The following is a 55,080-nucleotide window of genomic DNA, read 5'->3' as shown; positions in this document are numbered from 1 at the left end:
TATCTATATATATCTATATGTATCTATCTATCTATCTATCTATGTACAGTACAGGCCAAAAGTTTGGACACACCTTCTCATTCAATGCGTTTTCTTTATTTTCTTGACTATTTACATTGTAGATTCTCACTGAAGGCATCAAAACTATGAATGAACACATGTGGAGTTATGTACTTAACAAAAAAAGGTGAAATAACTGAAAACATGTTTTATATTCTAGTTTCTTCAAAATAGCCACCCTTTGCTCTGATTACTGCTTTGCACACTCTTGGCATTCTCTCCATGAGCTTCAAGAGGTAGTCACCTGAAATGGTTTTCCAACAGTCTTGAAGGAGTTCCCAGAGGTGTTTAGCACTTGTTGGCCCCTTTGCCTTCACTCTGCGGTCCAGCTCACCCCAAACCATCTCGATTGGGTTCAGGTCCGGTGACTGTGGAGGCCAGGTCATCTGCCGCAGCACTCCATCACTCTCCTTCTTGGTCAAATAGCCCTTACACAGCCTGGAGGTGTGTTTGGGGTCATTGTCCTGTTGAAAAATAAATGATCGTCCAACTAAACGCAAACCGGATGGGATGGCATGTCGCTGCAGGATGCTGTGGTAGCCATGCTGGTTCAGTGTGCCTTCAATTTTGAATAAATCCCCAACAGTGTCACCAGCAAAACACTCCCACACCATCACACCTCCTCCTCCATGCTTCACAGTGGGAACCAGGCATGTGGAATCCATCCGTTCACCTTTTCTGCGTCTCACAAAGACACAGCGGTTGGAACCAAAGATCTCAAATTTGGACTCATCAGACCAGAGCACAGATTTCCACTGGTCTAATGTCCATTCCTTGTGTTCCTTGGCCCAAACAAATCTCTTCTGCTTGTTGCCTCTCCTTAGCAGTGGTTTCCTAGCAGCTATATGACCATGAAGGCCTGATTCGCGCAGTCTCCTCTTAACAGTTGTTCTAGAGATGGGTCTGCTGCTAGAACTCTGTGTGGCATTCATCTGGTCTCTGATCTGAGCTGCTGTTAACTTGCCATTTCTGAGGCTGGTGACTCGGATGAACTTATCCTCAGAAGCAGAGGTGACTCTTGGTCTTCCTTTCCTGGGTCGGTCCTCATGTGTGCCAGTTTCGTTGTAGCGCTTGATGGTTTTTGTGACTCCACTTGGGGACACATTTAAAGTTTTTGCAATTTTCCCGACTGACTGACCTTCATTTCTTAAAGTAATGATGGCCACTTGTTTTTCTTTAGTTAGCTGATTGGTTCTTGCCATAATATGAATTTTAACAGTTGTCCAATAGGGCTGTCGGCTGTGTATTAACCTGACTTCTGCACAACACAACTGATGGTCCCAACCCCATTGATAAAGCAAGAAATTCCACTAATTAACCCTGATAAGGCACACCTGTGAAGTGGAAACCATTTCAGGTGACTACCTCTTGAAGCTCATGGAGAGAATGCCAAGAGTGTGCAAAGCAGTAATCAGAGCAAAGGGTGGCTATTTTGAAGAAAGTAGAATATAAAACATGTTTTCAGTTATTTCACCTTTTTTTGTTAAGTACATAACTCCACATGTGTTCATTCATAGTTTTGATGCCTTCAGTGAGAATCTACAATGTAAATAGTCATGAAAATAAAGAAAACGCATTGAATGAGAAGGTGTGTCCAAACTTTTGGCCTGTACTGTATATATATATATATATACATCCTTTGGGTTCACACAATCAGAGTCCCGTGCATTGTTTATGGAGCGGCTCCACACTATGACTATTGCTTAACCACTAAACCTATGACATCACAAGTTTGAGACGAACTTGTCTGGTTTCTGGTTTTGAGAGAGAGTAGCTCATGTTCACAAACATAGACTGAACTTTCCTAAACCATGGGAATAACATATTTGAACTTCTAATCTAGGTGATGTTCCCCTGTAATAATACCCTGAATGGTCTGTCATGTACACTCCACACCAGCTGGTGGCAGTAATGCGCCAATTCGTAAAACGCTAGGTGAAAATTGTATCCACTATTTAGTATTAAAACAGTAATGAGCTGGGTCAAATGGATCAGTTTTCTTTGTTTTTATCAGTCAAACATGATATATTAATAGGATATAATTTCTAAATCGCATTCCGAAACAGAAGTGACGGCAACGAACCGCCGTTGAAACCTAAAAAGAAGACGACGACGAAGAAGAAGTCAGTATCCGGGCTGTTAGTGGTAGCCATGCCACCTAACTAGGAAGCTATAAAAACAAACATTTATTTTCGAAGGAAACGTGAGAAAGACGAGACCCAGACTACGGCGGTGGATGTCACTGTGAGGTGAGGCTGTCAGTCTGCTGTAGTTTTCTTTAAGCGACGTGAAGTGACAGTGTCAACTGAAGCTAACCGGAACAAGCTAACATGTCAGTGTTGTCGCTGTCAGTTGATCACTGCTGATCCCTGTGCTGGCATGTTACTAAGTTTTAAAGCACACAGCGTTAATGATCACGGAGATTAAATCGTGTCATGGCACTGTGTTTGGCGACGTAACACATGTGTGATTGTTTTCAATGCAGCAGCTGGACTGATGGTATTTATTATGGTATCAGAGGTGGAATGTAAACTAGCTACAGTAGCCTATATTTATACTGAACTCAAGGACAGTATTTAGGTGCTTGTTTTTTACTTGAATATTACCATTTATGCCACTGTATTCTTCTATGCTACTCCATTTGAGAAGGAAGTATTGGACTTCTTACTCCACTACATTTATTTGACAGGTGTAGTTACTTTATACACAGTTCTTACATATTATAGCAGCATTGTAATACTAACATTTATTAACCTAATAGCATGTAAAGTATCTAAATGTGGCGTTGGAAAGCTACAAAATGCAAACTTCAAATGCTTTCGGGTGTGTTTGTTCATGATAAAAACAGAATTATATAATATTTTACATTAACATGAGCCATTCTGCATCATTAGCACTTTTGCTTTTGATACTTCTGTACTGTTATTTATTTGTTACCTACTTATAATGTTGTAATTTTAGATTATAGTACTAGTACTTGTACTAAAAGTAAAGGATCTGAGTACTAATAACACTGAAGTTATCTTATATAGTTGTAACTATACTATAGTTGTAACCTAAGAGACTTAGGCGCCCCACGTTGTCTCTACCTGTATACCATACTGTCTCCTCTACCATGTCCACGGTCGCACAAACAAAGGTCGACTGTGTTTAAATCCTCCTATATTATTTAATGTTTGTTGCCATGTTAGCTGTAGTTTTTTTACACTAATGCACTACTTGTTTGTACCTGTTTTTGCAAGGTATGAGTTGTCTGAATGCTTCACTCCCACAGACAGTTGCATCATAGCTTCATTCTGTTTCTGTAGTTGCATCATTCATTCTTTTTTGTTTTTGCGCTGTGAGTAAGGGAAACTCAATTTCCTCTGTGTACTGTACTGTACAGTATTGTACTGTATACCAATGGATAATAGGGGTGGAAATCAACAGAGGATCCACGATATATTACCACGATACTTGAGTCACAATAAAATGTTATTGCAATTTTCAATATGTTCCGATATGCCGAGTATTGTGGTATTGTGATTTATTGCCTTTTTTCGACTGTAAATTATGTCTCCAAATGAAAACTTTGTCAGCATCTGTTTTATCTCATAAGATAAAGTTTTCTGTCTGGACATCTGACTTCAGCCATTTTGTTTTGCAGCAGCACTAAAATGTATATCGTGGATTGAAAAAGCAATTTATTATATTATCTTAGAAGGCTACCTAAAGTTTAATTTGTATTTATAATATTGATAATTTATGTAAAAAAAAATTGATACTTGGCACTGTGTGACGGTACGATATAGCCACACAAAAATATCGCAATACTATGCTAAATCGATTTTTCCCCACCCCAAATGAACATTAACGAAGTCTCTCTTATACAGGGACGCATGATAATATCGGCACATCATAGATGTTGGCAGATTTTGGCTTTAAAATGAACTATTAGAATCAGCCAACATGCTTTTTCTTATCTTGCACAATTAATAAATAAAAGATACATTGAAAAGTTTTGTATTTCATGTCTCTATCTGCTGGTTGGCCATCAGGATAAGAGTATATATGCATAACATGATGTTAATTCCACTACAGAAGAGACCTGATGATCACTAAAATAAGGTGGGGAAAAAAGTGTATATATCGATATCAGTATCAGTTGTTATGTATTGGCATGTCAGATATAGGCAAAAAATCCAATATCGTGCATGCCTACTTTTATCTCAAACACTAAACTGATGATTGCAGGGTGTTTTAACAAACATTTAATGCTAATGATCTGGTAAAAACAATATCCACCAAATCCCTACACTGTATATTTGTTTTAGTTATATATTTTGCTTTTTTCCCCAAGTACAGTTAAACTGTAGAGAGAGGTAGGTAGGTAGGTTTATTTTGACAACAATGAAAAAACATACATGAGTAACTGCAAATCAGTTTCATATAGATTAATTAAAAATCGTCGAGGATTAAAATACACAATAAAGCCCAAAGGCTTATTTCCATTGTGGTCCTCGATGACAATAAAAGCTGGCAGTTGTGTCAATGACAGGCAAGAGTGGCATAGTTAAAAACAAACAACCCCCTTAAAACTTTTTTTATTTTATTTTTTATTTTTTATTTTATTGGAACCAGAAAGCACAGAATCTTCAATTAGTCAGCCATTTCCTACGATTGAATTTAAAATTTCTTTCATTTGAGATTAATTTGAGAGAAACGGGAAGATCACACCACAGGCAAGCTGCAGTGTATGAAAAGGTATTTTTCCCGAACTTAGTTTTAAATTTCAAGGGAACAAAATTTGTTTGGCTGCCTCTGGTATTGTGAGAGTGTGTAGCTCTCACTGGATTAAAAAGGTCAGCAAGGTAGGGAGGTACATTTTTAAAAGCTATTTTGTGGGCAATGTTCATTTTAATCTGCGCCACCCTTTTTTCCACATTTAAGAAATTAATCGTTTTGAAATGGACTGAATCCAAATGAGTGCGGGGATGCAGCTTCAAAACAACTCTAATTAACTTGTTTTGAGCAGTCTGCAGTTTGTTTTTAAGAGACTGCGCAGTGCCACTATACCAGAAGGTGGCAGCATAGTCAAAATGGCATAGTACTAATGCTCCAGCCAAGGTTTTTAAAGTTGCTGAATCCAGTATATTTGCATTTCTTGCCAGAAATTTTGTTCTGTTGGTAATCTTATTGTGTGCTTTCATGGCCATATCATCTCCTGACAAAATATTATCTATAACACATCCAAGTTAGTAAACTTTTGTTTTTGCCATAATTACTGACTGCCCAAATTTTACCTCAAAATTGGGTGAAATTCTCAATTTGGGTCTAGTTCCGAAGAGAATGGACTCTGGAGTCTTTTCAAGGTGAAGAGAAAGCCTATTATCGGAGAGCCACCCCGCTACTTTTTGAATCTCCACGCTTAGTCTATCTTCTTCAGTTGCTTTATTCTTATGAGATACCAGCAATGCTGCATCGTCTGCATATAAAAATAAATCACATGCACATGCCGAGTTCAGATCATTAATGTATGCTAAAAACAACAGTGGACCCAAAACACTCCCTTGTGGGACACCACATGTCATAGCCTTTGGGATGGAGGTATCAGTGCATGACTCATACAGGTCTGGACCACATGTGAATTCCTTTTGTACAAACATTCTGGCTATCAGTGAATGCCATACATTCTCTTTGATAAATCAAACGTGCTGCTTGAGAACAAACCTGTTTGTATGAGTGGCGTTTAGCACACATTGAGACTCACAGCACTGCAACCATGTTTAGATTGGTTAGAATAATTTAAATAACATCAACACCCCTAAGTCATCTAAGTTACGAAGCTAGCTGGTTTATCAAGTGGCAGCTCATGTTTTGGATGTCTTCTCAGGTGACATCATGCTCCTGGAGCTCACAGCAGCTGAAGATCGACAAGTTTGACCGAGAAGCCGCAGTCAGTGCTGCCGTCATGGGAACGACGATGAGCGAGCCGTGTATCTACGACAAACTGTCCGAGAGCATTGACATCCTCCGCCAATCAGGCTACCGCTATGGCATGTCGGAGAGGGAGATCGAGAGGTTCATCAAGCAGGTTCTGGAGACCAACGAGCCCAGGAGAGAACCTCCCCAGTTCCCCATCCTGAGAGCCACCATAAAGGTCAGACCTGCCAACACAAATATTACACAGCTAAGACCTCAGAAGGTTTCTTCATGTTCTCTGTGTGTCCTGAGGAGGGACACAACTCTCAGTGTTGTTAATATCCCTGTTGTCTCTGCAGTTTGTGGTGGCAGTGGGCTTCCTGCTGGTGGTGGTGCTGGCTTTCACGTACCCTCAGAGTGCCACCCAGCTGGGTCTGGTCAACCTGGGCTGCTACAACTGGTCGTCCCCGCTCAGCCACGTCCGCCTGCTGTCCTTGCCCATCGCTAAGAAGTACAACCTGCAAGGTCTGAAGCATGAGGACACACGTTTACACTCGGACACGTTTTTTATTGAGAAAGTACTGGGTATCTGTTCTAAAGGATTAAAAAAAGATAATTTACTGTGTGTGCTGCAGGTTTCCACGAATGGTGGAGTGCCGGCTCTCTCAGGCAGAATCTGGTCAACTGCTCGAGCTGTGCAGAGATCTCCTCGGTGCTTGAAGTCCCAGAGAGCCTCAGAGGGACGGTGACTCTGCGACGGGGGCCGCAGCTGGTCTTGCTGAAGGTCAGAGTTCAAACCAAGCCAGTCTATGTCTCAAACCCAGCATTCTAAGTGTGGCACATGAGATTGTTATAAGTGTGTTGTTTGTTTCACTGCATTTCTTTAGAAAATAAACTTGGTAAGTCTTGCAAGTTACAAAAAAAAAATCATCACAGTTGATTATTGTGATCACAGTTTAATTATTACTAGAATTTTCAAATATGTTTGCACTGTAATCAGACGACAGTGACATGATGTTTAGCAGTAGGGCTGCAACTAACTGTTATTCATTGTTGAATAATTTGTTGATTATTTTCTCAGTTAATCGGTTCAGTTGATTGGTCTACAAAATGTCACAAAATGGAAAAAAATGTCCATCAGTGTCAAGCCCAAGATGACGTCCTTAAATGTCTCTTTTTCCCCACAGTTCAAATATATTTAGTTAACTGCCATAAAGGAGTGAAGAAACCATTAAATATTAAAATTTTAGAGGCTGGAATCTGATAATTTTCACCTTTTTTTTCTTTAAGAAATACTCAAACTGATTAATCAAACATCAAATCAGTTGCAGATTAATTTAATAGTTGAGGACCAATCTATTTCTATTAATCGTTGCAGTTCCATTGAGCAGTAATGTGTGAGAAATGTTTTGTTCGTTCATGATGTCTGCAGGGTGGGGAGTCTCTCAGCGTCCAGCGGCAGCAGCTTGAGGAGCTCTACTTGGCCCATTCAGGCTCCATGTCCATTCTGCTGGAGGAGGACGACGGTCTGCAGAACCACAACCTCGGACTCCCCCAAGGACCCGCCAACTTCACACTGCTCTGGTACACATTTCTGTTCAAAGTAGACGTCTCTACTTGTCTGCTCGGCTCTGAGGGACTCAGACCTGACCTGCTTTTTAATCACAGTGAGAGAGAGTAGTCGGCGTAAAAGATGTGTGGAAATTTGTCCCTGTCTGTATCTCCTGTTAGAGAGACTATGTGGAGTAAATCTTTGATGGCACCAGACACGATTGTGAGTGGTGATTGTTGGTGTGTGTTGTGTTGTCTGTGCAGGAGGTTCAGCTCTGGGACCAGGGAGAAGGTGCTGAGGTGGCTCTTCCCGAAGGCTGAGCTCCGCCCGCTGCTGGACAGTGCTGGGACCATCGTGCAGCGCTGCCTCATCACCCACAGCACAAACTCCCAGAGTAAGGTAAGTTCACGGTGTCCAAACATCCACACTAAGAGACTTAACAGGAATACAGTATTATTGGCACTGACAGGACTGACCACAAACGAACTCTCAGTCTCTAACTTTGACTCGTGGGTCTGTGTTTCAGGGTGTCGGGGTGTTTGGCTTGCTGGTGGTGGGCGAGGGTTTACCGACCGTCCGAGTTCTGCCTGTTCAGCGCTGTCAGAAACACTGCAGCTCCTTCAACCTGTGGCTGACACCTGGAGACATGGGTAACACCTGCAGCACTTGTTTTTAATATAACACATTTAATGTAACAAAATGAAAACACACAGATTACTTTCCACTTCCCAAAGAGTAAATGAGTATGTGAATGATGGTAATCATTGTTTTGTGTGCACAGTGTGTGTTTGACTTGGAGCCCCTGAAGGTGTTCTTTTTCCTCACAACAATAATTATCTTATGTGCAGTTATTTAGCAAATAATTAGTGAATTACTAACGCTCAAGGATTTTCATACAATTATTACAATATTTTGCACTGCCGCTGAATACATAACATTATTATTAACATTATTATATTGGTACATTATTTTAAAAAAGGGCTTTGTACAAAACAGATATTTAGTAAATTACAATTGGATTACAACAGCAGGCACCTAAGGTCTTTTATACAATTTATAAAGATATTTTGTCCAATAAAATATACAAATAGTGTCTTAGATAATAAAATAATAAGAATGAAATAAATAAAAATAATAAAAAATAAGATAGATAAATAGCATTTAATAAAATAATAAGATAGATAATAAAATAATTGAAATACAATTAAAAAAATAAATACATAAATAGAATGATAAAAAAAGAAATAATAAATATTAAAATAGATAAATAGCGTCTATAAATAAGCTTCTCTTTAAACTTGGGTGAGAATAGTCACACTGCAGATATTTGGCTATTTACACTCATCTCTACAGCAAGTTTTTATGGATCCTGTGATCGGCTAATACTTGTCATATTGACACGTTACGGTTGGAAGCAGTTAGGATTAGGACAAAGAGATCATAGTTAGGAGAGTACTAGCCAAATGGGGATGTTCCCTAAGCTTTAAGTTGTTAATTTACGAGAAAAAAGCTTGAGGATGCTCCACCAGAAAGTCAGATGACGTAACATAAAGAGCAGCACAATCAACTAAGTGTTATTAATTTTAGATTTAGCTGACTTATTATTATTAGTTTCAAGGATGTATAAAGCGGCTGAATGCACAATGTGTATATAAAAGTTAGCAGAATAGCTGTATTTGTGTTAACGTCTTTTTTTGACAGCCAGGAACATATACCTGGGTGTAAATAGCCACAGTGGCTGTTTGCAGTTAGCAGCTGCTTAAACTGTACCTCACAGTCTGTATCTGTTTCCCTAATGTTTAAAATCAAACAGCTGAAGGTCACATGAGGCTGCTGTAACTGTCTGAACACTCAGCCGATGTTTGTTCCCTCTGACCTTTGACCTTTTGTAGTGTACGCCGACCCTCGGTACTGGCAGATGGAGCTGTTTCCCGGCCGAGGCCAGAACATCATCTGTGACGGATCGGCCTTTTAAACCTTCAGGTGTAGTGAAGTGAAGGAGGACAGAGTTCAGGACGTGCAGATCGGCTGTGAATGTCCAATTTGCGGAGCTCGTTGGCCTTTCTGTGGCCCCGCCACACTGATGCCTTATAACCCTCCAGCCTTTTTTCTGATGCCTCCCTCCGTCCAGTAATCATCAGAGAAGTGGAAACCACTGCACACGTGACTTCAGTTTGGAATAAAGGGATCTCCTGCAGGTTTTAAAGGGTGGAGGTCAGAGGATGGAGAAGTGACTTTGTGACTTTGTCCTCGTGTAAAACAACAGAGTCTTTAAGCAGCTCTCAGATGTTCTGGATGTGCTGTGCTCGTGCCATAGCTTCAAGCAGATCTATAGCAATTCAAAGATAAAATAAATTCATGAAGTCACTGGGTGTCTCTCTCTGTCAGAAGGTAGTGAAACACTGTCGAGTACGTCGGCGTCACACTGGTTCCAGACGTGTGAATCACAGCCCACATCTCTGGTGTTGTGCTCATTTTCAGCAGGGACACTGTCTCTTTTTTGGACCAGAGTCAATAAAATGTCTTCTAGCTGGGTAAAATGTTTGCAGCTGTACATGTTGACGCAAGTAGAATAACAAGTCTTCGTCAATCAGCATGTCAAACTTTAAGTTAACCTTCCTCCTTCCTCCCGACTGAAGACAAACAACTTTCAGTGTGATCATCAGGGAACCTGCAGCTGTTATAATTACTGTACACTCACATGGTGCATAATCTACTCGCATTTAATCAATCTTATAACCAAACTAAGTTTAGGATCACAGGGAGCTCCAGTCAGTGAGCACTCACTTCTTTTTGCAGTGCATTCTGGGAGCTCTTTAGGAATTTAATGGTGTCTGGACTTGCTGGATGTTCACTACCTCCTGTATTTCTGAGACACACCTGCAGCTTCAACTCTTCTGCTCTTTATCTGGTTCTTTTCTCGATGTTAAAGGGTCAGTTCATCCAACTTACAAAAACAACAATCTTGTGTGCGGTGGTAATTAGAACACACTGTCAGCTAGGACTGTCGAACCAGATTTGCTTTTTTAATACAAATATTTGAGAATTCTTTTTTTGTTGTTGTTTTTTACATAATGTTCTAAAGTTTAAACGTACTCAGTAGGACACTCAGAGTGACAGCGGCATTCATCATAATATAGTAAACAAGCTCACTGCACTAACAACGGATCGGAAATGTGCATTCATTTTTGGCGACACTCAGTACCAATCAAAGGCCATAGACTATGTTGTAGTTGGTTGGGTAGGGCTGCTACATCATGTCCGCATCTCTCTGTATCAAAGAGTAGTAGGAAAGCCAAAAAACAAGAACGACAGCTTGACTTGAAGCCGTCTCCGTCAACCGCGGGGTCTCCGATTGATGATTTGAATCTCCAACTTTGAGGGGACAGCCCTACTGTTAACAGTTCACACTGGAACTTAATTGGAATTTTTCTGTCACTGTCCTAATACTGTTAGTATTTAGGCCTGTTTGTACCAAACTTAAACTTTTTTCAGCTTGTAAAATAAAATAATAGATAAAAATATAAATCACACATTTAACTCATTGAGATTTTACATTAGCCTTACTGTTGACACTGCTGCCCAATAATTTACAAAAACAATTGTGACATTCAAAAGTAGCTTTATGTGTATTTATTTTAACGGTGACATTTTAAATACTGCTCACTCTGTGCCAGCTTTTAAATATACAAGCATCAGCTGAGAATTTCGAATTGGCATCAATATAAGGAACTACAGCTGAGTATATTTAACAGCTAAGTTGAAGGTCGGAGACAAACCCTTTAAATGAATATTTCACAGTTTGGTGAGACATTAATAATCTAAGTTAAAGTTAAACTCACACCTCTTGTGACTTGTGCAGGAAAATATATTGCAAAAATGGAATATAATATTCATAACTACTTTCGTTAGTTTATAATCACCTGAGACTAGAAGAAGAATTGTGTTTCCATACCTTAGAATGAGCAATGAGAATCAAATGCTGGCTCTAGATAGGGCCATTTGCATTTTTACGTTGGCTATCGTAGTTCTCCTACATGTTCAGCACAAAGGAGCTTCAGTTAGTTGCAATCTACAACCTCACCACTAGATGTCACTTAATCAGACACACCAGACCTTTAAAAACTGCAGTCTTTTAATTGTGATTTGATTTTAAAGCCATTCAAAGCTAGAACACATCCTCACTAGGTTAAGAATCTGCTGATGCGATATGAATTACGATACAGGGGTTACAATATTGTGATTTCTGAACAATTACAATTATAATTTCTTAACAAATATAATCATAGAAAAGCTTTCATAATGACATACACTCAAATGCTTAAAAAAAACAAGCACTTTTTTTAATATAGTCTGAACAGTGGGATCTGTATTTGTATTTATCACAGTCCCTGTAACATTCAACACAATAGCACTAATGTTTGTGCCGTTCTGAGCAATGTATTGAAATACGTATTGAATTGACAAAATTAAAATTAAAGCACTTCAGATTCTTAATGTAAACAAATTAAGAGAATTTAAAATTTGTAAACAATAAAAAAAATTGGCAGTGTTTTTTGAGAATCTGTACAGCATCACAAAACATAATATCACGATACTCAAGTGTATCAATATTTTCTTGCGGACACTGTTTCTTAATAACATGTTGCTCTTTGTTAATTTAACATTTGAGTTTCTTCAGTTCTAAATTTGTGTTATTTTGCTTGCACGGCATTGATGTGGAAGCAGAAATCCTAGACAAAGATATCTCAAAACCATATGTGTATGTGACTGGAGAGATGATACCAGAAAGACTGTTTTTGTAATTTGGGTGAACTGACCCTTTAACAACCAGTTAAACCTCTAACCTACAAAAAGACTTTAGTTATATATTCATTCTTCATGTCACTTATCTGGATCAGACGAAGCTGCTTCTTTAATTTCAGAGTTGTTATTTATTGTTATGATTGTATGTATATAAGTTCAAGCCATTAATATTTTAATGTGTTGTAATTTTATTAGACTTTGATCATTTGTGATTATCGGTGCCGAGAGCGGACAGTTCACATCAAATCATCTTCAACAGATTCTGAGATTTTTATTTCTCTAAAGCATCCCAAAATCCACAGAGCAGTGGACGATATGTTTTGTGCATAAACAGGGTTTTGATGGGTCGTTTAGAAAGTTGGAATTAGTTTGAACCAGTTTGCCAAAGTTAATGTCAAATCTGAGTTTCAATGTTTGAAACTCCTCCATTTTGTTTGAGCCTCTCAAAAATTCATAATTTCCAGTTGGGGGCGCTTGAGAACAATTTGGAAGTGAAAGTTTTGAAATGTTTGCTTTGCATAGAAATGTCAGTTTTATGGGAAAATTAAAACTTGTCATGTATTTGCTTCCATCTGTGTGGGATTTTTATTTACTATATTTTGTAAGTTTAAGTGGTTTGAAGTAAAGTGGTTGAAAATTTGAGTTTCAATGATTTAATGAGCGGGGCAGCATGGTGGTGTGGTGGTTAGCACTCTCGCCTCACAGCAAGAGGGTTGCCTGTTCGATCCCGGGTGTGGGAGCCCTTCTGTGCGGAGTTTGCATGTTCTCCCCGTGTCAGCGTGGGTTCTCTCCGGGCACTCCGGCTTCCTCCCACAGTCCAAAGACATGCAGATTGGGGACTAGGTTAATTGGTGACTCTAAATTGTCCGTAGGTGTGAATGTGAGTGTGAATGGTTGTTTGTCTCTATGTGTCAGCCCTGCGATAGTCTGGTGACCTGTCCAGGGTGTACCCCGCCTCTCGCCCGATGTAGCTGGGATAGGCTCCAGCCCCCCCCCGCGACCCTCAAGAGGATGAAGCGGTTAGAAGATGAATGAATGAATGATTTAATGAGCAGGGTGTCGTTTTACAAATGACCTCATGAGTGAGAGAAAAAACAAAAATCTGTTGTGTTCAACAGTTGGTAAATTTTACTCTCAGAATCACTTAAAGTTGTAGGTAACTTTTATAAAAATAATTATTGAAAATAATAATATGAGACGGAAAAACTCATGCTCCTCCTCCTCATAGTTCTTCTAATGTCACTACCTAGAATCCACCACAGCCAAAGAAAAACAACCAATCAGAGCCAAGGATTCTCTAGCACAGATTATTTGTCTAATGTAGAGCTGTGTGGATTTAGTGACAGTTTAAGCAAATATGACAGGTTATTTTAAGTTACCAACTATAGCTCTCAGTGTTTTTTTTCCCTCCATGACACCTGCCGAGAGATTCCTGCAAATGCCATTAGATGCACTAAGATGAGGAAGAACATGATCTTCTGCCTCATGCACTACTGTTAGGATGTAGTGATAGTTCAAGCAATATTGACATAAAGTTATATATTATTTTTAAAGTTACCTTTCGTAGCTTTAAAGGACCATTAAACAACATTCAGAGCATTAATTATTAGCTATGTAAAGATATAGTGGAGTAATGGTGTCCTGAGAAGAGGATGACATCACGCTCCCTCTGTGTGTGCGTTGTAATCTGAGCTTCTCTGTTCTTTGTTGTTGTGAATGGTCCAACCACATGTGCACGTTAGCGCACGGGAGTCCGTGTATGTCCCACTAGCTATCTAATCACCACCGCTCTGCACTGCACTCATACAGTGGTTACCACTGCTAACACCAGCCCAACAACCCATGGTGGCCAATGGCATTGTCACATAAGAGTAACACCCACATACTGACCTGTTGGAAGGAGCTGATCAGAGAACAGCTGATGACAAACTGGTGGCGGAAGAACCTCGACCTGTTATAGAGAGCTGGGAGTAAATGTCAACTTCAACCTAATGTGACAGTTATATTAATAGTTTTTAAATCAAAGCTGCAATAAGAGGTGAGGTTTTAGGAATTTGGGGGCAGCAGAACAAGTTGAAAACAACCTCTGAAGGATTATTACCTCCTTAAGTTGTTGGTCTCCTTTTAGCTCCGGTCTCAGCTCCACTAAAATATAAAATATCTGTCTATCTAGGTGCTGAATGTTCAACTTTCGTTACCAGCTACTCTCTAACTCACCGAAATTAGATTATATAAGAATATAAAAACTTCAGACTGAAGCAGAGAAACTGACCATAGGAGCTACAAAGAGATATATCTTTATTAGTCTTAACATGAACATCACACCAACAATACAAGGTACAGTTGAAACTCAGGGTTGGAAGTTCAGTAGCTTTGTATCTGCTTAAATATTAATGTTTATTTCTCTTCTTATTTATTATTATTTATGTTCTCAGTTAATCGACAGCAGGTACTGTGGAGTCTGGAGTGTGCCATCAGAATAACTGCACTGTTTAAAGTGAATTTATGTATTATTTAAATACAAACTGAACCAATTTGTAATACTAATATATTAACTTAATACTTATTTAACTTAATATATCAAAGTATTTAAATATTCTGGTGGCATACTGCAGCATGTTACCACAATCTGACGTTCATCAGGCTGCTGATTCTCCAGCAGAAGCTGTTCAGTTACTGTCAGAACATTTATAAACCCGCCAACCAGCGTCACCTACAGGCGAGCACAGCAGTAATTCAGTTTCTAAAGAAAACTGTGCACATTGCTTAAAAGGAATAATGCATCTGCAGTATGAACACGGCTTTTACAGTAAAAACAATAAATATATGTATACTGTAATAATCAGTAGTATTTACTGAAAACACCTTTAAAATAAACAAATGGAATGCAACTAATATAAAACCCAGATTGATGTCAGACAATTAGTTAAAATCACAACCTGTCCTATATGCATAGATACAGATACAGATACATACACAGACTGACACTCAGCGCTCTGACAAATATTCTCTCCTCTTCCAATTTAAAGCGGTGAGCCCATTTCATCATCATTCGTTTTTTAATAAATGTTCTTTTCTACCATATGACTCAGTGGGCTTCACTGACACGTGACGGGAGAGGGAGCATAACTTAAACCTCAAAGTAAAACACACTCTTTTTTTTAAACAGTAAGTATAAATGACATAAAGTGCAGCGCTGAAGTGAACAGTCACTGAAACGGACTGATGCAGTTTGAAGGACAAGTGCAAAGCCTCATATTTGGGTTTAAAGGCTCATTTCACCCAATTGTAACGGAAAAAAAAAACAAAACAGCAAATCTGTCTCTTCCCCTTCGTATTATCTCTCCAGTCAGTTAGTTTGGTTTGTCTCTTGTTTGCTCTGTGCGGTATCCAGAGTATCAGGAACTCTGTTACTGAAAGAAATGTTAATGTTGAATATTTCAGCTGTCACGTTAGAAGGGTGAAGGGTCGACATTACAAATGACCTCGTCCTCCACACCTCCAAACGTTACTAACAGCACAGGGTGAGCAAAGAAAGCGTATAGAGTCTAGAGGACTTAAAGTATTTGTATGCTGATGGCTCCAAAACGTTAATGACTGCCATCTTGTTTTTGGTCAGGTGAGTAAATTTGCTTGATTATAATTGTCTTTTACATTTCAACTCTGGACATGGATGCGTTGCTGTCAAGCTAACGTTACTAGCCAACGTTATTGGCTAATATTAGCTAACTATAGCAACTATTTTCTACCTGCTCGGTCAACTGTTTCTAGAGGTCTGGTGAAACGCTGTTAAAAATCTGGGTCGTGGGCCGTGGCTAAAAACACGGAGAGGGTGTCACAACATTTTCTAACTGCATCCAACATGACACATTTAACATGCTTTAATGTTTACATTTGAAATAAGTTGACTGTGCTCCTCCAGACTGAAGATAAAAGTTTTTGATCCCCCATTTGCCGCTGTTTCTCGGGGACTTTTTGGTATTTTCTTCTAATTCTCACCTGTATGTCCTACTATTTTAAAGACTAAAAGTAGCCTTTGTTTTGTCCTGATCTGATTGATTGGATCAGCCATAAACAGCGCAGACTGGCAGAAATCTCCAAACTTGGACATATAAAAACTCAAACTATTTGACTTGACAGATGCCACTAGAGGGAAGAGAGAGTATGTTTTTGGATGTACTGACCCTTTCAGAGCCACCACACCAGCTTTAAAAAAAGTCCTTATAAAAAGTCTTTAAACGTGTTTAGAAAAAGTGGAAATTGGTTTAAAAGCAGTGAGATGCTCTGCAGCCGGTCACGTTCCTCCTGCCAGCAGTGGAGACGACTCCAAAGCGTCATGGCTGTGATTTGATGCTGTGATGCCACCGGGTGGCCAGTTGTCGTACAGGTGGCTGCTCTGCAAATCTGCCTCTGCTCGCAAAGTTATTTTCTTTATAGAAAGAGAGAGAAAGAAACAACATACAAAGTTAGGACATATTTTCTGTTTGTCGTCACAGACCTTTAATAAGACCTTAAAGGGATAGTGCACCCAAAAATGAAAATTCAGCCATTATCTACCCACCCTCATGCTGAGGAAGGCTCTGGTGAAGTTTTAGAGTCCTCACATCCCTTGCGGAGATCAGCAGGGGGAGCGGCTAGCACACCTAATGGCTGACGGCGCCCCAGACTAACGTCCAAGAACACAAAATTGAATCCACAGAGTATCTCCATACTGTTCATTCGTAGTGATCCAAGTGTGCTGCAGCCCCGACATAAAAAGTTGTTTCAAAAAATGTCATATGAACTCTGTTTTTAGCCTCACTGTAGCCTGTAGCTCTGACTGCTTTTCTGTGCTTCGTGCTCACGTGTGTGCGCTTGCGCGAGACCAGCGAAAGCATGAGCTTTGCTCACCCGTGTTTACATCACGTGACACGTGCACCGCAGGGAGAGACAACAGTAACCACAGTAGCTAAAAGATAATTTGCACTACGGTCTTTTAGCAAAGGACAGCCCAACATGTCTGAAGACTTTGAAATTGAGGAGGAACAGCATTTTTTTGTTGAGCCGTATTTGTTTGAGCCCGAGTATACGCACGGAACTCAGGCTACTGGACGAAGCAGCTGCCGCAGCTCATGAGCCTCAGCTGGGCTCAGAATACCAGAGTCGAGCACTGGAAACCTGGTGGTGTAGTTGTTTCAAATGCAAAGCAATGCCAACGGATGAGGAAAGTCTTTGCTGCTCAGACTGGGAATTGGCGATGCTTGCACTTAAGAATCTGGACATCAGTACTGACGAGACTGCTGCTCTTCAGAGACCGTGCATCACCGATCACCCTGAGCACGCACACGTAAGTGCGGAGCACAGAGAAGCAGTCAGAGCTACAGGCTACAGTGAGGCTAAAAACAGAGTTCAAATGACGTTTTTCGAAACAACTTCGTATGTCGGGGCTGCAGCACACTTGGATCACTACGGATGAGCATGTTGGAGATATTTTGTGGTTTCAATTTTGTGTTCTTGGACATAAGTCTGGGGCGCCGTCTGCCATTGGGTGTGCTGGCCACTCCCCCCGCCGATCTCCACAAGGGATGTGAGGACTCTAAAACTTCACCAGGGCCTCCATCGACATATGGGTGAGTAGATAATGGCTGAATTTTCATTTTTGGGTGCACTATCCCTTTAAAGGAACAGCTCAACATTTAGGGAGTCTTACTGTCTTTGTTTTGGATAATGAGATGTTCAGATAAGTAGCTTAGCATAAAGACTGGAGGCAGGGGGAAACAGCTGGCGTGGCTCTGCCCAAAGCTTCATTTTTCAGCCTCAGAGGTTGTAGCTTGCTAACAGCCCAGAGCAGAGGCATAACTGAAGCTTTACTGTGCAGACATGAACGTGGTATTGATCTTCTCATTTGACTCTCTGCATGAAAATAAGTAATTTCCCACAATGCTGAACTATTCCCTCAAGCCATAACATGCACACAACACAGTTACGTATCTGGACAAACTGAATTTCCTCTATGGGGTGAATTCAGAGCATTTTCTATGCAGCCTTGATCCTTTACAGTAGATATGAACAGAACAAAATGGACTCAACCTTCAATAGTAGCTGTGTGGGTGAAAAGATGACACAAACTACCTGAAAGTCTCTGATGTAGGTGAGGAAGAAGCTGATGAAGGAGAGAGCCAGAGACCACTCAGACACAGTGCTGATAATGTGAGCCGTGTAACCCTGAAAAAGACAAATATCAATGTGATGCTGCAAAGAGCTGCGTTACCAATGAAAATGTGACATAACTTTGTTCAGACAAAGTTGCTGTATAGCTGCACGTGTTTAGAAAACATTTTAACATCTGAGCAGCTAGAAACATTCATTTTAGTGTCGGTACTGAAACTTGGATCATATTGACGCAGCTATTAAAAAAAAAAAAAAGAAAGAATTGCAGCTCTAATGCTGCAAAACTGACCGTCTCTCCAGGGATCCAGTGCAGTTTTTTAGGTACGTCCACTCCTGGAAGGCTGCTGTACATAATCACTGATGATATGAACACTGACAGGACGCCGTTAAGGATCACAGATCACTGTTTGAATACGTGACATAAATACAACAGGAAAGTGTTTCAATATGCAGATGATGTTGTGAGTCAAAATATCCAACATGCATGATTTGCTGCCATATTATCTATTTCACAACGTTTAATATTCAGGTTGGCATCTTCGAAATCATATAACATGATTATATTACCAGTTTCAGCACCACACGAGCAGCAGCCAGAAACTATTAACTCTCTATTTTCAACAATTTCCGTCAGTATAAATTAAGTTCTACCTTATATTATATACAAGAAAATCAAGTTGACAGCTTACGACAACTGTTTTTAACATTGGAAAATGAAGAAATAATCACAGACGACAATCAGTGTTGAAGGTACTGTTATAGATTCATTTTACAAAGTCTCCAAAATGACAGCAAAGTTTAAAACTGGACTACAAAGCTCCTGAAAGGGATTTGATCACACCAGAGCCTTCATTGGAACGGCACAATGAACGTTAGCTTCTGGGCAAAATAAAGTCTCTCACATGCAGCATCCCAGAGATAGTAACTTTATGTCTTATACAACCACGGAGTTAACTTCTACAGTGTCCAGTATGTTAGATGTTTTTCATCAGTTCTGTTCAATGCTTGGTGGTGAGGCTCAGCTGGAGAAGCTACACTTCAGCGATACAGTACACAGTTAATTTTCAGATAATGTTACGAAACATCAGATTTAATCTTCATTTTCCAAATTGGACAACTTCATGAGGCACTCCACTTCCCCAAACTCAGAGTTTAGTTCCCCTGGGCAAGTGCTAAAGTTGACCCCTGTGCATAAATGCTGATTGCTGACATCTGAATAGTAATTTCAGCATTCAGTTAGTATTTTTTATTATTCAATTTATATTTGACCCCCAAATTTAGCTCCAACAGTGCTATTAAATTCCCACTGTGCAAAAACAATGGGACTGTAGAAATTACTCTTCACATATAAGGACAGTTGGGAGTCCAGGTGCATCTTCCCACTGACTTCGTACACACTCAGTAAATATCACACCTTCAGGACCAGTGTGACTTCCATGATAATAGAGAAAAACTGTGTTAAAGGATACTGCTGATGATGCTGCTCAGGGTCCAGACTCCGATGCCGAGGCGGACCAGGAAGATGGTCTTACTGTGGATGTGAGGCTGCATGAGGAGCGAGAGCAGCGTCTGAACCAGGATGTGGAGAGCCCCAACCCCGAAGGTCAGCACCGCACCCACCAGGTGCATCGAGAACAGTGTGGTCTTCTGCTCTCACACACACAGATACACACACACACACACAGGTTTACTGCTGACATGATCAACACTTCACACACTGTGCAGGTGTGAACTGATCCAGGACCGGCAGCACTCACCTGGAAGTTGGCGACCACACACATCCCAAAGGAGCTGATCAAGCCGAGCAGCAGCCCGAAGCGGTTCAGTCTGTTCAGTTTGAGCTCGCCTTCATCTGTCAGAGCCTCCACCTGTTTGTAACGCACATACACTGTGGCCATACCTGCAAACACAACACACACACACAATCAGTCAATCAAAATAAACAAACTCAAACATGTTGGCTATAACCTTCGAATTCAGTAAATAAAGACAAGGAGGTAAACCATGTCATCATTAGACTGTTTTACACAATGTAGTTCCACATAGAATCTGTGTGTGTGTGTTACCTAAAAAGGCTGACACATCCAGCATGATGCCAAATATACACCTCTCAGGTGCCATCGCTCCTGTGTCACTGCAATACACAACAAAGGTCATTAAAAAGAAGTTTGACCTATTTAGTCAAACAGACACATATGGCTGTGGGAACAATGCTCTTGCTTGAGTCCAGAGTGAAGGGGGATAAGGAACTGGTGCAGTGGATGATCTGGGATGTGAGTGACTGTGAGTGCTTTGCAGATCAGGGGAGGGGTGACACAATCAGATAGTTTAGTGGTAGGAATACCTATGGGTTTGCTGGCTAAGTGAGTTGTCTTCTAATTGGTGACTGTGAGCATATGGAAAAAAAACAGATGACACCATACAGAAGAACTGGCTCGATAATGCTGCGGAACAGGAGAAGAAGATGATGAGGTTGTACCGACAAGTGGTTAATGTTAGTGATGATGATGGCCTACAATGTTTGTAAATGTCCATGATATGCTGACTGAAGGTGAGGTTACTGTCTGGCATAATGTCAAGGTATCCAACCTCCACCTTCTCCACTTTGAGAGTGAGACCAGGGGAATGGGCCAGTGTTGTTATTGAACATGGAAAATAGTAATTCTGGTGTTGGTGCTGATAATCATGTACCATATCTCAGCATCAGTATCCAAATAAATTCAAAAAGATTCACAAAAATTAGAAGCTACATTTGTCTTGTTTCTGTTAATACATCTGCAATTATTATCACTGTGTCTGGCAGTGTGTGTGTGTGTGTGTGTGTGTGTGTCCAGACTCAGACCTGATGTAAGGCACCAGAGGATCCACATGTCTCAGCACCACCGCTGTAATGTAAGCGAACACGAAGGACGCTGTCGTCCAGATGACCAGCGCTGCAGGCAGGAAACACAGACCCTGCTGGAACCACCACATGGTCTCCTCACTGTGTGTGTGTGTGTGTGTGTGTGTGTGTGTGTGTGTGTATGTGTGCGTGCGTGTTGCTGGTTTACTCTGTCCTGTAGAAAACACACAAACAGTAATACAAACATTAACACATCGACACAGTTGATATTTAATTTATTAGTTGACTGGCAAATGCTGGCTTAATGTTTTTATATGTTTTTGTAGAGTTAATGTCTTTGAGTTTTGAACTATTAATTGACACATTTCAGGATATCATCTTAAACTCTAGGGAACTTTGATGGACATGTTTTACTATTTTCTGGCTTTAATAGACAAATGCAGTGTGTTAATTGCAGTAGTTAGTTGACTGAGAAAACAATCTGCAGATTTGTCAATTAAGGGCCTATAATTTAAAGAATATAAAGGTCGGGGAGGCATTATGGTGACTTTAGGGCAGTTTGATATCCTGATCTGTCACAGAACATCAGTAAAAAACTGTTTGTGCCCAAGGCACACCAAAGGGCAAGCCCAGCTCTCAAGGCACACCTGTATTATATCTGTGCAAGGTAGCTTCTACAACATGTGTTATCACTCTTATCACAACATGAGACAATAAAAAAATAAGACAGCAGGCTTTCCTGATACTGTCTAATAATGTGTGGTTATCACAAAATCCCATGGCACATCTGGATTGGCATCACAGCACACCATTTGAGAACCACTGGGTTAGACTAATAAATAGCAGCAGGGGTGGGAATCACCAGAGGCTCCATTATACGATATTATCACTATACAACGTTATTGCAATTTTAAATATGTTGCAATATACTGCAGTTTATTACCTTTTTACAACAGTAAATTATGTCCCCAAAGGAAAACTTTGTCAGCATCTGTTTTTATATTATCAGATTAAGTTTTCAGTCTGTTCATCTCATCTGTTTTTCTCCATTTAAATACTAGGGGTGTAAATCACCAGCTTCGTCACGATGCGATATTATATCAATTTGTTTGGATGACGATACGATGTTTGCCGATATCACAAAGTCTGTCACGATACAATTTTGATTCAATTCGATTCAGGAGCCTGCAATCGATATGACGCGATATCATATGTCCATCTAACACAATCATTTACATCAACTCACAAAAACAACTAGAATATGATTTGACCATTTTATTTCTGAGCTCTCTTTGTTGTTTGAGCAGAGGCGCGCTTGCCCAGAAATGGTGACACAGACGTGCTATGTGAATTTCAAAATAAATGTGTATCTTTAAGATGACGATATGGATCGATGTTTTCATTTTGCATCGATATAATCGGATCGTTAATCAATGAATCGATGTATCGATGTATCCTTACACCCCTATTAAATACATCTAGTGAACTGAGAAAGCAATTGATTTGAGTATTCTAGTTGGCTATCAAAATTTTAATCTGCATTTGGCAGATTAACAATTTAAATAATAATAATAAAAAAAAATCGATATTTGGCACTGTGTGAGGTTATGATATTGCAACACAAATTAAGCTGTATCCATTTCCTCCCTCTCCTAATAAAAGCAATTAATTCCTCTGAGATCAGGTCATGTGACTCTGAGAGACTAAATTAACCTGCAGCTCCACCTGGGACTTTTACACATTAACTTGAAGTGATAAAAATACTATGGTACAGTAAAAACCAGTTTAGAGAAGTGCCAGTGCTGTCACTGAGGAAGCGAAACAGAGAACGTCAGAAAAAGGGTGATAAAATTAGCTGTATCATAGTAACTGTCGGTGAGAGGAAACAAAGTGACACACTCACCAAACTCCACTGACAGATACTACAACTTAAGCTTTTTCAAAACCCAAATGAACAAGTCTCGCACAATAATTATTAACAATTTAAGAGAATATCAGACACTAAACGACACACATAACGGCCTACATCTTATATGCATGCACAGTTATACAGTAAACAAACAGTAACATGAAGCTAATTGGTTATCGACTATGGGTAAATACGTTTATAAGATCAAAGCTAACGGTTAACTAGCTAACGTTAGCTAACATTAGCATCCACACACCAGTATTAACGTTAACGGTTTTACGGTTTGAACCACACAGCTGTCAGACGGAGGACACATCATGTGAACAGTCACATCGACATAAACTCGGTTTATAACTCAACATAATGACACTCACGTTATTCGAGTCCTCCAGCGACCATTATCTTCCTGCTTCAACTAAAGTCCTTTAATCCCTTATTTCCTGACCCGACTCTGGTGTTCAGGTCCCCGTTAAACGTCAACAGTCCTCGGTGAACTTCAGGAGTTGTGTGCGACACTTTCATTTAAGAAATAAAGTTCAAAAGTTGCAATTGCGTCGCTGTAGTTTGGCTCTGAATGAAGCACGCATGCGCAGTGCAGCCATAAACAAATGTTGAGAGCCTTTTTGTCCTGAACTCTGCCTCACAGGCGAGCCTGAGACAGCACGAACAGATGCTTAAAGGGATAGCTCATATTTTTTTGAAGTGGTGTTGTATGGTGCACTTATCCATAGTACATTACTGTACATAAAATAGAATATAATAATAATATAGTCAGTTAGTACACCCCCAGTTTGGAGAAGCAGGCAGGACATGGGTGCAGATCTGATGACAAGTTTGGGGGGGACACAATCAGTTGTGATTTTTTTTTAATTGCACGCGTGCAAATCATGCCCACAGAGCGCTTGAGATTGCCAGCATATTTCACGATTTCATAGAGGCTCATCACCATCACCAAGTCATTCAAAAAGCACTCCAAAGAGAATCATATGCTTACCTTTACTGTTTATTTCTCTTAAACAGCCAGTAGTACATGGAACCAGCCATCACCCTCCTTTTCACTGCTTCGTTGTTAGTTAATGCTACTTCTAGTTTCAGGGTCTCAGGCATGTTATGTCCACTCACGTTCTCATCTCTCGCCTCTCACGGATTCCCATTTCTCCTCATCATCTTCCCTTTCTCCCAGTATATAGGACTACTGTATACATTTGTTCAATTTCAATCATTTAAGCTATTTAGAACTGGGGGGGACAATTTGTGTTTTTCAGAATTTGGGGGGGACATGTCCCCCCCGTCCCCCCCCGGGATCTGCACCCATGAGGCAGGAGTCCAATCTACTGCTATGGATAGGGGTCAGCAACAAAACATAGGCCTATTTTAGCCACCTAAAAAAGTCCAACCTGAAATATCATGATCAGTTTACCTTCCTGTCAGACAGCCCATTTTGATGGGGAACCCATTAATGGCCTCATCTATGCTCTCGTCAAAGCCACCAGGCTCCATTGAGAATAACAGTAATTTTAGCTCGCTGAACACACCGCTGCTCTGATTGGTTTGTTTGTTTGTGTCATTGTGTGACTTTGGTGAATCCAGACTAACCCTTTAAAGAGCCAAAGTCACACAATAACACAAACTAACTAACTGCTCCAGGCAGTGATACACCAGCAGCTCCTGTGTTCTGTGGTGTTAAATCACTGTTTTTGTCAATGGAGTCTGGCTTTGAAGAGAGTGATATAACAGCCTTATTTTCCTGTTGGAAATCAATCATCACTTTAAATGGGGCTTTTTATCGGTGGCTAAAATACATTTTGTTGCTGAACCCCTCCACAGCAGTAGTTTGCTTAGCGTCCATGTCAAACTCCAGCCTGGTTCTCCAAACTGGGGGGCGTGCTGACTGACATCTACTGTTTGTAATATACAATCTATAGGTAAGTACCCCATAGCTACAAGCCCACTTTCACTATTTTAACTATTTCATTGGTGTATAATCACCAGAAACTAAGAATTATTGTGTTTTTATTATCTCAGAATGAGCTGTTTATATCCATATCTGTATTTCCAGAGAAGCTCACCTGGGACTCACAGATAAGCTTCTCTGGAAATACATTTGTTCATTTGTAGCGATGATCTTGCCGAACAAAACATGTAACTTTATTTTCTGCAATAATCGAAAATCCAGTTGAGAAATGTTATAGGCTTTTTGATGAGGGAACCAGTGCAAAGCTGACCTCAGTGTCAGTCTTCAGAAAAACATCAACCCTGGGGCACTCTATAGATAGGGCTGCTTGCGTCTGAGAGTCAGCCACTATAGTTCTCCTAAAAGCCTGGCACAAGAAGCAGTTTCAGTTCTGCGACCTCACCACTAGATGCTGCTAAATCCAACTACACACTGGACCTTTAAACTGCAGGTGAGAAATTAAAGTATCTATAGGGCTAGGGTAGGGAGCTCAGACATCCAGAGGGAGCTCGGAGTAGAGCCGCTGCTCCTTTGCGTCAAAAGGGATCAGGTGAGGTGGTTCAGGCATCTGATCAGGATCCTCCTGGGCGCCTCGTGTTAGACGTGTTCTGGGCACGTCCAACTGGTAGGAGGCCCCGGGGCAGACCCAGAACAAGCTGGAGGGATTACATATCTTGTCTGGCCTGGGAACACCTTGGGGTCCCCCAAAAGCTGGAAAGCAATGCTAGGGAGAGGGACGTCTGGAATGCTTTGCTTGGCCCCCACGACCCAACTTTGGATAAGCAATTGAAAAAGGATGGATGGATGAACATGGGACTGTTGATCATTGCACGATACTCAGTGGTTAGTATTCTCATAACTTTTGGTTAAATATCAGGGTTATAACTTTTAACAACGTGGTGCATATCTACAAACTGCAATAGTCCTGTCATGAGGTGGATGGGAAAATATGTGAACTCACTCGATGAACCAATATTACGTGGTCGGTCAGTATATTTTGAGAGACAAGCCGTGGGCCATTTAAAATCAGTGCCTGAGCCAGACTTTGGACATGCCTGCAGATCTGAACGCTTCTTCTACCATATAGCAAATAAGCATATTTCTAAAACTGTTGTACTTTTCCTTTAAGTCTTATCCTGTTCATACAAGATTAAAACATGCCATCGTATGGAGCTCTGTACTGAATGATGTTTTAATCATCAGATCACACAAAGGAGCAGGAATGAGGATGTGACTCCACCAGTTTGACCCTTTCCAGTACACAAGTAGAAACCTGGCTCCAGGTGTGCGTATGAAATTTATTTGCATTGTTAGCTAAATGGAGAGATTGTCAGGTGATCCTGGTTACTGTATCATTCCTCTACGAACACACTGTCCTGCACGCTGGTGATGATATACCATGCCTGAGTTTGGCAGTCCAGCCAACACATGACAAACTTCTACACAAGCTTTCGAGAGTAGACACACACAGTGACGACAGCTCTGTACAAAACAATAGAAAACAAATGTGTTTAAAAGGTAAACTTTTACTAGTTACAATGAGAGAGTTAACCTGACATCGATAACTAGCCTATATGCACATGAGCTGTTGATGCTGTTATCTCACAGTTATTAAGAAAAGTTGTTCAGAATCTCCAGTTATTGTACAAACTGTACAGCAGTGTAGTTCACATGCAGATCATCATGTCATCTTCCATTTTCTCTGAAAACAACCAACTGAACAGACATGACTGTACTGAGACTTCTACAATAAAGGATCAAAACATCTACATGTGACATTCAAGGTCGTCAATACTGTTCTTTAATGCATAATATACCTGGTTGTTTATATGTGACCTTTACTTTAAGAGAAATGGACCTGAAGTTATGTCAACACTGAGTTCCTTAAAGGGTCAGTTCACACAAATCACAAAAATCTTAAAGGGATAGTTCAGATGATTTGAAGTGGGGTTGTATGTGGAACTTAAACACAGACAGTTTCTTACAAACAGCAGATGTCAGGCGGTATGTCCCAGTTTGGAGAAGCAGACATGTAATCTAAGCAACCTACTGCTGTGGAGGGGTCAGCAACAAAACAGATTTTAACCACCATAAAAAATCCCATGGAAAAAAATCAATATCAGTTTAAGTGAACACTATATTTAGAATATTTTCACTGGTTTACCTCAATGGCAGACAGTGATTTCCAGTGGGAAAATTAAGCTGTTTCATCGCTCTCGTCACAGCCAGAGTCCATTGACAAAAACAGTGATTTAACATAGCTGAACACAGAAGACACTGCTCTACTGCTGCCTCCATTAGTTTGGTCCATTGCGTGACTTTTGCATTTCGAAGTGTTAAGATTCACCAAAAACCACAGAATAACACAAAAACACAAAAACGAACTGACTGAGGCAGCAGTAGACCAGCAGCTCACATGTTCAGTGAGCTTAAACTACTGTTTTTGTCAATGGAGTCTGGTGGTTTTGACAAGAGCTCCGATGGGAACTGAAGCCGTTTACAGGTTCCCAGTTGTGACGGGCAGTCGGATGAAAAAGTAAAACAGTGAAAATACTCTCAATATAGCATACATTTAAACTGATAATTGTTTCTATTTCGGGTGGCCATTCACAGCAGAACTTTGCTTCTCCAAACTGGGAGCGGTCTGACTAAGTATTCCATACAACCTCTGAGAAAAAACCCGAAATGTACCTTTAACTACACTATTGATGTTTCTGCCCTCAAGCCAAACACAATGAAGGTGAATGGGATTTTCAGGAACAATTTCTCTCTTAGATAACATTTCTTTAAACACTGTGACGTCATTCTTTAAATATTGTTTCTTTATGGTAAACTTACAATTTTATTCTCAAGACATTTCCTCTATATATGATGAATATTTTTAAAGTTTTGCAAACTCTCCTCATATTTTTATTTTTTTTTCTTACTTCAAATTTACTTTCCCCCAAAAAAGTTCATGACTTTTTTTTATTTTCCAAATTTTTTTGTTTGTAAAACTTCAATTTTATTCTCAAAAATTGACTCCTTTTTTTCTAAATATTTTATCAAAACAATTTCTTTTTGCCCTCCATTGGCAGCATGCATTTTTAGAGACAACCAGGACTTTTTCCACATTAAATTTTGACTCCCTATGTCCTCTCTTTTTGTTAAATTACCCCATTTTATTTATACTGTTAGGAATTTTTCTTCAGAAATCAAAACTTTACTGTCATAATATTTTGACTGTTTCCTCAAAATAAGAACCGTCTCTCATGATGACTCTTTTCTTAAGGTACTTTCTTTAAATGTTGCAACTTTTAAAAAAAAATTATGATGTTTTTTCTCTTTTCTTAAATATTTTATTATTGTGGAAACATTTTTTCTTCTTCTTGGCAAACCTTTAGAGAAACAATTGGGACTAAATTACGTTATTCTCATAATATTTAAACCTCCTTCTCGTAATCACTTTATTCTCATTAACAACCATTTTTCCATAAAGTCCAATGTGATGTTTAATTTAGACTTTTGTTTTACGCAAAACTACAACTCTATTTTAATGATATACAACTTTAATTCTCAGAAGATTACATTTTTATTCTATAAATCTCATAACATTCCACATATTTTTCAATAACTCCATCTAAAGACACCACAAGGCATTCAAGAACATATGTTTTTGAGATTTGAGTGAAGTGAACCTTTGACGCTTTTGTATGGAAGGCTTTGTTTTCTCAAAAGCGTTCAGATGACTGACCGAACCACCCTGAACCTGACCCCCAGTTCACACAGTAACACTGTTCTGGAGCTGCTATAATCACTGACTCACTACAGTCAACACTTGGCATCTTATATCAGTTTTTAACATTTCAGACAAGCTGTAGAGGCTCAGTACAGCATCTGCAGACGGAGCTGTTCCATGAAACATAAATAAAAAAATAAAACAGGCACAAAATGTAAAAGCAACAAACTGCTCTCGGTGGTTAAGGACCAACATGTTCTCCACATTAATACATCACTACAGGTTCTCTCCAGAAGCAGCAACATTGAACACCCACTCAGCGTGAGGTGCTGTAACAGGACCAGATGATCAGATGTTGGTAGACGTGGAGGCGGAGTGAGCTGCAGCCACTTCAAATAAAACAGGTTTTTATTAACTCTCAGCGACAAAAGTTTGATCTGAATCTCGTCAGTCACCACCTTAAAAACTGTGATGTCATCATGTGACCTCATCTCCTGCACACTGAGTCCACCTGGTCTGCTTCAGCAGGTACAATACATCCTTTATGGGGAAACATAATGTCAGTCAGATTATATTATTAATGAACAAGTTTAGCTGCATCCACGGACAACACAGGAAGGAGTGTGACGCTCATGTAAGTAACCGTTAAGGCGGTGAGTAGTCTTCATTTTAAATTATAAGTCTGGTGATATTTGTCTTATTGTCAACATGACATCAAAAGACCAAAACCAACGATATCAGCTGACATGATTTAACTGTGTATCTTAACTCTGATATACCTCATTCCTCAGCGCCATGAAGCTCCACTGGTGCCAAAAACACCAGTGAGCCACACTGTTGCACTGGGAGACACTTTTCTGCAACTATTACGTTAATCGGCAGCTAATTTTGATTATCGATTAATTTGTTTGAGAGATTTTTCATGACAAAAGACTCAAAATTCTCTAAATCCAGCTTCTTAAATGTGAAAATAGTCTGGTTTCTTTCCTCCTTTATGACAGTAAACTGAATATATTTGGGTTGTGGACAAAATAAGCTGACAATGTTCTCTGAGGCTTTGGGGAACACAGATCGGAATTTATAGACCAAACAACTAACTAGATAATCAAAACAATGATCAACATTGAAAATAAGTTAGTTGCAGCCCTACCATGAACACACATGCTGTAGTTAATTTTGATTCAGCCCCACCTTTCCTCTCCTGCAGCCCAAAATACTCATTCAAGCACTAAATGTGGATTAATCCGCCGCTGAAAACAGCCCCCAACAAATGCACTATTCCCTCCCGTTTGAGTAACGTTTGATAAAAACTACAGTGACCAGCTGTTTTAAAAACTACTGAGCCTTTTTTTTAAAACATGAAACTATGTATTTTCTGACATCTACAGCGGGAAGTGATGGATTTGGAGCCGAGTGCCACAGACAGGAAGTCAGAAAGTATTAAGAGACAGACTGCCACGTTGCTGATTTTGGTCTTTTCATGTGATTTGTGGACTGTAAGAAAAATGTAGACTAACAGGACGAGTAGGGACAGAAAGCAGAATGACGGCTGGTGGAGTGAAAACAAAAGTGTAACATCTTGAACTTTGTTCGTATCAACTGTAAAACGCACATTTCATTCTTGAACTCAAAGGCCTTCTTAAGAGCTTTTTGACCTTTCATCCACATCTACATATCTCTGACTGCTCGTAAGAAGACATTTGAGTTTAGATATTTTATTGTATGTCTAAAAAAGAATCTGCCCGTGGCTGTCGTGACTTTCCCTCATGTGCATGGCGTGTCCTTATATATTAACAATAGAGTATAAAGTGTAGAGGAAGCCTAACCCTGTGACACATTAACCAAACTATCAACTTTATGATGAATGTATTAGAAAACAACATTATATATGACAATAAATACACACAACATTCCCCACCACAACTTGAATATCGCCCCAAAAAATCCCAGCGCGGTTAAACAACGTGATTTCAGTTGACAAACTAAATGAAAAACATCGGCAGTGAATTTTCTGCAGCTTTGTTCAGTAACAACATTCTGATGTTGGCATTACATTTCCTCCAAAACCACATTTCTGCTGATCAGATGCACAGTTTGTGTGTAATGTGCAGGAGATAACGTTGTTTAAAAATCATATACATGAAGGTTTATAAATGTGCCAAAGCAGGATTTTTTAACTTAAAAGAAAAGCACAGACACTATTTGGTATTTACAATAGCAAAAAAGGTAAAGTTATGCAAATATTACAAAAATTATAATCATGAAAAGCAAAGAATTATTTGATTCATGTCCTATACATTTTTCTTTGCAAATGAACAGTTAAAACACACTGAAGTTTCTCTCCTTGAACATACCGAGTAGCACCTATACTCTCCTGAAATATTTGCTCATGAGTTTGTCAGAAGGAGATTTTTTTTATTACTGGGGCAGAAGATGAAACTGGTACAAATTCTGCACTGGTGAAAAAGAAACAATGACGGTAATACTCCAGTATCTTAATATATATTATTTGTCCTCACATTCAGTTGGCAGAAGCACGTACTTTTACACCACGTCATCCCCTGCATCTCTACGTGGAAAACAGAGGGAAGAAAAAATGAGTGCGACTAACAGGAAGGGACAGAGTCAGTCATGGCGGGCGTGTCCTCAGTGAGGAGCTGAACTGAGCACTGAACAAGGCTTGATTTTGAAAACAAAAATGTGAAGATGGCAGGCAATCTGGTTGCAAACACTGACACAGTAACGCACCAAGTCAAAGAAGGAAATGATCTGCAGGAGAGAAAGAAACACCGTCACACTTTACAGGCACAAATGTGCTTCAATACCACACAACAATCACTAATTAACCTTTTCTCAATACATACATATATACCCTTACATATTCTTATCCAGAGCTAGCATCGTGTGGGTACTTACCAATGCAATCCACAGCACCAGGTACTCATCAATAAAACTATTGAAATACTGATCCAGGAACAGTAGTCCTGGTCCCAGGAAGGCTAAATCGTGGAGATGCATCTCACTTTTTGTCATATGTGCTACCTGTGGACAGACAGAAACTAGAATCAACGCTCTGCAGTTGTATGAATCCATAAACTACTTAAGTTGCAGTTACAGTTTACATCCATGTCTGTGAAAACATGGATGCCTCACACACATCCTCCCCAATAGTTTAGAATATCTGTGCAATCAGCACCGCTCCAAGATGGACACCCAAGAACAGTGTCACCGATTCAATAACTGCCCTAATGTCTCCCCTTCTGTTCCTGAGATATGAGGGTGCGTAGTGTCCAAAGAAGTGTTTCTGCAGAACATTATGATTTAACAGTTAAGTTGACTGTTATCATTTTATCATATTAGACATTTGTGTGAAATTTTGTCATACTTAGCATATAAATTCTTGAGTTAAGGCAAAAAAACATGTTTCTTCAGGTCACAGTGACCATAACCTTTGACCACTAAATTCTAATCAGTTCATCGTTGAGTCCAAGTTGATGTTTGTGCCAAATCTGAAGATATTCCCTCGAGGCCTTCTTGAGATATCACGTTCACTAGAATGAGATGGACGTAAGGTCACAGTGACCTTTGACCACCAAAATCTAATCAGTTCATCCTTGAGTCAGAGGGAACATTTATGCCAAATTTGAAAACATCTCTGGAGGCGTTCTTGAGATATTGTGTTCACAAGAACGGGACGGACGAACAGAAGGACAGACGGACAACCCAAAAGCGTAACGCTTCAGGCCACAGTTATTGCCATCTCTGAGGCATAAAAACTGCAAAGAACTTACACAGACACTTTCTGGTGCTGTAAAACAAGCCATTACAATCAAGGGGGATCGTACCCAACAGCAGACAGAAGTGCACTGTAAAAGCGAGGCTTATAGTGAACCGATCTAAACACTGATGGTGTCAATATCCTATAACCACTACACTGTGCAGTCAACATTACCTTCATAATGAGTTAATGCAATAAACTTGTCTATTTCCATTTTAATGTTGGTTTTTATGTGATGGTTTTATCAGCATTGGTGTGTTGAATGTTGTTCTGTCTGCACTATGAGCTCACAAAGGCTCGGTGATGACGATTAGGTTACCTTAAAGTCATGATAACTAACGTGGTCGAAACGAAATAAAACAAAATGAGTTGCAACCGCAACCTGGAAATAAAGACGCAAACCAGTTCAAAAAGTCACATGTAAAATTAAAGATACGAACAGTCTCATTTTTTTTGACCAGATGTTTCACTTTCTCCACCAGCTAGTCGCTAACTTTGTCAACAGTCTCGTATTTTCTATGATTTGAACAACAGTTTGACAAAAGCCGTCCAAGAATAACTCTTGTTTCATAATGTAAGAAAAGTTTATTAGTTTAGCTGGTATTAAAATTCCTCAATATTTGGTATATTTGACATGTGGCCTCCATTTGCTTCATCACAGCTTAGACTCATTTACAAGTTTTTGCAAAATTTGAAGTATATTAGTCAAGTAAAGCTAAACAGACCAGTCAGTTTGGGATGTTTTTCTCTTTTGATGGAGCTACAGTCAGGTCACAGTTTCCCCTGCTTCCAGTATTTCTACTGATGTACACTAAACACATCCTGGACCTTTAAATATTTTACTTTCTCCGTCTGAGCAGTAAGGAGAAGGATGTGATCATGACCTCTTCTGACATGAACATCTGTCCTTCTCCAGGATAAAACAGTACACCACAAAAATAATCATGTTAATTCAGTCACTTTGGACAACTTCATTTTTAGATGATTCTTTCTGTAACCACAACACTGTCTTTAATCTCCATCTTAATTAGTAAAAAGTAGGTTTGACTTACAACTAATTTATTGGTGATTTTGGCAGAGACGAAGCCAAACGCCAGGATATAAAGACACGGATGTTTCTCGAAGAGCTGGACAGCAGACTTCTTGTATATCATCATCGCCAAAATTATAACTGAACCAATATGTAAGACTGGAGAGAGGACGCTGGTTCCCTGAGGACAGAGACACACAAAAACACACACACAGAAAAAACCCCCCCACAGATAGTTAATGTCAGCAGAAACAGACAGAAGAGCTGGTGTTTGTGCCAAACACATCATAGAAAATGTGACACAACTGATAAATGAACACACATTCAGAAGTACCACAGTATTTAGCAATCACTGCTACACAGCTGTCTGATATCAAAGGCAGCAGAGTGGTGTTGCATACAGACACTGGCTTGTGATGAATGTTTAACCAGACTGAAGCTGACAGTTCAAATTTATAGTCTGGCTCTAAATAACTGCATTAATGTCAAGTAACTACAGTGAATAAGGGAGGTTGAAGTTCAAACTCAAGGTCTTTATTCTCATCATTTGCACAACGATTACAGAGAGACAGTCTTCGGCCTCAGGCTCCCTCTAACAATACTCAATAGATATTTAAAACAAAAAAGAAAATCGGGCAAGTAAAAGCAAAATATGAATCTTCGACATAAAATGGTGCAAGTTAAATTATAGGGCAGAGATATAATCAAATAAAATATAAAATTAAGTAATATTAATGTGTGTAGACAGTGTTGCAAATCAATAAAATGAATATAAACATAATGTAAATCAAAATGTGGTCAATGTATATCAATAATAAGTGTAAACGGTGTCTGTGACGGGACACTGAAGGTTGAAATGACTCGCTCTGGATCAAACTGTATCAACTAAACTATTAGATGCAGCTTTCTCGCTTACAAATAATCAAAGATACGAGCATCAAGTGTTCAAAATCTTATTGTCACAAGCTCTTTGAGGCAAATTTGTAATTTTGGGCCAAATAAATAATATAATATTAGTATAATAATATAATAATACAAGTACCAGTCAAATTACACATTGATAAAATATCTGTTGGATCTAGTGAGCAGACATGATACATGAAATTCCAGCGAGAATCAGCTGATAACAGTGATGATGCAACCTGAGATTACACTGTGTTTAAAGCATGGATTAAAGGCACAGCCTGACAAACTTCTGCTGTATTTGTTAAACAGACAGACAAAAACATCATATTCTTCCACATTTGCACTCTGAGCTACATGGAGGTTTTTCTCTTGGGATGTGGAATATTGCCAAAATTTTAAGCCATTACTTTAAAGATTTGTGCAAATAATGACACAAATACAACTCCATCTCTAAGCTCAGTTTGTCTTCTACCCCTCACACTGACTATGTTTACATGCACAAAATATTCCAGTTTTTGTCCTTATCCTGAAAAAGACAATATCCCTACTCATCTGTTTACGTGGCTAATGAAAATGAAAATCCACTAATATTCCTGCTTACATGCAGCTGTGCATAATCCGATTAACGAGCCCTAAAGTGTCGTTTATCAAATCAAAATGTGGAACAGTGGAAGTTTCCCACCGTGAGAACGCAGTCTCCCTCTTTCATTCCTTCAATCGATGTGACTCCAGTCAGTTTTAAAACTACTCTTTTCTTGAGTTATTAACAATTCAGTGTCTGTGTGTCACAAAAATGAGAGGGGCAAAATCACAAAGAGGACTTAAGTGAGGCCGCTTCAAAACCGGAGAACAAATGGCTGCTAGACGAACATCACAAAGAGGCCTCTGAAGACAATGACAATGGTGACAAGCTAACACTACCACAAACAGAAGATAAAGAGAAACACCAGGCCAGTGAGGAACTCCAGGAACTCTCATCAACTGCAAAGGAACTGAGGGAATTCAAACCAGACATGCACAAGGTCTTCAAGGTCTTCTCGAACTTTCAAGTTGATCTTAGAAGATTTAAATACACTTAAACAAGATATTAGCAAGAAGCTAACACAGGCCGCTACAACGCTGCAAGCTCAAGGCCAAGCTCTTATGGAGGGAGAGGAGTGTGTATACAGGAACTCTAAGTCTGCAGCTCAGTGACTAAAGATACTTCAGCACCTTCTAAAACAACAAAATAAGCCACAGAAAAAACTGACAGACTAAGGGCCGTTTCATAGTCGACGCAAAGGCACGCAGACGCGAATGCATTGGCCACCATGATGTGTGCTGCACTTTTTGTTATTCACAGAAGAAGCAGGTACGAAATATGGCGGGCGAGGAGGAAAAACTTTGCAAACTCATATGGGCACATCCCCATTTATATGACCGTTCTAGTGCCTTGCACTCTTATAAAATAGCAATACTAGCTAGCCCGAATGTACCAGTGACTCTGCTACCCCCTATTGTGTGAGCGATGCATTGCATTTCAAGTGTCGCCCGCGTCGCTTGCGTTCAATGTGTTGACTTTGAAAGGAAGTGCGTTGCTTGCTCGCGTTGCGTGCGTTGACTATGAAACCGCCCTAAGAGAGCAGGTCTAGGAGAAACAATTTAAGGATTTGCAGTATACAGAGGATACAGAGGGCGTCTCTGTGATTGAGTTTGTTACTACCTTACTAAACACCTGGTCCTGCCCGACGGCCTAAACCTGCAGATTCTTGTATTAATCAGGTTTTAAGAAAATTCTGTCAACAAAACCTGGACCCAAAACTCACACACCACACCACGATCTACTGTAATGAACTTTCTGTGACATGAAATCAAAGAGTCTTAAAAAGTAGGTGTTTGGTTTGCGTACAATGTATCCATGACAACACCCAGAGCTGGCCATAAATAGACAAGAGATCAAGTTTGGAATATTGTCACATTAGGAGTCTTGATGGAATATTAGTGTGCATGTCAACATAGCCACTGGTGTTACTTGCAAGTATTTATATTCTGATTTATAATTCAATCTGTGATAAAACAATATCAACAATATCTCTGACATATCGGACTCTGACAGAATGAACACTGATCTGTTCTTTGATCACTTATGTATGAGAAGAAGTGTAGAAGTTTCCAGACTTACTGCTATTGTGGATCCGTTTTTGCCCACGCCTCCTGTAAAAATAACTCTGAAGTAGTTGGTGCAGGAGAAGATGGCTCCTAAAAAAGTGCAGATGGCCGGAACCATTTTCATCTGGATATTTAGGATCGGAATCTGGGAATTAAATCATGAGAACATCAACATTAAGGACGATGATACAACAAAGACATTTACATCAAGACGTGTTGATCAAACTGTATTTTTCCAGCTACTTCTGTAGTTTGTGAGTACAAACACTTTAACGTCCACAATGAAAGCATCATGAGTAATGTTAGAGGATGGTTGAGCCAATCAGTGACATTCTTTGTATTTCTGATAACGATTACAGTAAAACAATCACAACAGTCACAACAAGAATTTTAAAGCAACAAAATTAAGTGTCATTAATCTGAATCTGTAGGAAGTAGAAACGATCAGAATTACCAGTGACTGCCAAAAAGCAGATCCTCCCACAGCGGCCAGCAAATACATGATTATTATGAAGATTTGCACCTCAGTCACATCAATGCTGAGTGGGAGGAGAAAGCAGAGAGTTGACAGTGAGGATTAGTGACGTCTACCAGCACATAGTCATCATCCTGCGGCCTACTTCCACAACACACTGCTGGATCGGCAGCTGATGGGACGCCGTCGTGTTCTTATTGCACCACACAGGTTCAATTAAGAGGATTCAACAGGAAAGTAGCTGCAGTAAAGATGCAATCAGTAATCTCAGTGACTCTTAAAAAAGAAGTGTTGCTGCTCTTCTGCTCCCTCAGTGACAGTTGATATATTTTCTTGTCGTCACTGTGAGGAGACTTCAGGAAGTCGCCGTCATTTTTATCATTTCTGTTTGTGTACAGATTAAACAAACGAGATACAGCGTGTTAATTACTAAGCTTCAGAGGTGTTTGTTGGTGTAGTTCTGAACTTTGGGTGGGCCATGTCAGCAAACTTAATTTTTTTATCCATGTGTGTGTCCCTTTGTGATCATTTTGTGGCCCCTATAAAACATCAGATTTTATAGGGGCCTGCTCTAAAGGGGGCTGATCTAGGCGACGTAACATAGTGTGTGTAAGATTTCCACAGCATCTTATTCACTTAAACATTTTAAATTCAGCAGGTGTCTAAATGTAACTTGGTGTTCGGGATTAAATGCAAAGATGACGCTTACACTTATGCCTCGTTTCCACTTACGTATGTGCCTGGTGTCCACAGATCTGTAAATATACGGATGATGCCTCTAGTGTCCAACGCAAGAAATTGCATTTCTTTACGGACGGATAGAAACCTGATAGAAACTACCTGTAGCCATCGGGGGAGGGGCTAATTTTGTCCATTTTTCGCCATCCAGTAGTTTGGAAAATTCACTTGGAACATTACAGAACTTGGAACAGATAGAAACAGGACCTGTCAGGTACGCAGCATGTTCTGTGAAATATTTAATTCAAAAGACGTATGAACGGCTGAATGAGTCATAATGACAATCTGACTGTATATAATGTATAACCATATTTTAGCAGAATAACATTACTCAGATTCACAGTGTGTTGAAACTAGATAAACAAGTTTTGTTTAATCACATAAACTCAGTTGACGAACAACACAGGCAACTGAATTGAAGAAAAGCCAGTTAGCAGCTTGTTAGCTAACCTAGCACACTGTCACTGTCTGTTCAAATTCCGGACCAAAATATTATGGAGGGGAAGAGTTTCGCAGGCATATCGGATATCACGGAGATTCCCTCATACGTGAGTGGAAAGGAGGTGTGATGCAGACAAACAACAGAGATAAAACAGATCCAGGGGCAGCTGACATGAATCTTACCAGCGAGGCACAGATTTAATTAAAACAGTGAATGACAGTGACACCATTGTCTGCAGCTTCTCTGCTAACACTGTGAGCAACAAGGGAAACATAGGATTTTATTTTACTAATCAGAGCAGAGAATCTGGTTAGAAAGTTAAGTTTAGGAATATAAAATTTGGTATAATCATAGTAACATTTCACAGGTAGAATGTGTTCTTAATCCTACTAAGTGAGAGGAATCTAAATATTAGTATTCCTACTTGAGCGTGCCCTGCTGGATCAAGTCGCCTGAAGTCTGAACTCTGTGACGAGGATATTTGGCTAACTTAGTGATGTTAAGTAAAATCAAATCCCAATTAGGACTGCACAATCTTTTTTTTATTTATTTATTTTTTTTTACCATCATTAAGAAAGACTGTCGGACCCACTCTGGGATTTTTTTGAATTTGTAAAAAGGGAATATCAGTAGAAAACTGCACTTTAAAATGGTTTTTTTTTTTTAATGGTGCCTTTTGTGTTCAGTTCAATATTTAATTTGTTAAGTAAAAGAATGCTGGAAATGATTCCCTTTCATTTTTTTTTATATTCAACAAGCCATTTGTTGAATTTTAGTACACTGAAAGCAGCAGAAATATCTGTTTAATTATCGCAATATTCATAAGTGTTGTCACATATCATATATTCTACTCATACCGTGTGGCGCTAATCCTAATTTAGTTTTAAGATCACACAGTTTGCCAACAGTTGAGTTTCCTTCAGATACTGAGGAGCCATATTTTACTGATTACACCTTTAAGCAGAACAGACACATGACTGTGGAGACAGCGGAGGTCAGAGGTCGTTGTGGAAGGAGACGGCAGCGAGCCATGCAGCAACAGCCAGGAGGTTTACCATCATGTTCCACAGACTGGGACCCACAGCGGCTGTGAGCAGCTGTAATCCTGCTAGACAGAGCTGCGCCTCTGTTACATCAAATCTACACACAGAATATACACACGTTTACTCCAGCTAGAATGCACATGGAACTCTAATGAAACCACTAACGCTTAAAGTATAACAAATTGGTCCATTTTTTAATAGTTAAGGAGAACAAAATATGTTTTCAGATTTGATAAATGCACCTGAACACCTCTAATACCTGATCATGTCCACCGGACGTGTTGCAGACTTTATGCTGCAGGTCTGTGTGTGGAAGTAGTAAACAGGAAGTTCACTCAGTGTTTCAGTATCTGTCTCGTCTGTAACAGGTGTCACTGACTGTGGAAATGTAATCTTTTGACTTTTTGAACGTAGAGTGAATGAATCATTGCATATAATAATACTGGTTTAGATATGAGGATGAATTCTAGCAACAGCCTTTTACATGGGGCGTCTGCTCTACCACTAAGCCACCGACGCCCCACAACTCTTTAATAATAATAATAATAATAATACATTTTATTTAAAAGCGCATTTCTCAACACTCAAGGACACTTTACAGAGCATTAAAAACACAATTAAAGTCATAATTAAAATAAATAAAAAACAACAGACAAGAGTGACAGAAAGTAAAAATGGATGTGGGCAGTTAAGGGAATATGCAATTTGGAACAGATGGGTTTTGAGTTGTGATTTGAAATGGGGTAGAGAGTACATGTTTCTGAGGTCCGGGGGGAGAGAGTTCCAGAGTTTGGGAGCAGAGCGACTGAAAGCTCTGCTCCCCATGGTGCTGAGTCGGGTGGAGGGCACAGAGAGATGGAGGGAGGAGGACGACCTGAGGGAGCGAGAGGGGGTGGCGATGTGGAGGAGATCAGACAGGTAGGGGGGGGTGAGGTTGTGAATGGCCTTGAAAGTATACAGAAGATTTTGTAATGGAGTCTGAATTTGACTGAAAGCCAGTGAAGCTGCTGGAGGACAGGGGTGATGTGGTGAAAGGAGGGGGATCTGGTAATAATGCGGGCTGCAGAGTTTTGGACCAGTTGAAGCTTATGGAGGGATTTGTGAGGGGCACCAAGGAGGAGTGAGTTACAATAATCAATGTGGGAGGTGATGAGGCTGTGGACCAGGAGAGCTGTGGTGTGAGGGGTGAGGGAGGGGCGGAGACGGTTAATGTTTCGTAGGTGGAAATATGCAGACTGGGTGATGTTATTGATGTGTGAGTGGAAAGACAGTGAGCTGTCGAGGATGACACCCAGACTCTTAACTTGAGGGGAGGGGGACACTGTGAAACTGTCAATAGTGAGGGAGAAACTGTCAGTTTTGGATAAAGTGGATTTGGTACCGACCAGGAGGAGTTCTGTTTTATCAGAGTTGAGTTTGAGGAAGTTGAAGGTGAACCAGGATATAATTATAGGATTTAATTATAAAACACATAAACTGTACATATCTTATGGCATTATAAGCTGCAGCTTCAGCCTACACGTGTTTAGGACTAAAAAAAAAAAAAGAAATGTATTGTGTTTCCCCCCCAATTCTGCTATTTGAGTAATTGCTTCTCTCTTTATATATATATATATATATATATATATATATATATTTCTTGCCTTATTGTCTCTCTAATTAATTTCAGTCTGAAATAAATTTCAATTTCAAGATAACACTGAATACTGATTTTATATGTATTTGGATTATTTTGTTAAATTAAAAAAGGCTTTTGTAGAAAAAAAAAAAACGTGTTTTGGAGTCAGCTCAGGTGTTGGTGGCAGCACTGACACTAAGAAATAGCAAGAACTGATCTTTAACTCCTGAAATCAGTGAAATTTATAGATAAATGGCTGGAAATTATATTTTTTCTTTGATTACAAACAACAAGCAAACAAAAACCCCCACACCAAGCAGCGTTGGATGACTCACATGCCGAAGCGCAGCGTTCCTGACACGTATGTTTGCCAGTGGGCGCAGTAGAACATAAACATCCCAGCGAAGCAGCAGAAGAACATCCAGTCCGGGTTGGTGCCCATCTGCACTGCTATACTGGTTCCCAACACCACAAACACTGCAGAGACAAACACATGAACACAGGCAGCGTTAAAAAAGAGTCTTTAGATTAACAGAAACAAAGTGAAACGAAGTCAAACAGGAGGAAACTGACCAGTGGAGAGGGAGTCACAGCCGTGGTCAAACAGCTCGCCCAGCGGAGAACTGCTATTGGTGCGTCTGGCCTGCTTCCCGTCGATGGCATCCAATGACTGGTAGACAAACAGACCCACAGCACACAGCAGGTACGCCCAGAGAGGAGCCTGAAAGACACACATACACATATATGCATATAAAACAAAAGCCATTCTGCCTCAAAGCCCACAAACATGACAGCTTAACCATCAGATCATGTGACCCAGGCAGGCCTCCAGCTGTACAGATCCATACATGAAGTCACATTTCATATACAGTGTGTGTGAGATACCCTGTGACAAAGAGAACAGAATAGAATCAGCGGTCCCTTGTTGTTGCTGTGTCCGAGATCTGTTTACCAGAACTGCTCCATTAACATAAGACGTCCCTGTAATCAGATACGTCCTGATACTGCTGAGCAGCACAGGCTGAAGCTCACGTCCCACAGCGACCGGGGAAAACAGCTTATGATAAAAACACTGTAATAACTCACAGCTCTGTGAATGCACAAACACCTTCATGTGCATGTGCACCTGCAGAGGATCACACTCAGACCTCTCAAAGATCCTGTGCATTTTGTATTTCAAAGATTCATTCACTGACCTGGTATTACACACACGTGAGCTGCACCAAAAGATTTCATTTAAAGTGAATCACTAGCAGCCAACTTTTTTTTTGTACCAAAGGGAAATCTCCAAACTCCATTTCCCAATATCAGATCATACTGTATTAGAAGCCTCCCTGTTTTAAGATCTGCTTCTGTTTTAATTTGCTGTAAATGCAAACTCATATTCTCACTACTCTGCTACTACTCTTGCTGTGTCTTTAACAGAGAACAGTTTTTATTAATGAATTAATTCTTATATCTTTTCCTTTGTAGCTAAAAAAAAAAAAAAACCTCACAAAATCTCCCTGCAGGTAACGAGGTATGTAGAAGTAAAGCCTGTGAGCAAAAACCTTTCTTCTACTCTGGCTACAGTATGACATCACAGTGTGCCAGATTTCTTTATATGCGCTACGGCAAGCGTTCAGATGACAGAGCCTACAATGCTACATGAAGCTACATGCTAATGTCAGGGAAACATGTAATTTTAGTTGCAGGGGTTTTTAGTTCCTCCCCAATTTTAGAGCATATTTCTGCTGAAACGCGTCTTATTGTGAGTTTACAAGTTCAGAAGCTTTTGTTGGTGATTTCTCACAGTAGGAAGTGCAGCTATTATCTGTCACAGTCAACCTGTGGCTATGTAAAGACCAGCAATGTAAAAGCAACTGAGTTCATGAGTGAATTAAAACAATTCTGGTGTTTGATATGTTTTCATATAAAGTCTGCCCAGAATAGCATCCTTTCAGAGCGATGACTAACCTGCTCAGTGGCAGTTGGACAATAGTAGATGAGCACGAGGGTGGTGAAGACGTTGGTGGCCAGGCCGATGATGGTGATAAGGTTGGGGGCAATCCAGGCAGGAACTCGTCCCACCAGCCATTCCCAGTAACGCTGCATGAGGGGCTCCAGCAGGGAGCGTCCCGCACTGCTGTACCTGCAGGGAAAAACATGGGAGTCAAGGTGAGCTCTGAATAATAATCTTTATGACTGCTATTTACTTTAATTGGGACTGATCACTTGCTTATTTTTATACTGAAATTCTGATGTGAAAGAGTTTTAACTGGCCCAGTACTGAACGAAAGGGCTGCAGCCAAAAACGTAACCACTTGGAGCATTTGTGCACCGTCAATTTACATACATAAAAGTCTATGTTTTTGCCACTGTCGGGCTCAGATTGTTACTACAACTGTCTGATAACTTACGGAAAGCTCTAAAGAGACTGATCTTTTTTTTTTTTTTTTTTTTAAAAAGAATATGATCCTTTTTGTTTAGCCAGAAACAGCCCTGAAATTGCCCTTGCCAACCTTACTTACCAGACTTCATTTAAATAAACAGTAATTTGAATTAAGGTTTTTTTTCTTCAACTAAACCAGAGTGGAAAGACAAGACAAACCAAGACGGCTTTTGTTAGTTTCATTTCCTTTTTTGTCGACTTTGACTTAAGTGTGTTTTACCATGATAAAATGACTGTTTATTGGCAATAGTAATTTTGGGGCTGTTTCTGGTCAAACAAAAAGGATCTTACTCTTAAACAAAAAGGTCTTTCTTTTTAGGGTTCATATAACATTGTCAGACACGTAAAATAACAATCTGAGCCTGTCAGTGGCAAAAGTACTTTTAGCAGGCACAAACTGACGTTGCAAACATGCCCTGAGCAGTTACACTGCTGACAGTGTTGCTGCTGTGGCTTGCAGCCTTGCTCAGTGCTGGAACAAATTAAAAAAAAACTTGTCTCCATTCGACACAAAACCCATGGGAAAACAGGTTCCAGGCCGTAAAACACGAAAGTTACTCTTTAGAAGCTCTGAACTGGGACCTCCAGGCTTCAGAACTCTAAGGCTGATGTTAGCTTAAGCAGCTACACAGCAGAGCCATCATCACTTCGTCCTCTACGAAATAGCTGTCAGATTTGACACACTAGCACTTTTTCCATCTTGACCACAGCTGGACTGTGCAGCTGTTATGAATACATATAATGCCACTTTAGAATGTTATATAAATATTATCAAGTAAAGTTATGTTCACACCCTTAATGCAATATCAGCTCAGGTTCACTGACTAACTCTGGCAGGAAAGAAACCAGAAACTACTGCATTATTTTACTTGATGTTATCCAAGTTGAAATGAAATTCTCGGTACAATCATATCTTCAAGCTGTGTAGGTACTTTCCACAAATCATTTATCCTCAACAGCAACTGAGTCTGAAGTGTCCAAACTGACAAACACCCCTTTCATTCAAGAAAGCACACATGACGCCATCGACTCACCACACACTAACCCATCCATATCAGATGGCTTAAGCTCTGGGCATCACTCTCCCATACATATCATTGCTAAACCACAGAACAAGATGAACTCACTGCACACAACATGAAATAAATCAGTTTAAGGTTGTCTCGGTCAGCAGAGCAGGACTCAGCGTTACCTGTGCTCCTCCAGTCTCTTGAGCTGGTGCCGGGACAGGGGGGGCGAGGGCAGCTCGATCAGCCTGCGCAGCACTCCGGGTGCCAGCCAGCAGGCCGCCTCCATGCCCATGCCCTGCCCAGGGTCCTTGTCCCGGCCAAGGCCTCGGCGAGAACGCAGGCCCCCCCCTTGCTGCTGCTGCCCCGTCGCGCTCATGGAGCCCTGCTGCCTGCTGATCTGGTCCCCGATGCCTCTGGCTCTGCCTCTGCCACTGTCCTGCCAGAGGGGCTAAAGATCCACAATGGGGCTGGATGAGGCTGGACAGTACCTAAGAAGACAAAACACAATATCACAGTACTGTCCAGTGAAAATATCACAACATATTGTGTAAATACAGATTCACAAAACCCATGAATCATTTTACCAAACTTATCAAGCTGATGATTTCTTTCTCAGTTTCTTTGTCAAAGGTGATGTCTTCAAATGTCTTGTTTTGTACGGCCAACAGTCCAAAACCCAAAGATATACACTTAACAATGATGTAAAACAGAAAAGCAGCAAACCCTCACATTTAGCTTGAAAAATTACTGACATTGCGATCAGAAATGCTACTAATTAATCTTGTGGTGTTCACATACTTCAAAGGGGATCATCAATTACTTGTGGTTCTTCTAGTAGTTCATCTTGTACTTTAGATATTCTGAGTTGGACATAATTCAATAAAGAGAGATTATCTTTTAGGTTTGGATTATTGTCACTGAAATTATCGTAAAAAGTTAAGCACTTTTATTAATATCAGGGGAGAAAAGAAGGGGAGAAAGAAGTGTTCATATCTTTTACTTAAATAAGAGAAGCAATTTTATTGCATTGTAGTTATTAATTGAAAGTAGTGGAGTGAAAAGTCCAATATTTGCCTCTAAAATGTAGTGAAGCATACGTATTAAGTAGCAGAGAGTGAAAATACTCAAGTAAAGTACAAGTGCATCAAAACTGTACTTATGTACAGTCCTTGAGTAATGTACTTAGTTACTTTTCACCACCATCAAAATGGTCAGAAACTCCTCTGAACGGTCACACATGTGATATTGCTAGTACCACTGATGACATCATGAAGGTATAACTACTACTGATTACATCAGGAGTGTGCAACTACCACCACGTTACAACACTCTTGGTCTCTTATACTAACTACATTAAATTTGATGCTGTACACACACATATTAACATACAACCCTACCATATTTATTATGCATACTGGCAACCTAAATATGGCATGGTAGATATTGTATATTTGGATTTGTATCCATCTTTATGCTCAGGCCTTGTTACTCTTTGCTGTTATCTATTTTACATAAATATATTTGCACCTCACTGTTGTTTTAGTGTTTTGTATATTTACATTCTCTGTATTGCAACTGCTGCAGAGCACTTCCCCTCTGAATAAATACAATTTTGTCTCATCCACTTGACATCTGTGACACAAACATCAAAGTCACCATTATCTGCAGACATTACCAGGGTTTAATCAGTTAACTGCTGCTAATTGTACAAATCAAAAACATGGTGAAAGACCCACTTGATGGCCCGTGTTGCTCTGTGTTGCTAAACTATTTCTTGTGACTGTCAGCAACACATGAGCTACTGACGATAGCAAAACAACCTGCTTCAGCAGTTCGCTAATGCTGCCTAGCATACCTGCTGCTAGCTAACTCAACATCAGTACTGCTGGTGCCGAAGGTTAGCATTAGCCGGGCTGGTAGCTACGGAAGACGTGTGACAGTTTGGAAATTTTAAGTTACTCGCCTGCTGTTGGCTTATTATCACTTCTTTATATTGACACTGCTGAAATACCATCACCTATTAAAGATGTTAATGAAATCAGAGAGTACTACTGACACCTCCCGTGATGACTGCGGCTAGCATAAGTTAGCTCGACTAGCTAGCCCTGAAGACAGCTAGCGTGCTGCTGAACTGACGGATGTAACACCGACTGACCTGGCCGATTAAAGGACGAGAGCCGCGGACACTCCGGGGGGCTGTGAGGGCGCTTCAAGCCGGCAGACAAGTCTCCTCTGTGGGTGGTTAGTTTTAGAGTGTCTCTCTATCACTCAGACCACCGGAGGGGCGTTTAGCAGCTGGAGGTGGATCACCACGACCGGTGTCACTGTGGTGGTTGTCACAGCAAGCTAGTTCACGTTAGTTAACGTTAGCCGTCAAGAAGGTCTCGCGAGGCTGTCTCAGATAAAGCTACAGTTTGTGCCCTGAGTCACGTCTCCCAGGCAGAGATGCTCATTCAGTTTCTGCCTTCCACAGGACACAGACTGTTATACTATTATACAGTATATTAAAAATTACGCAGATAATTTACTGACCTAAGAGTGTACAGAGTAGAAATTCTCTGTTACAATTAAAAGTCCCACATTAGAAATTTTACTTGGGTAAAGTACAAAAGTATTAACATCAAAATATAGTTAAAGTAGCCTACCAAAAGTAAAAGTACTGCTTCAGTAATTATGATTACATCATTATTGACACATCAATGTGTTGTTTATTAAGCTTTGCAGCTGGTAAAGGTGGATGTAATTTTAATTACTTTATCTTATATTGTTTTATAACTTGATGTGATTTTTGTGTGCTATGTTATGTTATGTACTGTAATCAGGGTGTTCTCGTAAAAGAGCAGCTTTCAATGGCCTTCCCTGTTTAAATAAAAGTTATAATAATAATATATCTATATATGTCGCACTATGCACCCTCCTGTGTCTGTTGTTGACATTCTGGAATGCTGTGTTACATGTACTGTCTTTAAAATTACAATGCCAATTTAACAGGAAATGTGTAGTTTCTGCTCTATAGATGCATAAAACCTCTTGTTTTAATATTTATTTACTCCAACAAACACACATGTATAGGTTTTGGCAACAAAAGTACTAGGTTAGGTTTAGAAAAAATATCATTGTTAGGCTCAACATTTACACAGGAAATGAACAGCAAGCTCCTGGGTGAAAGTCCTGTGTTTGTTGGACACATTCACTGCCCCACCTGCCTGCCCTATAGGTTAGGGTTGGTATTATAAACGGACGCCACCAAGCAGCATATCATACTGCCGCAAAAGGTGCCTTTTTGTGTCGGTGGCTGGCGCTAAAATCACTGACAAAGTGGTGGGCTGAGGCTGCTGGGTGGCTTAACCTACAACAATACGTAATATATTATTCATTGATTATATTTTGTATTAATAATGTGAATCTGTAAAGTAATAAAAGATATCAAATAACTGTAGTGATTAAAAAGTACAGTATATCCCTCTGAAATGAAGTAGAAAGCAACATAAAATGTAAACTACCTTACAACTGTATTAATGTAAAGCACTTGTGTCAATGTACTTATGTTCCTTTCCACCACTGCTTTAATCAGCATTCACTTCCTCATATATGGTCAGTCAGTGTTGTACAACATGTAAATGCAACAGGCGTAAGTCTTTGGTCATTTATTTATTGTCATTGCACAAAGTACACGTACTGAGACATGAAATGCAGTTAATACAGGGCTGGGCCGGGATTTGAACCCCAGACCTTTCACACTGTAAGTGAAAATTAGACCCCGAGACCAACGAGCCACATATTCTCAGTTTTTTGCACACACAGACCAGAAAATATGATGTTTCAGTTGTTTCTTAGTCTTGTTTTTTTTCTTACAGGAATAAAAATGATTAAAACTATGAATCATCCCCACACTTGAAAACATTTTTATCTTTTGGTCATATCATCCAGCTCTTGATACAAGTGTAATGAAGTTCACCTTGACCAATGCTTCATCACAGGACCTTATCTGTGTTCCCAGGGTACTATGTTCCCCAGTTTAATATTCTGTTAGCACATTAACACTCCTATTTTGTCTGGGTCAAATTTGACCCATTTCAAGTTAAAATATATCATAAATATATTAAAAAATCCAGTTAACCCTGACCTTTGGTGAAAGCAGTAGTTGATTGTTAGAGCTCTCTGACTCTAACCTGACACCGGACCTCTCTCCTTATCAAAACCTGTATGGACATGGCAGTAGTTACCTATCGATTTCCTAACCCCAAAAGGTTAAATAATTATTTTTCTCCTTTTTTATCATTTGTTTTCCATTTTCCTCTCTTTTAACTGGTGAATTAATTGGATGACTAATTGTTATTATTTTGAATTTAGAGTTGAGATGAGTTTGGGACTTACTGTTCAGGCAGAAAGAGTAACTAATATCTAGACTGAGACCTGTGCCAGTGAAATTTCAGGACTCTCAGGATCGTGATTATAGACCCCTAACCAAACTCATGTCTTATTAGAGGAACAGTATGTACGATTTAGGGGGATTTAGTTGTGTCTAGCGGTAAGGATTGCAGATTACAACCAGCGGAAACTTCTCCTGTTTAGAATTCCCTCTGTATTCATTGTTCAGGAGGTTTTTACCATCAGGTGAATTATCTGCAGATGTCTCTTCCTCTCCAAAATAAACTTTTGGTCAAAACAGCTAACAGCTTTTTCAGGTTCCCATTATGTGCCATATACATGTGGGGAAAGCAGGACCCTAGGAACAGGAATGAACCCCCTCTTGAACAAAACATTTAATCTGCTTTTAAACTCTTGAAGACATTTGGACATGTCTGCACCTGAAGAAGTGTCTTAGTGTCTTAGCACCAAAGACAAATGATACAAATGATAATGATTATTTCTTATATACATGTTCACTTTATGTTTGTGTATCAAAGTGACGTTATGCTTCTCTGTCTGGCTGTTGAGTCAGGTAGGGATTAAAGAAGTCTCTCAGGAGGCTTTGCACACGGGTGGGCTGGGGGCTCACAGCAGCAGGGACCAGCGCTGGATTCAGAGACAGGTTCAGGACCTTTGTGGGGCTGTACGTAGCAGACCGAGTCTGGGCGGTGTGGAGACCCTCGATGGCGCTGGACAGCCAGATGAGTCTCTTGAGACTCTGGATGTTTCGGCTGCGGTCGTGCATCAGCTGGTGTTCGGTCACAGCTCGACGACTGCAGGGAGAGAGAAATCAGACAGTTCATCCAAATACAGAGTCAAAATACACCGAAGAAAGAAAGATAATACTGATAATACAACTGAATACTGAAATGTATATATCACTGACTTTAAATTTGACTCAGGTTTCTCTTTTATGTTGAATCTGTGATGTTTTTGTCCTTTTTGGGAGTATAGGAAGCTGATGTGTTTGTGTGGACATTTTTATGTTTTGCTGTGATTCTGGGTCTCCATATATTCAAAGGTGCTCCTCTGCTACAGCTGATGACACTAAACATTTCTCTACTGCTACATTCATGAACCTACTCTACTTCTGTGTCAAAGCAGTTAACAACCATTTACAGTTAGCATGTAAACACGTTGACATTGGGCGAGAACAGGTGTCTCACCTCTCGTTCTGTTGACACTGGGCGGTTGTAAAGTTGACAAGAAGCATGACAGCGAGCCACTGCACAGGCCTGTGGGAAATCTGCATCTTCTGAAACAAAACAGCAACAAACACTTCATGTCAAAGACAAAAGATCAGGGAGCATCAAAAAACATCTAGCTAGTTGGATCAGCTTTCCCAGCCTTTTTGGTTTGTGACCCCTGAAGTAATATCTATTTTTAACCACTTGTCACTGGTTGGATCCAGTGGTGTAGAGGCAGTTATACTTCTGGGTAGATGGGTAGGTTACCTGGGAAAAAATGAGTTTACTCTCCTATATCTACCAGTGGCTTTTTGGCTGATTAGTGCATATGCTATAAACAGCAGAAAAAGAGGTGAGTATACACCTGTTTCAACCCTCCACTACACCACTGGTTGGCTCCATCAGTCATGACAAGTTCAAAGAGAAACTGATTTTCATTGCTGTTGTCATACTTTAATAACTTCTTGAGTTCAAAAGAAGTGCAATCACTCATTAGAAAAGAGCAAAGATTTGTGAAAAGTCAGAAAAATACATGTTGTATATCTGAGCTACACGAAATACAACGTGCCTACAGTATGGGTGAATACAGTAGAATTTTTAACAAAAAGATATCACCATGAAACTTCCCCAGTTGATGAACTTACATTAAAACAAAAACTTTTTATATTTAAAGATTTTAGAAAATTTGTGTTTAGATATGCAAATGAGGCATTATCTAATCAAAGGGGAACTACACCCATTGTCAGAATTCATACATGTTATTCCTATGGTCGAAGACAGTCCAAAAATATTAGTTTACATTAACAACTCTCTCCCAAATCCAAAAACTAAAATGCTAAACACAAATTTGTGATGTCATAGGGTATAAAGTCTGGAGTTGCTCTTTAATCCCAGTTCAGACTAAAGATTCATGATGAGATGAGTTGAAACATGCAACTACTTTCAATCCGCTGTTCTGCAACATTCTAAAAACCTGCCAGTTCACACCAATGCAACTATATGAGATGGTGTATCATCTCTATGCAACAACTCTCTGTACTTTTGTTCTGATTTCCAGCTTTTCAGGCTTACTTTGTGGCTGAATATAATTTGTAGCTTCTTAAAATATGAATGAGGATAGTGATAATGAGATACTGGCTACAGCTGCATATATAGGAGTGATGAAACGGCAAAAACTGAAACAAAACAAGCTTCAGATGGACTGTGATTGTCTGTGGAGCAGCTCCAGACTTTATACCCTATGACATCACAAATACTGGGGCGGAATGTACGCGGAACGGACTCCGCGGAGGTCCGCGCAGACTCAATGCGGACGTCCGCAAGCCCTGTGCGCACAAAGCTCAGATTTTACGACCACGTGGACTCCGCTCCGCACACCAGTGACTGCTGGGCATGTATTTTTCACATTGCGGGGATTTTTCACGGACATTTTTACAGGAAACTACAACACGGAAGTGCGCTTGACTATGAAAGCCTGAGTGACTGCGGACATTCCTCGCAGAGTCCGTTCCGCTAATAGTATGCCCGAGTATGTTCGGGCCTTTACTTCTCTGGTTTCTGGCTTTGAGAGGGAGCAGCTCATGTTCACAAATATTGATTAACCTTTCCTTAATCATGGAAAAAACATACTGGGATTCTTAATTTAAGTGTTGTTCCCCTTTAAATATATGCTGATTTGCATATATTTCCATAACGGAAATCTGAACATTAGAGACAGCCACGCTCAAAATTCTTGTGTCATTTTGCTGACACATAAGAGACAGAGAGGATTTTGGATATCTCTTTTCATCACTCTGTAAACCAAACAATTAATCTCAACTGCCATGAAAAATCCATTGTCACCATGTTTGTAGGATTAAAATGTTCCATACATCAGGCTCTGAAAGACATCTGAATACCCTCTGTAAAAACCTTCAGAATACAGATAGAAATAAATCCTGTTTATTTCCCTGCTTTTTGTCCTTTGCCAATCACATGTCTGATTTACATCTTTGCCCTCAATCATCTGACGCAGTCAAGCCAGTGTTTAGCTACTAATCTTATCCTTCTTGAATTTAGCGTACACATGACGTAAGATGAGCTGTGCACACAGCTGCACTGACGCTGTGTTGTTTTCCTGTACAGACCAAAGTGAACACAGCTGAAAACAGTGACCTTTTTTGTCGCGTTGCCAAGTGTTTGATCTCCAGAGATACATTTTGATTTGAGGATCACTGTAAGTCAAGACCAAATAAAGATTCTGGGCTCTTATTTTTCAATTTTATACATTTTAACTGGACAAAAAAATGGAAATTCATGTTAGATGTTAAAAAGGTCGCAATTATTGAAAGCAGATGCGATGATGGGTAAGATGAGCGACCAATCAGAGCTCAGGTTCCTCCCCTCTCTGACTTGACTTATGCTTTTCTGAAGACACACGTCTCTGTGGGTCTATGCAGACGAAAGCATTATTGGTAACTATCAACTCATTCTCGCTCCTGCCTCGTCATATATCGATGTTTGCTCATGGACTTTTTACATCCAGATACAGCGTGAAAGTACACTGGTATGGGTGTATTAGTTGTTGACGTTCTGGGACATCGTGTCAAGTTCTGCCTGTTACATGCGTTGTCTTAATTCAAATTACCCTTCTGTTTTCAAAGGAAACATAATATTTACATACACTCTCTTTCAAAATAAATGCACTACATCAGTACAACAATGCTAATTGACGACTAACGCACGTGGTTGGGTTTAGGCAACAAAAGCACATGGTTGGGTTTGGTAAAAGAGAACAGGGTTTCATCACCACTCGCACCCACTCTACTCTGAGTTTCGCGCCTTAACTTTCGTTCTTGTCCCATTGCATTTCCTCCTGATGCCACCATTAAACTATAACAGCAACCGGTCGCATATCATGCCGACGTTAAAGGACGCCTTTTTTCAGTAGTGTCTGATGCTGAAAGTCGCTGCCCAAGCATCGAATTTCAACGTCTTCGGAGTCAGATGGGTTGCAACTGTAGGTTTGTAGGACTGAGCGTCAAGCTGATCGATTGATCCAGCAGCCCCGTCAATAGAAGAAAATGTTGGCATCATACATGTCATATCAACGTTTCTAAAGCAATGTATTTCTGATTTCATGTAGAGGAGCCAAGTTTGTCATCGGGAGAAGGTGGTTGTGGATGGTGACACACCAAAGCAAGATGCCTGCCAAGCTGCAGACCATTATGTGTGACCAAAAAACAATACAGGTTGTGTTTTACTGAGCTGTCGCTGTATTTCCACTGCAGATGCTGCCTCAAAAAGTGTTTTTTCTTTTAACCAAGACATCGCTGCATTTTCAGCTGGGGTACGGCCACGAAAAGTGAGTATTTGAAACCAAAATGTGATCTTCTCTTCACCATAAGTGAAGTAAACCTGACTTCAATTTAACCACAGCATTGCTGAAATGTTATGTTTCATTGTGACACTTCAGCATATCCACCACTGTATAACAACGTACAAATGTAACCCAACTCCGGTTGGGATGCTGGATCGAAGCAGAAAAGAAAAACATATAAACATTCAAACAAAGACAAACGTCTCAGAGGAGAGGAAAAGTGCTTTTAGCCAGTCAGCCTGGTCTGTAAGAGGTTCGAGAGTGGAATGTAAATCCAATCCATATCAGAGAACTAAACACTTATAGATCTTTCAGTAACCAATTAAAACAATGGAAGTCTTTTCTGCTGCAAATAGCCTAATAATAATAAATCCTGCTAGTGTCGCAATTTTGTTGGAATTGTATGGAAATATGTCACTACTGCCTCTAGTGCTTTTAAAAATTGTAGGTCTTCTTATATTGCATCAACCTCAGGTTTGAGCACTGAATCACACATTTGATGATCTTCAGATTCTTGTGACTAAACAATCAAGTTAAAATCGTTTCTTGTTGTGTTCAAAGAAGTCTTTTTTGTGCTTTGTTATATTTTAGGTAGCCTTGTGTAACATCTTGGCTGAAGAAATTACCTTTTGGCAAATTCTGGCATTCAAATATTAACTTGCATCGTTCCTTCTTAACTAAAGTAAACTAAACTCAACTCAAAATTACCTCTATTTTGTCCAGCTTTAAGTTAATTAATGAAATACACAAATGGAAAAAGAACAACTCTGATATTCAACTCCTCAGTTTTTCATGTTAATCTGACAAAAAACGTTATCTGTTACTGACTTTTTAAATACATCACAAAGACCTATAAAGTCATACTTTTTTAACTTTGACAGGAAAATGTGTTGCCTAAAAAAATCACAAAGCAGTTTGTCCCAAAACAGACAAACAAGTTGAACATAAATCATCATATTTACAGAGGCGACCTTTGACAGAAGAGCAGGATACAGAGATTACAGAAGTGTAACTAAAAAACGAAGCTAGAAGAACTCGCACACACAAACACACAAAGTCACACTCTGAGCTTTGTTAAGCGATGACAGCCCCTTAAAGGTACTTACATTGATCGTCCCTGTTGGTGACAGCTGCTCGTTTAATGATCAGACACTAAACTGGCTTCAGGGTCAACCTCCAGACCTTTTTATAAAAGCCCCCTGACACACACACACACCACACATACACACACACAAACACACACACACACACACTATTTAAGACCTCCCACATGCTTATCATCACAACAAATTCAAAGTGGGGCATTTGATTTGTTAATGAAACAAACGTCAGCATCTGTCGTCTCTCTGACATGTCATGTTTGTGTGTAGAGTGAAAAATATCAAAAACTGTCCAGGTTATTTGTGTGAACACAATCCCAAACAGCCTCCTGCATCTCAGTGTGACAGAGGAAGAGGTTTAAACACTCACAGATACTCTTTACATAATCAGGTGTTTTGAAAAGAAGGATGAAATTCAATTGAGGGATTATCATTTTTCTATTTTCTGGTCTAATCCGCCCTGCTTCTCTTGGAGAGATTCAGGCATCTGACAAAGAGGAATTTATAAAAA

The 55,080-nt window shown here is 39.9% G+C and overlaps 4 protein-coding genes across 5 annotated transcripts; 1 reads left to right on the top strand and 3 right to left on the bottom strand.

The window, feature by feature from the left end:
* The first annotated feature begins 2,158 nt into the window (after positions 1–2,158).
* Positions 2,159–12,888, top strand: lg1h6orf89 (linkage group 1 C6orf89 homolog). The gene is made up of 8 exons (XM_049583203.1): positions 2,159–2,309; positions 5,933–6,199; positions 6,321–6,486; positions 6,597–6,745; positions 7,394–7,545; positions 7,777–7,912; positions 8,040–8,163; positions 9,406–12,888. The coding sequence occupies exons 2-8, from the start codon at positions 6,011–6,013 to the stop codon at positions 9,486–9,488; spliced, it is 999 nt and encodes a 332-aa protein (XP_049439160.1). The 5' UTR covers positions 2,159–2,309; positions 5,933–6,010; the 3' UTR covers positions 9,489–12,888.
* A 1,712-nt stretch (positions 12,889–14,600) lies between these two features.
* LOC125893175 (DNA damage-regulated autophagy modulator protein 2-like) lies at positions 14,601–23,797 on the bottom strand. Its single transcript, XM_049583763.1, has 8 exons — positions 23,595–23,797; positions 21,312–21,525; positions 20,536–20,603; positions 20,227–20,369; positions 19,939–20,116; positions 18,759–18,841; positions 18,431–18,523; positions 14,601–16,748 (listed from the first exon to the last, which is right to left on the bottom strand). Exons 2-8 carry the CDS (start codon positions 21,440–21,442, stop codon positions 16,614–16,616), a joined length of 831 nt encoding a protein of 276 aa, XP_049439720.1. The 5' UTR covers positions 21,443–21,525; positions 23,595–23,797; the 3' UTR covers positions 14,601–16,613.
* A 2,655-nt stretch (positions 23,798–26,452) lies between these two features.
* On the bottom strand, positions 26,453–46,876 carry cept1b (choline/ethanolamine phosphotransferase 1b). 2 transcript variants are annotated; one of them, XM_049582455.1, is made up of 10 exons: positions 46,667–46,876; positions 44,694–44,999; positions 43,027–43,201; positions 41,644–41,791; positions 41,406–41,547; positions 39,465–39,549; positions 36,768–36,899; positions 33,723–33,881; positions 31,809–31,934; positions 26,453–31,661 (listed from the first exon to the last, which is right to left on the bottom strand). In XM_049582455.1, the coding sequence occupies exons 2-10, from the start codon at positions 44,885–44,887 to the stop codon at positions 31,539–31,541; spliced, it is 1,284 nt and encodes a 427-aa protein (XP_049438412.1). In that variant the 5' UTR covers positions 44,888–44,999; positions 46,667–46,876; the 3' UTR covers positions 26,453–31,538. The 2 variants fall into 2 exon arrangements, with proteins under 2 accessions (XP_049438412.1, XP_049438331.1); XM_049582374.1 differs by lacking the exon at positions 39,465–39,549 and adding an exon at positions 37,209–37,293.
* A 1,688-nt stretch (positions 46,877–48,564) lies between these two features.
* pth4 (parathyroid hormone 4) lies at positions 48,565–54,607 on the bottom strand. The gene is made up of 3 exons (XM_049583875.1): positions 54,576–54,607; positions 50,091–50,179; positions 48,565–49,697 (listed from the first exon to the last, which is right to left on the bottom strand). The coding sequence occupies exons 2-3, from the start codon at positions 50,174–50,176 to the stop codon at positions 49,427–49,429; spliced, it is 357 nt and encodes a 118-aa protein (XP_049439832.1). The 5' UTR covers positions 50,177–50,179; positions 54,576–54,607; the 3' UTR covers positions 48,565–49,426.
* Positions 54,608–55,080: the final 473 nt, after the last annotated feature.

The sequence above is a fragment of the Epinephelus fuscoguttatus genome, linkage group LG1 (assembly GCF_011397635.1).
Source record: "Epinephelus fuscoguttatus linkage group LG1, E.fuscoguttatus.final_Chr_v1".
Lineage (NCBI taxonomy): Eukaryota > Metazoa > Chordata > Actinopteri > Perciformes > Serranidae > Epinephelus > Epinephelus fuscoguttatus.
The sequence above is the reverse complement of the archived record's forward strand: the minus strand, read 5'-3'. Positions and strand labels throughout refer to the sequence as shown.

Excerpts from the sequence above, each read along its gene's own strand:
- lg1h6orf89 (XM_049583203.1), top strand. The coding sequence starts at position 6,011 with ATGGGAACGACGATGAGCGAGCCGTGTATCTACGACAAACTGTCCGAG. Across the intron at positions 6,200-6,320 it reads TCCTGAGAGCCACCATAAAG|TTTGTGGTGGCAGTGGGCTT; the intron begins GTCAGACCTGCC and ends TTGTCTCTGCAG. Across the intron at positions 7,913-8,039 it reads GCACAAACTCCCAGAGTAAG|GGTGTCGGGGTGTTTGGCTT; the intron begins GTAAGTTCACGG and ends TCTGTGTTTCAG.
- LOC125893175 (XM_049583763.1), bottom strand. The coding sequence starts at position 21,442 with ATGTGGTGGTTCCAGCAGGGTCTGTGTTTCCTGCCTGCAGCGCTGGTC. Across the intron at positions 20,117-20,226 it reads GTGTGGTCGCCAACTTCCAG|AAGACCACACTGTTCTCGAT; the intron begins GTGAGTGCTGCC and ends GTGTGAGAGCAG. Across the intron at positions 18,842-19,938 it reads CCTGAGCAGCATCATCAGCA|TGTTCATATCATCAGTGATT; the intron begins GTATCCTTTAAC and ends GCGTCCTGTCAG.
- cept1b (XM_049582455.1), bottom strand. The coding sequence starts at position 44,887 with ATGAGCGCGACGGGGCAGCAGCAGCAAGGGGGGGGCCTGCGTTCTCGC. Across the intron at positions 41,548-41,643 it reads CTGTGACTCCCTCTCCACTG|TGTTTGTGGTGTTGGGAACC; the intron begins GTCAGTTTCCTC and ends TTGTCTCTGCAG. Across the intron at positions 36,900-39,464 it reads CCAGTCTGTGGAACATGATG|ATTCCGATCCTAAATATCCA; the intron begins GTAAACCTCCTG and ends TTTAATTCCCAG.
- pth4 (XM_049583875.1), bottom strand. The coding sequence starts at position 50,176 with ATGCAGATTTCCCACAGGCCTGTGCAGTGGCTCGCTGTCATGCTTCTT. Across the intron at positions 49,698-50,090 it reads CAGTGTCAACAGAACGAGAG|TCGTCGAGCTGTGACCGAAC; the intron begins GTGAGACACCTG and ends CTCTCCCTGCAG.